This window comes from Agelaius tricolor, unplaced genomic scaffold (assembly GCF_023055355.1).
Source record: "Agelaius tricolor isolate 1412-34295 unplaced genomic scaffold, bAgeTri1.0.p SCAF_49, whole genome shotgun sequence".
Taxonomy (NCBI): domain Eukaryota; kingdom Metazoa; phylum Chordata; class Aves; order Passeriformes; family Icteridae; genus Agelaius; species Agelaius tricolor.
In genome coordinates, this window is record NW_027269309.1 from 303575 (window position 1) to 361523 (window position 57949).

Here is a 57949-nt window from a genome sequence, read left to right on the forward strand (position 1 = left end):
CTGTGGGTTGGTGCAGCACAAGCAGAGGCTGAGGGTGTGAAAGGGCAGCAATCCTCTGCCAGAGGCCTCTCGCTGCTGGGCCGGGCAGCAGAGCCAGCAGCTGAGACTTGGAGGAGTGTGAAGGCCCCCAGGATGGTGCTGGGACAGTAAATGCAGCCATGGCTTCAGTGAGGGTGTAAGAGGAGTTCCAGAGCAGGTTGGGCAGTGCCAACCCAAAGCATGGCAGCCCAGGATCATCCCCAAGTGCCATCTGCCACAGAGCAGATGCCAGCGTGGAGCAGATGCCAACAGTGCTGCTGGCTGCAGGCGTGGGAACTCGTTTCCTTTCTCGCTGTGCTTCCATGGTGGACAGAGGGATTAGCTTTGGTCCTGAAGCAAATGGAAGAGGCCCCTTGTTCCTGGTCCTTCAGTCCTTGTGACTGGGGCATCAGAGAGGGGAAGGTGACACCTCCTCCTCTGAGTGCTTGGACTCGGTGCTTGGGAAGGTCTTTGCCAGCAGAAGAGATTCCACATGTCTCTGATTCTTGCCCCTGCTGAGCCTCCTTTTGAATTCCCTGACAGGACACAGCTTCTGGAGTGCAGAAAGCCAGTGCTGTTGTCTTTTCCAGTTGGGGGTTGTGGGAGGGATGGAGCTTCACATCTTTCAGCCAGGAGCTTGCCTGGGGCTTCATCTTGCAAATTTTTCCTCCCCTCCTCAGGCAAGTGAGCGTGAAAGGCACCGTGCAGAGATGCAGGAGACGCTGGAGCAATGGGAAAAAGAGAAGGCAGAGAGAGAGCAGGAGCACAAGAAGGTGCTGTTTGAGATGAGGCAGAAAGTTGCCACCCTGCTGGCCCAACAAGAAGAACTAAAGAGATCTGAGAATGCCAAGCAAGAGGTAATGATTGTGAGAGGAGAGCTGGTGTGATTTTTTGCAAGGCTGGAGCTGTGGGAGATGGCAGGATATGGGGCTGTGTGGAGCATGCCCTCTGTTCTCCTGCATTGAATTAGGGGAGGTGAAAGCTGAATGGGGCTGTCTTTGGCCCAAGGAATGAGCCCTCTCATAGGAAGCCAGGCAGAAACATCAGCTGTCAGCTGAGATTTTTGTGCTGCTCTTGTGCTCTGTTGTTCTAAGATGCACCTCAGGGTATCTTCACTGTTCTCCTTCTGCTCCCCTTTTGGTGTGTACTGGTAGATGTTCATGGCCAAGGTGAGTTTGTAGGACTTTTCTTTTGTGGGCATAGGGAGCATGCAGCAGGAATGCTGACAAGAGAAAAATCTTTTAAAAGGCTTGCCTGGAGTATTTCTGAACAGTAACGCAGAGATGTCTTCTGGGCTGTATTTTAAGTCACTTCCTGGGAAGCTGTGTCTCCCCCAGGGCAGGCAGTGGCCCAGGGGAGCAGCAGCCAAGTGCTCTGAGAGCACGTGAGCCCATCAGTCTTTGCCCATTGCCACACGGATGCTGCAGGAGGAGCGTGAAGCCCTCTGCTCTTTCCTCCTGTGCAGGTCCTGCTGGAAGAGCAGAAGGAGAAGAATGCTTTATCAGAGGCACTGCTCCAAACTCAGGGAGAGCTCAGCCGAGCCCGCCAGCAGGTGCAGCAGCTCAGGCAGGAGGTGACAGAGCAGCAGGAGAAGGGGCAGGTAAGTGTGAGTAGGCAGGCAACAGAGGGCAGGGCAGTGACAAGGGCACAAAAGGCAGCTCCTGGGACTGAGGAAGCAAGGGCTGCTTCAGGCCCTGGGAGCACAGAGCCTGGTAAGCTCCAGAGCTCAGCCCCAGGAAGGAAGGCTTGCAGTGGAAGCAGAGCTGGGTAGAGCAGCCAAAAGAAGCAGCTGAGGGAATGGCATTTTGAGGCAGCAAGTGGAAAAAGCTGAGCCTGAGGGCAGGTCCCAGGAAGTTGCTCTGTATTTTGTTGCCAGACCATCAAGGCAAATCTGCAAGATGAGCTGCAGGAAGCACACAGTGAAGCCCAGGCAGCGCAGAGGAGGCACGAGGAAGAGCTACAAGGCCTCAAAGAGGAAAGGAATCTCCTCCTTGAGCAGAGGGAGGCTCTACAAAAGCAGGTGAGGGAAAGAGCAGTGGCACTGCAGTCATGCAGCGAGGGGTCTGTGGCCTTCTTGCTTTTCCATGGCAGAGCAGCAGCTGCTGGGGTGAGCCCTGGGGCTGTCTCGTGCTCTGGGGGCTCCATGGCAGCTGCTCTGAAGGACACTCAGGGCTCTGCTGAATGTCAGCTGCTGCTCTGGACAGCTGGGCTAGTCCTCTGTGCTGCTGGCCAGCAAACAGCAGCATGGATTCCTGCTGGCCTCTTCTTGCTAGCCTTGCTTTGGCAGGTGCTTTCTCAGGTGCCCTTGCTGGTGGGCCACTTAGAGAGTGAAACAAGTTGTCCATGTCCTTTGTGAATCTGGTGCTCTCAGGACAGGGAGGAGTGGAAAGTTGTCCTTTACCTTTGCTCACAGCCTGTGCTGTGGCTGAGTGTGAGAAGCTGTGGCTGTAGCCTCTGACTGCTTTGTTCTGTTTGACTGGAGGTGGCAGAGTTGACATCTCAGCTGGCAGCCTCCCAAGAGTGCCAGGAAAGGACTGCGCAGAGAGCCCAGCAAGATGTGAAGGAGGCCCAGGAAGAGTCCAGGCAGAAGCTGTTGGAGCTTGAGGATACCCAGAAGATGCTGGAGGAGGCACAACATCAGAACAAGGAGCTGCAAGTGCATCTGGACTACTTGGAGAGGGAAAGGAATCAATGTGAAGAAATGGCAGAGAAAAATTCAGAATTGCAGGCTTCTGTCAATGCCCTAGAGAAGGAAAAGGCCAGGTAAATGAAAGCCTGTGGGACTCTGCATTGTGCTGAATGGATTCCCTCTTTGCCATCTTTGCACCTGCCAGGGGCTCTGGCAGCATTTCCTACATGGCAGGTTCTGCACTCCCCGTGCAGACACTTCTCATTGTCTGGATGTTGTGTTTAATTTTCTTTTCTTTTAAGCCTTCAGATAGAGTTCTTCTGAAGACAAAGTCTTCTGGGGAAGCCCTTTCCCTCTAGGGGTTATTGTGTTGTTAGGTGGGTGTGTTGACACGGCCCGAGGTGCACTGTAAGGAGCTGCATACATCCATCAGCTCCACCTTGGGGCCTGTAACTTGAAGCCTTTGGGATCTGGATCAGCCTGGCATCTGATGCTTTTTCTGGGCAGAACCATCTTAAGGCCCTGAGTGCTGCTCTAGGCCAGCTGGGCCTTGGAGGCAGCCCAGAAACAAGAATGTCTCTGTTGCATGGTTCCTCATCCAATGTCCCCCGCTGCCTGCAGGGGGTCAAGCAGGGTCCCTGCCACCCTGCACAGTCACAGGCATTTCTGACTGTGCAAAGAATGCAAGAAACAGGACCAAGCTATGGGGGGGCTCATGTAGCCGATCAAATCCTGCCAGGTTTAAGTGCCACAGGATTCTTCCTCCAAGAAGAAGACAAAGCAAAGGCAGGGCACTCCTGCTTGCCTGGAGCCTTCTGCGTCTTCCATCAGGTTGTGCTCCAAGCCTCAGTTGCCACTTTGGCCTTTGTTTCTCCAGCTGAAAGTAGGATGGGTGCTGGTAAATCTTAGAGAACTTGCCAGAGATTCCCTGGCTCTAGGGTGCTGCTCCTCCTACCTGGATGTGTAAGATGGGGAAAGGAAATGTCTCTTCCATGCTGACCAAGCCTCCCTGCTTTGGAGCCTGGTTAGTCAGAAGAAAATTGTTCCTCTCCCCTAATGTCTTCATTGTAAGACTTTGTTAGGTTTGTATTCACATTCCCATCTCAGAAAGAACGTATGGCATGGAGGCAGGAACTCGCTGTTCTTTCAGGGACAAAGGCAGAGTAGGCACATGCTGGTCTGGGACTGCAGGGGGAACAGTCAAGTCTAAACAGCCAAGTTGTCTAGAGAAACCTCATCAGGCAGAGCAGTTTTTCCCTGAGGTGGTGCAAGTCCTTAGAGTTAATGAAATGTGATATCATTTAGTAATGATTTGCTGGCTTCCCTTCTAGGCTGATTCTGTCTCTTGAAGAAAAGAATGTGTGCCTCAGAACGCTGGAAGAACAGAACCTGGCACTGAACAATCAGGTGTCTCAGTGTCAATCTGCTCTTCAGCAGGCCGAACAGCTCTCCTCAAACCGCGCTGGACAACTGCGGGAGCTCAACACACAGGTAAGCTGTGCAGTGGCATCCTCTTCTCCAGGGACACACAACAGCACCTTTGCCTTGGAGGCCCCAACCTCTTTCCCCTGCCAGCAGCATCCACAGCTGCCGTGTTCTGCCCGGGGCTGCTGCTGCACCCTGAGGCTGAGCCTGGATCTGGTGTCAGCTGCAGAAGTTTTCCCCCATTTTCTCCCGGGTCCCAGCAGGAAATGTGGGAGGAGAAGCAGCAGCAGACTCCTCTGGAGCTTCTCTGTCCCTCTGTTGGTAGTGTTGTCCCAGACAGAGTTGGTGCCTGTGCCAGGCACTGAGCAATGTGGGGACACAGAGGTGGCTGTGGCAGGCTGGGCAGGGCACTTCCAGCACAGCCAGTTCAGCCGCTGTTCAGAGCTGCAGCCCAAGGATGCCCATTGCCTCCCTTTCCCTGTTTTCTCTCCATTTGCCTCCATTGCAATCCTTGCTTCTGGGCCTTCTGGGTTTGGCATGTTTTTTGCCTGAAGTCATTTCTCCTTTGTGGCTCTCCCTGCGGCCCACTCTGCTGCCTCAGGAGCAGCCCTGTCCCTGAGGCTCTGTGCATCCATCTTCCAGATCCGGGCCCTGCAGGATGCAGTGCTGCAGATGGAGGCTTCCCAGGCAACTCAACAGAAGCAGCTGCTGAAGGAGCTGGAGGAGTCTCGAGCAGGAGAACGCTCTGTGAGGGACTCTGTGCACGTGCTGCAGGCTGAGGTGTCTGAGCTGCGTGTGAAGCTCCAGAGCTCTGATGACAAAGCTCTTGCCTTGGCCATACAGTGTGAGGCTGTGGAGCTGGAGCTGAGGAAGACACAAGCTCAGAGAGACAACCTCAGAGCCCGCAACCTGGAGCTGCAGAAGGCATTGGAGGAAATTGAGCAAGGTACAGCTTCTCCTCTGCCACTCACTGCCCCATGCTGTCTCACCAGCTGAGGAGCTGTAGCTGGATGCCTCAGCTCCATTCCCCCAAACTCCAGGCCCTGCCAGAGCCTCCAGGCTATTGGCCTCTCTGGAGCAGGGCTGCACAGGCATCCCCTCTCCTTTGTCTCTCTTGAGTTGCTCACTCTGCACAAGGCCAAGAACAAACACACTCTCCTATCCCTCTGAACCTTGCCCCTTTCATTCCTGCCTTTTTCTCTGCCTGGAAGTTTCCTTCATTTCTGTCAGCTTTGGAGCCTTTGTGGGCTTAGGGCCTGGCAAACACAGGCAGGTAGAGAAGACAGTGCTCTTGTCTCTGCAGGATGCACATCAGTTTAGCTTGACTTTGTTTGTCCTTTCTCCTTCTCCTTTCCCCTTTCCTGCTGCAGATTGGTGGAAGGAGGAAGTCAAGCACATTTCTCAAGAAACTGCCCTGGAGAAAGAGGCCACTGAAAGGCAGGAAGAGGCTGTGGCTCTTCGACAGGAGGTGGCATCTCTGAAGAAGAAATTAGAAATCCTGGAGAAGGAAAGGAAGGATGTGCTGGTGAGATTGGCAGATGCCACAAAGGGCCATTTCCTAGCTATGTGTTTGGGCCTTGTGTTCATAGTTCTAAAGAGCACCTTTCCCCAGTTAAACTTTTCTAATTGCATTCTTCTGAGTAAGGATGAGAAGATGTTGTAGTCATGGCATAGCCAGTTAATGCTGAGGCTGCTGATTTTCCTCCCTGCTGGGCTTCTGTGCCCTTGAACCTTTAGTTCTTAATGTCCTCAGTGTCCCTCTTGACATTGCATGGTTTGGGGAATTCCTGGTGTCCAATGCCATGTTCAGCTTTCTAAATATCTGGATGTGGAAGGAGGGGGGAGAGTCCCAAGTTTGCTGTTAATAGAAAGGTGTTTGGCCTTGGCCATGGGAGAGCAGCCAGTGGGGAGAGAGGAGAGGAAAGCCAAGGTCTGATCCCCAGCAGGACGTGTGCCTGCAAGGGGAGAACTGGTCCTGAGTGGCAGCAGAGAATGACAGACTGATCTGGCCATTGCTGCTCCCAGAGAGGGCAGTGGGGCTCTGGGGCATGGAGCCATGGGAACTCTACACAGGAGAGGTGGAAAAGCACTGCTCTCAGCCCAGCCCCAGGGAATGAAAGGCTGCGGCTGTTTGCTCTTCCTTCCTCCCTGATGGAGAGCACATCCTCGTGGGACTGCCTGAATCCTGCTTAGCGGGCACTTGAAATCCTGGCTGCAGTTCTGGCAGCTCCACCCCAAAGGAGCCCTGGAGTGGAGCTGCAGGAGGTCAGGCAAGGGCAGAAGGGAAGCTGGGATGGGCTGAGTGAGCTGGGAAAGATGCAGCATCAAGGGGAGGGGGGCCCAGCAAAGCTCTGCAGCATGCTGAGAGGCTGAGAGAGAGGGGCAGCCTGTGCCTGCCCCTGCAGCAGGAGTCCAGATCTGGTATGAAAAGCAAAGTGAGAGAGGGAATGTGTGGCCCTTTTTCTCCCTGTTTTGGCAGCATGAAAGGGAATTGTACCAGCAGCAGATGAGATATCTGGAAAAGAAGAATCAAATGGATACACTCAACCTGCAAAGTCAGCAGGAAAGAATGCAGCAATTGGACAGTGAAAAGGAAACCATGCAGGAAGAGTTGAAGCATGGGACTGCTGCTTTGAAGGAAGGAAGAGGGAGCACTCTGAGTGCTGCACTGAACAAGTGTAAAATTGCCAGAGGGGCTCTGCAGAAACGCCTGGGCTCCCTGAAGGGAAAGACTTGTATCCAGGCAGGCACTGACATTGATCTTCAGTCCACTGCAACATGCCTGAATTATTCCAGAGATGTTTCCCATGAAGAGGTGGGTCTCTATCCCTGTCAGTGCAGGCCTGCTTGGGTAAAGAGCCTTGTCTGTCTGCCTGGCTCCAGCCAGAGGCCACTGACTGCCAGATTGATTCCTGGCACACCCAGAATGACTGATCCAGCTCTGGAGCTTGCTGTTCAAAGCAGCTCCAGGCCAAAAGCCGGGCATGGGGAGCTGCTTCTCCTGTGCCCACAAAAGGGGAGGCAACACTTGGGGATTTGGAATTGAGTATGGGAGGGAATGGAGCAGCTGAGCAGAGTGATGAACTAAACCCAGCTGAGTTTTGTACCGAGAGGGCTGAACAGCAGCTGCATTGCTGGTGCTTTGAGGATGCTGCCTGAGACTGAGATTTCTGAGGAACAGCTTCTGTGGTGTTTGAAATATGGGCATCATCTCCTCTCTGAACACCCAGCAGGCTGTTGGAGCACAAGAGGAGCAGCTGTTAGGTGGCTCAAGGACCAGTCTGGAATCTAAGACACCACTTGCATCAGCAGAGAAGGAGAAGGGAGAGAGGCCTGAATTATCCACTGTGCCCAGAAGTGGTGAGCAGGTAAACTGGGCTTTCACTGCCTCTGCAGAGCCTCAGGCTCCTCTGGAACTTGGCACCTTAGCTCAGGCAGTGCTTTGGAGACCTCTGCTTGTTGCCTTGCCTCTCCCTGTCCCTGCTGTGGCACACCCCTTTGTTTGTTCTCTCTCTTGTGGCAGCCCATGGCTTTCACAAGGGCACCTTCACTGTGCTGCCTCCCTCCCTGGCCCCGTGTCCCTGCACACACACACTGGCCTCTCTTGCACAGCCTCCAGCGAGAGCTTTTTGCCCCCACTGTTGTCTGGTGCACTTCAGGGTCTCAGAGCAGGGATCTCCTTGCCTTGATGTCCAGAGGTCCTTTTGCTCCATGTTTGCTGACAGGTTTCTGTGACCCTCTCTCCCATCCAATGTGCAGGTGGACCCTGAAAGGAGAAGAATCAGAACTTTTAGGAGAGTGTTCCCTCCAGACTACTTTAACTTACCGGTCCACGAGTCTGAAATAGAAGAGTCCTCCAGTATCTCAGAGGAGCAGCAGCCCTCATACTGAGGCACGGCCTGTGGAGAAAGGGGTCGGTGGCCCAAATGTGTGCTTTGGAAATCAGAGCTGGGTTCCTAAATCCCATTGGAAGTGTCTGTAATAGACCTGTGGTGGCTGAGGGATGTACGTGGGAAGGGTTTGGCAGCCTGGAAGTGGACTTGTTGGTGCTCTGAGCTCTGTTGTGTCTGGGAGCCTGTTCCTTTGCCCTTGCCCAAGGGCAGAGTGTTGGTGAGGGCTGGAGTTGGAGGCTGTGTCTGCCCCGAGAGCCGGTACCGTGGGGCTGCAGGTGCTCCTGCCAGCGTGGGCTTGTCTGAGCCGGGCCTTGTGCCTCTTTCAGGTGTCCCTGCTGCAGTCACAGCTGGCCCAGGAGCGACAGCACCACCTGGAGAGCTGTGCAGGGAGCAGGCAGGAGACACAAGGTGCAGAAGGGACCTCCTTGCTTCCTGAACGTCTCAGAGAGGAGCCAGGCTGCAGCTGGATGTAGTTTTAGACTTAGTCAGTAGTTTATGTTTAAAGGATAGTATAGGTGTAATTGAACCTTTATACAACTGTGTTCCATAGGATGAAAGATATATTTATAGAAAAATAAAGAGTTTCTTATGATTGCCATTAAACTAATAAATCTGTATCAGGCTTATTTACTACCCAGTGCAGAGACCTCTAACTTCCAGTATAGTGCATTATATTTTGAAGCAACATTGAAGCAATTTCTGTCAAGCCAGCAATAACCAATTCTTAAAGATTGATGCTACTCACCCAAACCAATGATAATGGGCAAACATTTCTCTCAGCCTCAAGGCGTGACCTTGAGGAGCATCCTGACTCCAGGGAGGAATCTGCAGAAGGGAGACATGTGCCATGAACCACTTTGGTGAGGGCAGGAGAAACCTGCCATGTGTGGAGCTTTTTCATTTGTCCTTAGGAAGCTGCAGCCTGTTTGTTCTCAAGAGTCACAGAATCTCAGGCTGGGGGAGGCTGGAGGCACCTCTGGAGGTCACCTGGCCCAGCTCCTGCTCCATCAGGGCCACCCAGAGCCGGCTGCCCAGGATGTGTCCAGGTGGCTTTTGAGTCTCTGCAGGGATGGAGACTCCCCCAGCTCCCCGGGCACCTGCGGCAGTGCTCGGCCACCCTCCCAGTGCAGAAGTGTCTCCTGAGCTCGGAGGGCCCCTCCTGTGGGTCACTTTGTGCCCGAGGCCCCCGGGGCTGTCCCTGGCCCTGTCCCCTCTGCAGCCTCCCCCTGGCTTTTCATCCACAGGGATGAGATGCCCTGAGCCTGCTCTGCTCCAGGCTGGGCAGGGCCAGCTCTCTCAGCCTCTGCTTATGGCAGAGACGCTCCAGTCCCTCCATCAGCTTCATGGCCCTGTGCTGGACTCTGTCCAGTCTGTCCCTGTGTCCCGTCCTGGGCAGCCCAGCTCTGGGCCCAGCACTCCAGGGCTGGCCTCACTGGTGTGGAGCAGAGGGAAAGGATCCCCTCCCTCTGCCAGCTGTGACACAGCTCCCAGTGCAGCCCAGGACGCTGTTCTGCATTGCTGCAGGAGCACATTGCTGGCCCATGGGCATCCTGGTGTCCAGCAGAACCTGGGCAAACTTCAGTTTTCCAACTGGGTGGCCCCCAGCAGTCACCGCTGCCTGTGGTTGTTCCTTGCCAAGGACAGGACTCAGCACTTGTCATTGGACTGTCCCCCTTGCTGAACTGTCCCTCTGCATGGCAGCACTTGTCTCTGGCAGATCAGCCACTGCTCCTGGTTTCTGGGAGGGCACAGCCTGGCCCCCTCACCCAGTTTACTGACAAAGCACTCAGGAAGGACTGGGCTCAGCATTGTCCTTCCAGGGTCCACCGCTAGACTCTGTGCCACTGATCACCAGGGATCCAAGAAGGTAGATCCTGTGCAAGACATCTTTGCTTGTGTGTATAAATTCAGGAAGAACTGGCAGGATTTGCAACAGAGATTTATGCTCCATATCTTATGTGGGAAAAATTGAATGATCCACGCTCCCTCTCACTGGTGGTGGGTAAAGTGGTCCTGTTGTTGGTACCAGTGGAGGTCACCTGCATGGGAACTGTGCCAGACTGGTGTGACATACTGTGAAAAGGAGCACTCTGAGGGAGGTAAAAGCTGGGCTGTAGAGATCAATCAAAGTCTATTCTTCGAGCCATAGAAGATCAGGAACAATTCCTAGGCAAGGGCTGAAGCCTAATATCTGTGAGTTCCTTTACCTCCAAGGTCAATTTCTCCATTAATGATAGCAGATTGTCCTGGTTTAAAAGACAGGTGTCTTCCAAGGAAGCTGGGAATCTTCCTGGAATGGAGAGATAGCCCCCTCCCTCCAAATCATTATAACTTGAAATTACAAGGCTTCCAGGCAAAGATATGGGAAGAGAAATATCACTTCTTCACTAGAATACACACACACACACATATATATATATATATATATAGGTGAAGAAGGGAGAGAAGCAGCAGCGCCCCCAAAGCAATGCCAGACTCTTCCCACCCGTTGAGCAGTTCTGCCTTTGCTGTAGTTCTGACCTCAGCCGGCAGAGGGCGCTGTGAGCTGAGGCCAGGCAGAGTGGCTGCAGTGACTCTGCCCTGGCTCCAGGGGGCGCTGTCGGCCCAGGCGGCTTCAGGGGCCACGGCTGCGAGCCCTGAGCCAGCCCAGGGGTTAACGGCAGCCTCGGGGACACAGGGAAGCTGGGGCTCTGCTTTTCCCAGCTTCTCACCCGGCTCTTGCAGTATCCTGGCCATGCCAGCTCTGCTCTGGTTCCAGCCAAGCAGCCCCTGGGGCTCCCTCTCTCCAGAGAGACAGAGAATAGGTGGGGTGGTCCTGTTTCCCCCCAAGCACCCACGCAGATGGTGAGGATCTTCCTTGGTGATGGCGAGTGTGGAAAAGTCCCCGTCAACCAGCAGCTGCAGCAACCAATGGGCTCACCTATGGATGGCAAGGAGAATCCTGAAGCAGTGCCAGGTCCATCACCAAAAACTGCCCAAAGTGCCCTGCTCCTAGCATGGCCAGCTGGTTCTTCCCTTGGCAGGCCAGTGCCCAACCCTGCCCTCCCTCCCTGGAAGTTTCCAGTGGAATGGGAGAGTCATTGGCCAGTTCTTTTGCATCTCAGTTGTCCCACAGGCAATTCATTCCCCACAGGCATCAACTGCCCTCTCCTTGCCACGTCCCCCTTTTCAGGTAACAAAGGAGAGAAAATTCCCCAAAAAACCACCCCAAACACACAACATTTTCCACCCTGAATTTTTCCCATACCAACATGTTACATCAAACTTTGACTTTTAAACTATAAAAATCCATACATTATCCCAATTATATACATACATAGATACACAGATGCAGATATGGATACAGGCACAGTGTCTTGGGCAATTCACCCCAAAAACAAGGTCCCCTGGAGATGTCCATTGTGTTGATCCATCTTTCTGCATCACCCACCAAGTCCAATCCTACAGGTGGGTTTGTCTTTGCTCGAGGCAGAATTAATCCCAACAGTCTTTCCTAGCACACCTCTCATGTGCACCACCAGAACTTTGTCTCCACCCGCTGTGCACAGGGCTTCACATTGGGCATGGCCAGCTTGGTTGGTGGAATCTCTGCTATTAACTAACCATGCAGCCTTTGCCAAATGCAGCTCCCACTGCTTGAGGGTCCCATCCCCCCATTCCCTTCAATGTGTTTGTGAAGAGTTCATTGCACTGCTGACCTTTCCTGGCCGCTGGTGCACAGTAGGGAATGTGATATACCCACTCAGTGCCAGGTTCTCTAGCCCAGGTGTTGATCAGGCTGTCCTTGAGATGAGTCCCTTTGTTGGACTCAATTCTCTCACAGGTACCGTGCCTCCAAAGGACCTGCTTTTCAAGGCCCAGCATGGTGTTCTGGGCAGTGCCATGAGGCACAGGGTAGGTCTCCAACCTTCCAGTGGTGGCTTCTACCATTGGGAGCATGTAGCACTTGCCTTGGTGGGCTTGAGGCAGCGTGATGTAGTCAATCTGCCAGGCCTCGCCATATTCTGTTTGAACCATGGCCCCCATACCAGGGGGGCTTCATCTGCTTAGCTTGCTTGATGGCAGCTCACGTCTCACAATCATGGATAACCTGGGAGATGCTGCCCATGGTTACATCCAGCCCTGGCTCTCGTGCCCACCTAGAGGTGGCATCTCAGCCCCGATGGCCTGAGGCACCATGGGCCCATCGAGCTGGGAACAACTGTCCCTTGTGTTGCCAACACCTTGATTTTTTTTTGCAGACAGGACAGAGTGGTGCTGTGAGGAGTCCCTGCAGAGCACACTCGTTTCTTGCTGAGAAGAAATGAGTTTAACTCACACCCCCAGGAAGGTTTAACCAGACCTCTGTAGTTCTATCATTTTGAAAAAAAAAAAGATCAGTTCAGCTTTGTAGTGCATTTGAGTCACAGTAAGGATTCTCAGAAGCATCTGATAGCTCCATGTCAGCTGGCATAGACTGTGTTGTTGAGAGCATAGGGTTGTCCCTGCAGAGAAATACACTGAAGTTTACAGAGCAGAATTGTAGGAGCTCAGGGAGAGTGGGAGGAAGGAGTTCTCTGCCCAAAGTCCTGGCAGGGGCTGATGATCAGAGGGGACAGAGGAACAGACTGCTGCCTGCCTCCGTCCTCACAGCCCCTCTGGTTACACAGTATGCCCCAAATGGAACGTGGGCTTGTCATTCCTATTCCAGGACAGGGCATGAAAAAAAGAAAATTCAGAACAGAACCAAGAGTGATCTTGCTGGGCTGAAGCAGCAGAGGGAAGTTCTTCTGACTGCTGGTACTTTTCAGTGCTTACCTGGCTGAGAAGAGGCTCCAAGGTGCCAAGCTGCTCAGGGGCAGAACTGGGTGCCTGCAGCAAGCAATACCCTCCCTGCAAGCAGACCGAATTGCGGGGGAACAGGAGGGAGCTATGATTTGGCCTGACAGGACAAAAGGGCTCTTGTAGCCTATGAGAGATGGGGCTGGTTGTGCAGTTGTCATGGGGAGTCCTGCTGATCCTGATGTGCTGGAAGTGTCTTGGGAAATGGGGTGCAATTGGAAGGAGAGAGACTGGTGAAGTTCGTGGCTTGATCCGCCGCCCGCTACCTCTGGTACATAGCAGTTCATCTGGGAAGGCCTTCCGCAAGCTAGAGCTAGTAAATATCTGCACGACACAGCCCTCATTCCCTGAGGAATGTCCCTGCTGACTGCCCCTCCAGCTGTCCTGCTGTCGGCTACCCGCAGCTGGTATCACATTCTCTCCGGAGATGGTCACACCGAATAACAGCCTTTCTTAAGAAAACTTTGCATATTCCTTGCAACACGCCGGCCGGTCACGGCGACCCGCGGCCGCACTCCCCGCGGGGCAGCCCCGGGCCGACCGGCAGAGGAAGCAGCGGATTCCGCTGCCCGCCTTCCCTTTCCCTTTCCTCTTTCGCCGTCCCCCTTCCCCCTTCTCCTTCCGGGCAGCCGCGCAGCCGCAGCCGCGGCGCCGGGGCCGGAGCGCTCCGAGCCCCGCTGGTGCCGACCCGGGCCGGGCCCCGCCGGGGCCATGGCGCGCTGCCCGCGCCGGGCGCTGGGCGCGGCGGGGCCGCTGCTGCCGCTGCTCTGCGCGCTGCTCCGCGCCGCCGCCGACACCAGCACCGGCCGGGTAGGTCCGCGAGCGGGGCCGGGCGGGGCCGCCGCTGCCACCGGCGTCCCGGGGCCGCGATGTGCGCTGGGTGTCTCGGGGTGGGCCGGAAAGCTGGGCGGGCAGCGGTTCCTCCGCCTCCTCCGCCAGAAACCTTCCATCACCTCCCGCAGGGCCGGGCTGAGCTCGAGTGTGCGAGCACAGCTCCTCCGGCCTCGCCTTGGCAGGTTGGGACCGGCCGGAGAAGCAGCCGTGCTCCTCCTGTGTGATCATAAGCTTCAGTCTCCGGGAGCAGCTTCTCGGGGTGACCGGGTGGCCATCGTGTGGTGCCCCGTTCCCGCTCCGAGTGCGGCCGGGAGCGAAGGGGGTATACGCGAGGGCAGCCCCACTCCGAGCTGTTTTGGTTACTGTGCTCTTGCTGATCGAGGGGAGCTAATGTTGGTTATTATGGAATGTCCCAGCATTGTTGTACTTGTCAGAGGCCAAGGCAGGGATAGCAGATGGTCTCGGAGCAGTTTTGCAGCTTGGCCTTGTCTGAAGCCACTGGTGATTGTCTGTGCCCTTGGTGGACTTTGGCATGCCCGTCCATGCCCCACCTGGAGCACTGCCTCCGGCTCTGGGGCTCCTAACACAAGACCATTAAGGAGCTGCTGGTGCAAGGCCAGAGGAGGCCATGGAGATGTTCCGAGAGCTGGAGCTCCACTGCTCTGAGCCAGGCCGGGAGAGCTGAGGATGTTCACCTGGAGATGAAAAGGCTCCGAGGAGACAGTACAGCCCCTTCCAGTGCCCAAAGGGGCTCCAAGAGAGCTGGAGAGGGACTTTGGAGGGTCTGGAGGGACAGACACGGTGACTGGCTTCCTACTGCTAGCAGGCAGGGTTAGATGGGATATTGGGAAGGAACGTGAGCATGGGGAGGTACAGAGTGCCCAGAGCAGCTGTGGCTGCCCCATCCCTGGAAATGTCCAAGGCCAGGTTGGACAGGGCTTGGAGCAACCGAGACCATAGTGGCGGATGTCCCTGCCTATAGCAGGGGAGTGGAATGAGACGGGCTTCTAGCCCTTCTATGATTCTTTCTCCTGCTTTGGAAACAGGGCCCTTCCCTCTCCCTAATAGCTTCTGGCATCTTCTTATTGCCACAAAGAAACAGGGATTGTTCTCCCACTTTTGCTTCTCCTGACTTGAGCCCCTTTCCTGCTGCTATGTTATGTTAAGGGAGAGCAAGCATCTTCCCTCCCCCTTCCCTGAGTGATCATGCTGTCAGTGGGAGAGCAGATCATGCAGATGATTTATCAGTGCTGATGTGGTGAGGACTGTCCTGTGGGTCAGATTGATTGGGGAAAAGCTTATAGGATATATGCTGGTCTCATAATTATCCTGGTCTAAGAATTGAATCAACCAGAAGAATGAAGCACTAGGGAGTGTGCATGAAAAGTTATGGGGAAAAGTTCATAAAAACAAGTTTTTATTCTACTACTGCTATTGTTGTTGCTATTGTTATTGTTACTTAATATTCTGATTTCTACTCATATCAAATGTGATATGAGGAAATAGTGAGGGATGTAGTAAACCCCATAGATTTAGGAAAAGCACCATGGAGGATATGAACAATAGGAATGCTGAAACAGCAAAAGAAAATTCCTGTTTTCCTGTCCTCCACCCCTTAACCTATCTCTGTAACCCTATAAGGCAATGTCATGTTAACCCCTTACCATTGGTCAAGCTTGGATCCTTTCCAACCCTATAAAAGAAGCATACTGTACCCCATTAGGGGAGAAAGAAGAAGAGCAGAGACCCTTCACGGACCTCCCCAAATAAAGCCATCTCCGTGGAACAGCCTGCGCCTTCTCCTTCTCCTCTCTCTCCGTGTGCTGCAGCCTCAAGCCCGGGGCACCACTACCTAGCAAGCAGAGCTGAAATCCTAAGAATTTGCAATCACTATAGAGCTGATAATCACCATGCTTGCTAGATGGTAGCCCTGCGGCCTTGGCATGAGCGAGCTAGCTCGGGCACCCGGTCCCTACCCAGGGACTGAGCTCCTGAGCCCTATTGCTCTGCTTTATGATAAGGCCAAATAAGAGGCTTTATTAGAGGGAGGGGAAGACAGGAGAGGAAAAAATTCTGAAAAATTTTTTGTTTTTGAAAATGCTGTCCGTAGCATTTTGACAAGTTTGATATGCAGTTTTATCTAAGGCTACATTCTAGGGTGGAGGCAGGGAAAAGGGACAGAACTCCTTGAGGAGAGTTGGCTATTTTCCTGTTCTGACAGTTGGCTGGTATTAGCTATTAGTCGAGGAAACACCCACCTAAACAGGTTGTTCGATTTTTTGTTTGTGTTTTAGGTTTTTTGGGGATTTTGTTGCTGTTGTTTGTTTGTTAGTTTGTTTGGGTTCATTTGGGTTTTTTTAGAATTACTCCTGTGTTCATTGCAAATGCAAAGGTGAACTTGTTTTTCCCGGGATTTCTCAGAACTGTTAAGCTGTTTTCTTGGAATGATGGTCCAGAGACAGCAGTGTGTAGTGGGCTCTTGGGAGCTTGCTGCTGTGGGGACTGAGGAGTCTCGTGATGGCAAGAGGACAGGGTGCACAGGAAGTCCCTGGAACAACAACAAAGCTTCTTGGGCATTTCTGGTGCTCCAAAGACTTAAGTCTGCCCCAGTTGCTCAGTAGAGATGATGCTCATTTTTAAGTGGCAGGTCTGCCTGTCCTGTCAGGACAGGTGATATTAAGCTGGGTCTTCAGCCCTTCCTAGGAATCATCTGATATTACCAAACCTAACCAAAAAAAGAGAGATGGCTGAATATTTTGGGCTAGTTTGTCACTTTTTCTTTTGAGGAAATGTTCTGAACTGTTATGTTGAAAACTTACTGTGGCATCTTACCATCTGTTTCTTTCTTTTTCAGGGTTGGTTAAAAACTTATGGCTACTTACTTCCATCTGACAGCCAAATGTCTCCCTTGCAGTCAGGAAAAGCTGTGCAGTCTGCAGTTGCCACTATGCAACAGTTTTATGGAATCCCAGTAACAGGAGTTTTGGACCAGACAACTATTGAGTAAGATTAATATAGGCTACTTTTGTCTTTCTCTTTCTTAATGCACTGTCATATTTCAGTATGAAATATGTATTTCATACTGACAGTATTTTTTGTGAGTGTGAGGAGAAGCTCTTGTTACTGTTGTTCTTTGAGCACAGATTCCCATTGCTGGTGCACAGTCAAAGGGTGAATCCTGTGAGCTTTTCAAAGTGGAAGACATCAAGGGTTTAATTTACTTCCATCTCTGTCTGAATTTAGGTTGAATTTCTGGCTCCAGAAATGGCTTCTAATCTATTTCCTAATTAATGGATTTGTGCATCTCTATAGATGTTATTTGTGGAGATCCATAGTTTGAACTGAAGGGAGTTATTGTAGTCTGATGATGGTAGTCAAGGCTACTTAGCTGCCCATAGTTGCCATTGGTTGGACATTAGATGTTCTCTGCTGTATGTTGGCCATGTGTTGTTGTTTGTGATCAGGGTTTTGATAGCTCAGATGCATTGGTGTAAATTGCCTGGGACTGGCAGGGACTTTGTTTTTTCATCTTCTCTTCAATGTGGGCTCCAAAGGGTGGTGTGGAAGTGGCTCCTTGTCTGCTGCCGGGTGTCGTGTAGTGGCTGGATCCATCTGCTGTTGGTCTGGGGAGCATCTGCTAACTATAGCAGAATGCAGAGAAGGTCTTACTAAGGCTTTCTGAGGAAAAAAGCATCTCATGCTGAGCAAAAAGAGAAAGCCCGATGGAACTTGCTTGGGCCCTGCCTTGCTACATTAGGAGACCCTTTCAGAGCATGCTCTGCCTGGTTCTTCATCTCCCCTCAGAGGGCACACTGCTGGCAAAAGGGACGTGGTAGCCCAAAAGGAAGGGCCATGAAGTAACCAAATAATGTAAAGAACAAAGTGGCTTGGTTTTATGCCTTCCAGACTGCAAGAAGAGGGAGAAATAGAAGAAATTAGTGAATTGGACAGGAGGAGATCATCCTGGGCTGGGACTATCTCTCCAGTAAATGTAGCATTCCCTCCTTTGGCTCACAGGAAAAGCCCCTTGTTCTCCATTGAGGGACAGAGAGAATCCTGTATGATTTTCAAATGACTTGAAAACAAAGTGCTTTTTAAAGGTGGGGATTTTCCATCTGAGATGTTTGCCATTAATAACATGGTTTGTAGGTGAATGCTGAAGCAGAGCCATCGAGCAATGCTCTGTGTGTGCAGTTGGTGTGTAGAAGCTTGGATTTGGGATGCTGATGATTTGGAAAGGGATGGGGAAAGAAGCAGCTGTGATACTGGGGTGCTAGTTTGGAAAGTTAAGGAGCTGCTTCTTCTGCCTTGTGGCTGACAGGGGAACGGTGCAAACTGCGAATGGGAGTCCCTGCTTTAATAAGTTTTTCTGAAAGAAAGGAAGGTATTGCCCACATTTTATGACTTTGTATTTGTGGGCTGGGCTTGATCAGTGCATGAACACCCAAAGGCTGATGTTTGGAAAACCCAAATAGTTCCCTCTTCTGAAACTCAAGTCTCAAAAGCTTGAGACCTCAGCTCCAACCAAACACTGGTGTGCTTTGGAGGCATGTTGGGTTGCTCTGCCTCCATCTGTCCTGAGTCAGTGGGTCCATATGTTGTATGGCAGGGTGGAATTTGCCTAGAATTTGGATGAAGGGAGAAAGAGGTTCAGATTGCTATTAGCAGTGAGCCTGTCGTTTGAGCTGGAGGGGCATCTGCCTGGGCTGTGTTGGGCTATCACTTCCTCAGACCTGGTTGTGGAAGCTGAGCAGAAGGAAGAGAGCTGGCAAGGCAGCCTGCCTCCAAGGGCTCTGAATTACTCAAGCATTTACTAAGCCATTGTTTCAGTCTTTGTTAGGAGTTTTGAGATTGCAATTAGGAATTTTTCTGTCACTTCTGTCAGTATCATAAGTTCTGTCTCTTTAAAGTGACTTTAAGAATCAGAGTTATTTACACTTAGTATGGAAGCCTAAAGTTTCCCATCTCCTTTCCCACATGCCCTCAAATCTGGAGCTTGTTTTTTCCTCCAAGATTGGTACCCAAGCATGTGGAAGGCACAATGCAGGTGCTGCTAGTGGGAGATGAAAAGAAGCATCATCACAGGTGATGCTTTTTAGTACCCAAAAGGAAGTTTGGGTGGGGGTCCATTCAGTAGAAGATATGTAATTTCCTGTAAAGAGAGCAAGGAGAATACATAAAACAGCCTCCTCAGACCCTGCAACTGATGGTGCCTCAGCAAATTTTGTGTCTGCCTTTAGCTGGTGCCTGAACTGTGGTTTTGTGAGCAACTGGGCAAGGATATAATCCTGGAGCATGCTGGAGAGAAGGCACAATAGTGCTGAACAAAAGTGGTGATTTGTCTCTGTCATGGTCAATCACATGGCCTTGGAAGGAACCAAGAAATGATCTTACTCTGTTGGAAGCATCTTGTGCTTTGTCTTGAGCCTGTTGTGCAGGTCTCTCACCTTGGGGTGTACCACAGCTGTTTAAAGATACCACTCCCACCAGCTCAAGAGTAGGGGATTGAGAGTGACAGCTCCCTCTCTTTAGGAGAGTCTTGTGAAGGGCTTGGAGCCTGAGCTGGGGAGAGCAGCTGTATCTGGACAAGAACTGGATGTCACTGCTTTTGGAAATTGCTTGTTTCTTGATGCCAAGCAGCTGGAGGAATGCAATAGTCTGTGCCTCAAGAGTGCCAAGTATAAATTTTGATGATCCAGTGTTACTGGTGTTCCCATTAAAAAAAATAAGGAGGGGGGAATCAACCATAAGTATCTGAATCTTGCTTCAAGTAATTGTCTTTTGTTGTTTCTGATGTGATGATTTCCCCTGGAAATAGAGTGGGGTATCCAAACTACTCAGTAGAGAATGACTATCATAAAGCTCAGCTACAGATGATTAGCAGCAGCAAGCTACAGCTTTGTGGATATTTTGCCACAGACCTGCTCTGCTGAGAGGAGAGGAGATGGCTGGATTTGTACCATGTGATTAGAGCAGGGCCCATATGTCTGGGAAGTAAGTTGAAGCAGGGAACTGATCCAGATAAACATTCTCAGCTTGACATTAGCTCAGGCTGACGACAGCTCGAGTGCTGCTGAGCTCCAACCAGGTAGCTGAGCTCTGTTCCTTGGCTTCAGACAGGCAGTATCTGAGCTCTGGAACAAACTGTGGAGGAATATGGGGGTTCAGACAGGCCTAAGTTAAATGGGGTATTTATATGGTTTAAATGAGGAGTTAGGGGCCATGGGCAGCATGAGTCTCAGCAGCTCTGCCTTGGAAGCTTTGGCTCAAGAAGTCCTTGAAGGCCCAGGGGTTGGTATTGCACCTTCCTCTGGAACAGCCCCATGCTCCTGTGCCTGTACCTAGAGCTGGCAAACCGGCAGGGAATTTGGCTGTTGGAGGGAATTCACTTTCTGTGGGGTCTCTGCAGTTCTGGCTTTGATAACAATGGGTGGAACTGTGTGTGGGTGACTTCATGTGGCCAACTGGGCATAGGGCAAGTGTTGTGAACTTGGCAAGGTGTTCTTACAGGAAACAGATGCTGAGGTGTGAGGTCCTGCTGGTGTGTCAGCACTACTGCTCTGTTAATTCTTTATCTTCTAGATGATAATGGTAAGGATAAAACAGAAGGTCATTTTCTGACTATAGTCAGGGCCTGATGATGCTGATGTTCAGGCTACTGGAGTTCCCATGAAGCTCAAGAGGTGAAAACCTGATTCAGACTATGGCTTGTGTAAGGTTATGGTGAAAACATTGTATCATAACATATGAGTGGAACTGAAAAAAACCCTGACAACTCAGGAAATAATCTGGGAGAATACAAGTGACAGTAAGCTTGAGGTCTCTTTCGGAAAGTGCTAGAAGCAATGCAAAAGAGCACAAATAAAGGACACTTGGAAAAACACAGTGTGTTCAGGTTGAATTGATATTTCTGAAAGCAAATCTCAGATGTACTGATTTTATTTGAAGGTGGCAGCAGTTGTGTGGGCAAGACAGATCCAATTTCCACAGGTTGCCTGGATTTCTGAAAGATGTACAGTGCTGATAAATGTGAGGTGATGTAAGTGGGGAAGATCTGTGCTGGCTTTATATACACAGCTTGGGTTCTTGTCAGGTACAGTGCAATGTGTATAACAGCTCTCATTTGCTCTGTTCTTGGTGGGGAGACGATAACAGATGACTGCATTGAAATTTATAAGCAACCAGAATTACATACAGGAAGCAGAATCAGGAAAGGGCTGCATGGCTGCCTGAATAGGGAGCAGGTGTGTGTGTTCTGAAAGAATTTTCTGCTGAGGCACAGTGTCTGTGTGTCTGGTTGGTTTTAATTTAAAAGGTGTCCAAAAGTCCTGTAAACCATCTACTGGTGATGGGAGACTCTCCCTTCCTGAAGGTCTGGGGTTAATATTTTTTGGTGAATAAAATGTACATTGTTTAGGCACAAGTGTGGACTACTTGCCATTGGCTGGCTGCAGTTGATGGAGGAATGTCTGCATTTGGAGGCCAAAAGTTGTCCTCTGGATAGCCAAGGATGTGGGAGAAACCTTACTGCGGAGGGGGGAGAGAATTTGGTGTCCTATGAGAAATGGGCCAGCACTGGCTAGAATGCTCTTCAGTGGCATGTCCTGCAAAGTGTTCTTAGGGGCTTTGTGTCACTTGCCTTTGCCATCAGAGTGAGTGGATCAAATGCATGAAATGTCTGAAGAAGTCCAGTGGCTGAGGCAGTGCCAGTCTGCTTAGGAGGAGGCTGTGGCCAGAGATTGCTTGTGTTATTCCTGGGCTCTGCTCTCCTGGGATGCACTGCGAAGTCTCAAAGGATGTGACTGGGCACCTGTGGAGACTAGTACCTGTAGTTCCTCAGCCTCTGCCCTGGTCTCCTTTTTCCCCAGCTGCCACATGCAGTGATGGGCAGATTTGTTCCTCCATAAGCCACTTCTGGCTTCTCTGGAGTGTGTCCACATGAGCAAGTGTAATTTGAGGAACAGTCTATTTCTCCTTGATTCTGTCAGAGAATCATTGAAGGAGCATCTTGAGTTCATCTACTCTGACGCTCTGCTAAAAGAGGGACATTTAGAGCAGGCTGCCCAGGACTATTTCCAGTTGGGTTTTTAATATCTTCAAGGATGGAGATTCTGCCACTTCTCTGGGCAACCTCTGCGAGTGTTTGACCACCCCGAAGCTGCAGTAAGAAAGAAACAAAAGATCTGTCAAGGCTGGAGGTAAAGGGGGTAGGGAAGGAGAGTGAAGTTCTGTGATAATACTGCCTAGATCCCTGTGCAAAGGACTTTGCTCTTGCAGTTCACTTGGCAGTAGAGACTAGAGTTTCCTACATCATGAGTGACATCAAGAGTCAGGGGTTATGGGGCGAACCTAATGGAATTTGGTGTGTGTGACCCAGAGACTGGAGGGATCTGTTCTGGTCATTCCAGATGAAAGCCTTGGTTATTATCTGGGAGGGCTGTGTTTGCACTTGTTCAGTTTTGCCTAGTGAGGTATTAACTGGATTTTTTTCAGTGACACAGGACCACTTTACCAAATGGAGAGTGGATCCAGTAGGTGATAGGTGAGTTTGATCCCAGGGGACACCCACCTGCAATTTTGATTTGGGTCTCTTGTGGCATTATCGTGATTAAGCTCTTGTTGAGCATAGGGACTACCTGATCTGGACTCTGTGTTTCTACACGGAGAAGTGAAATGGTTTTGGTGTGTGGATTGCCAGCAGAGGTGGGTAGCAGAACCCAGAGGATAAACCTGACAAAGGGAGGACTGAACCCTTCTTGGTGTCAGCACTGGCCATCTCTCAGAGGTCTTCCAGTCACCCCCTGAGCTGTTTGGAATCTCTTTTCCAAACTCTTAGTGTAGCTTGTTGCTTTTTTCCCTTTACTTGCAGGTGGATGAAGAAGCCTCGATGTGGAGTTCCGGATCATCCCCACCTGCGTCGCAGCCGGAGGAAAAAGCGGTATGCACTCACTGGGCAGAAGTGGAGACAGAAGCACATAACCTACAGGTACAGCCCCCTCCCTCCCCCTTTTTGATGGGGAAAAAATGGTCTGTACTGGTTTGGCATGCATAATTTGTAGGTACTTTTAAATTGAAACTGGATCCTCCCTGTAATATCTAGTCTGGGCTTTCGTTCTCAGAATATGATGGGGGGGGAATACTGTCAGAGCACTGGAGTAACTGAAGAGTGTTATCAAGTCTGTTATTATTTATTAGAAAATAACTGATCAGTAAAGGCACCTGAATTGCAGCCATCAGTTGTGTAATTTTGGTAGAAAAATCTTCGTAAAAGGCCTTTTTTCTTCTGTTAGAAATCTAAGGCTCTAGTCTTTACATCATGTGTCACCTTTAACAAACCATTAAAGCAAAAGGACCATCACTGTTTGGGGATGAGATGCTTTCTCCTTCTACTGATTTGCAACATTTATTTTTGCAGAGGTTTTACTTTTGCCCCTGTAGTAGAACTCTTGCTTTTATCCAGACTTAGGCCAGCTGGGGTGAGCTACAGGTGTCAAGGGCATGTTGCAGAGGGGCAGTTGTTTCCCAGAGAGGTGTTCTGAGTCAGTCAGGCTGAAAGCTTTTGGAAGGCAGTTTCTGAAAGATGGTCAGTGGATGTTCCTGGCAATAGGAATGTCACTTCAAATTAAAATTAACCCACCCTGTAGTTGAAATTGCAGCCTTTTAAATTTTTTGGAGGGGGAAAGGAGATTGCAAAGGAGTGAAAATTAGGGATGTAGTCATTAAGGAGAAGAGTTGGGTAAGACTAAGAAAGAAGGTGTGTGGTGAAGAGGTAGAAATGCGAGTGACCAGCATGGGAAAAGTACCAGAATGTGTAGGAAAGAACATGATGGTGTGAAGGGGAAAGAGGATCAGGGACTGGGGCCCTCTGTCTCTTCTGCCAAGAATTCTGAGAAAGGAGCAGGATGCTTCAAGTTACAGTGAGGGGCTACAGAGACGGGGAGGAAGGACTAGTTCTGGGCACTAGTTCAAAGCTTCCACCAATAATGTTTTAACTCAAATTGTGAAGGGACACCTTCTGTATGCAAAGGTCTGAGAATCAGATCCTTCTTCTAACCTTTTTCTGGGCCGTAGGGGAAGGTGGTATGGAGTCATATAAATAAAATAAGTCTTGAGCATATGTGTGAGCAAGAGAAGGAGCTTTGCAGATGACTGCACTGCTGCCCTTGTCAAACCAGTAGTTGTTTAGCTTTCCAATTTCAGTGTTTGTTGTGTACATTCAAATGATGGGTGTCTTGATTCACCACTGAATGTGTTACAGTGCGTTTATATTAAATTGAGCCAGCTTCATTAAAAGACTGAAAATTGTTCCCATGACATAGATACTTTATATTCCCCAAGTCAAGTTTAATAGATCATGAGGCTATTATGTGCACATGCACAAAACATCTCATGAACAGTATTTTTAACATAAGGTTTAGAACTATGGGACATTTAGGTGCAGTTAAATGCCTCTTACTCTCCCCAAACTCTGTATCTTTAGCTCTCATGGACTGGGCTGCACAAAACTGGCAGATCCATCACCCTTATGACCTCTAGAATATTTTAAGTAGTTTGGAGAATGAAGCAGGTCATATAAGTAAGGTTGTGTAGTTTACTGCAAGTTTGTTTCTCAAAACGAATTTTAGTGATCCGTTTTTTTTTCATGTAGTAGATTCCATCTTAGCATAACTTCAGACAAAATCTGAAGTAATTTACATTTTAAAAACAAGTTACTCAGCTGTCTACACCCAGATTTGAAAGGTTTTTAGGAAATGATCCAAAATCAACCAAAGCATTATGAAGGTTCTTGTTAATAAATGTAGAATTCAGATCAGGGTGGTAGTTCTGTTGGTAACTTTCTTTTGTAACAGCCAAACTTTGCATGCACAGAGTAGCATCTGCAAAAAACTTCCTGTTGGGAGTTGAAACTGAGTGGTTATGTATTGATAAGTCTCAAATGTATTCTGCAAATTGAAACATCCCTTCTTTCTCATTCCCACAGTGTACACAACTACACCCCCAAGGTTGGCGAGATTGATACAAGGAGAGCCATTCGTCAGGCCTTTGATGTTTGGCAGAGAGTGACACCACTTACCTTTGAAGAGGTCCCTTACCATGAAATTAAAAATGACAGAAAGGAGGCAGATATTATGATCTTTTTTGCTTCTGGTTTCCATGGAGACAGTTCTCCGTTTGATGGAGAAGGTGGATTCCTGGCTCATGCATACTTTCCTGGACCAGGAATTGGAGGAGACACTCACTTTGACTCAGATGAGCCATGGACCCTGGGAAATTCTAATCATGATGGTAAGAGTGCAGGTCATTTTTCCCAGCAAGGATAAGTTGGATGCAGACACACTGACAGGCTTTCAACTAGAAAGTGTTTGCTTGGTGGAGCTTTCACCTCCCATACAGTGGTTCAGATGCTTTCTAAATACATATTCTATCTTAAATGGGAAAATAATAGTATTTATTTGTTTGTGGCTGTGCATGGTGTGAATTTTAGGAGTGAAGAGAAGAGTGTGTCTGCTGGCTTCTTACGTCTATCAAGATTTGGGCCTTAATTGCTACAAAAACCAGAACTCTGGGAGGGAAAAGATGAATAAAATAGTGTTGAAATTGTATCAAATGGAATACTTTCCAAGGGCAAATAAAGTTAGTTGTAAAGGTGAATAGAACGTTGAGAGTGAAGACATTTGAGTTGCCCATTTGTTTTGATCCATATTTGTTTTCTCACACTCTGGAATTCCTTATTCTGTCAGAGTTTGGGGCTGGCTGATAGTTAAGGGAGACTGATGATTGGGACAACTCTTTTTATCTTATTAAGCATGAAGAGTTTCTGCATCTTTCTAGCTTTATCTTACTCTCTAAAGGCAATGAACTCTTTCTGTTCTATTTTCAAACCTTTGATTAAGGATAGTGATGTCTTGTAAAAAGTTTAGGCTGATAATCAGAATTTCACAGTGGCCTCACAAAATATCTCTCCAATTTCCACAGTCCTAATGGTTTGGGAAGAACGAGGTGTCTTTAGGCCTTTAGGGATTCAAAATCATGTTTTAAATTTTGATAAGGACTAAAAGTTTACTTGGACTGTAAATATGTCTTGATTTTTAAACTATATAAAAGCGGCAGTATCGTTGTGCCCATGATGCCTAAGGACATATGCAGAGGTGATGTCTTTCATTAGACCAAAGAGCGTTGTTTTAAAAGAAAAAGCTTTCAGGCACACAAGCCACCTTCAGGCCTGGCTTAAAGATGACAGCTTGCTTTCAGACTGGATTGCAAATGGGGAAAATCCCTCAGAGCTGTGAGTTGGTATCAGATCATCTCTGACAGGAAATGGAGCTGTCAGGTTCAGCGAGGGAGTGCTGATTTGTAGGAAAGCAGAAATGAGACAATACTTGTCTTTGTAGGGAAAGAGGAGCAATGTTTCCTGGCATGTGCAAATGATTACAGGAGGTGTAGGCTGAGAAAGGGAGGTGGGGTGTGGTGAGGGGGAGAGTGTGGAGACTGTGGGAAATTATAATGTGACTGAGAAGCAGTGTTTTGCTGTCTTGAAATGTTAGCAAGTTTTATTCCTAGGTTTGTGGCTGGAGGGCTCCCTCCAGGATCAGGAGTGAGAGACAGTCAGAGACTGAGTGGTTACCACGTGAGAGCTGCAGCAGTGAGGTGTGTTTGTGTGTGTCAGTGCTCTGTGCCACTTCAGTCTGGTCTCAGCAGTTATTTGAGCTCAGCTGTGGGAGTGTGGGAGGCCCAGGTATTGGATATGACTTCCCAGGAAAGCTCATGTATGAGACCTGGGGGTGCTGGTGTCTGGGGTAGAAGGTCCTTGCAGGAAGGTGGAAGGGAAGGTTTTGACAAGTTGTACTTGCTTTTTTCTATTCTCATTTTCTGCACAAAATGCTTCCTTCTGAGATAAGCTTAGCAAGGTTGGGAGTCAGCTTAAAGGCTGGCAGGGATGGCTCTGCAGAAAATATTCCATCCCTTGGTAGAATGTTCCACCATAGGTGGACACTTCTTTGAGGATTTTTTTTGGTGCAGTTTTTAGGATGGTGTTTGAGTTCAATGCATACAATGAGTAGAGTGTCTCTCTTTCTATAAAAGCTTTTTAATGCTATTCTTATCCATGTGACTCTTTCAAAAACATGATGTATTTCTCTGCTGTTCTGAATGACTGTCATGAGTGGTGTTCTCAAAGTTCATGAATTGGTATTTGAGGGGCTGGTGTGCTCTTTGTGTAAGAATTGATAGAGGAATTGAGATTTTCTTTTCAGAGGATGTCACCTGTGCATTTGCTTTCAGATTACTGTGCTGCACAGACTGGGCTGCACAGGCTCTTTTCAAAAGTCACCAGTGAGGAAGTTGAGAATGGTGGGGTTGTATTTGACCCTTCCATGTGGGGGAAGTGTTGGTGGTAGAAGGAGAGTTTGATGTTTTGAGGGTGACAGGGGTAAGGCTGTAGTCAGAGCATTATAGACATGTTGTGTGAGGAATTTGGTTTTGCCTGCATCCTTATCTTCGGTGTGCAATTGTGAAGGTGTCCTGCTTCCTCCCTGGGTGATCCAGGCCTCTTTAGGGAGGAGTTTCCTTCTGTTTCACTATTCCTTGTTGCTGGAGTACTCACTAGCTTCAGGTTCTCACCTCTGATGTGTTCTATTTGAAATGCTTTTAGGAGGACTTTGAAGAGTTTCTTCTTGGTCAGAGGTTTCCTGCTCAGTTCACTGCCAATTTTCATTGAAAATAAGTTATTAGAGGGGACGATATAATCTGTTTAACAGGAAGTGTTTCTTCAAATGTGATCTTGCTTGTCCTTAAGATATGTATTTTCTGGCAACAGGGTTGATCAGTCTGGAATTGAAGAAACCTCAGTAAAAGAACAAAAAAGCCCTATGAAAAATCATTAGCAAAGCTCTCATTTATTCACATGCAAAAAAGGAACTGGTTTCGCCATTCAGTATCTGTTCAATGATTATAAGAGTCTTGAAATAAGATTGAAGTAACAATGGTATCTTTTCATCAACCCACAAAATACCACAGTGTAAAATGTTCCACTCCTGACAAGAATGCGTCTTAGTTGAAGGGAAAAGTTGAGCCCTCTACCTTAGAGCTCTCTTAGCCTTGCAGTTACGAAGGTAAATCTCCTGTCAGCAGAGCAGAATGCTGAAACTGGTGCCATAGATCCTTAGAACATTTTGCTGACCTCTCTCACCCATACAGTTTTATTACAATTATTCCAGTCTGAATCCTTGCTTTTGTGGGCCTGCATCGGTTTCACCTGCAGAGGTCCAGAGTATCTGTGTTTGGGAGCAGCTGTCACCCCACAGAAGAGCTGCTTTGCAGTCTTCACTAGCAGTACAAATTATATGGATAGAAGTGAAATGTTTCACATGAAATTTCATCCACTCAGGAAAAATAAGAATTATTTGAGCAGATCTTTCTATGCAAACAGCCATCTCCAATTTGTACGTGGAGAATGTGATATATCCTGTTGATGAAAGCTTCTGTCTTGTAAAGAGGCCTTGTGGTAATCCACTGGGGTTATTGACAACTTTATCATCCCAGCTAGGATATAGTTAGTTGGGATTTATGTACTCATTATCATTTTGCATTGTTATTATCATGCTGATTTTGCCCTTGTGGGCAGCATGTCCACTACCACATCCCTTAAAATTATTGGTGTAATCATAATAGATGTGATGCTGTTGCTTGTCCTCTTGAGCCCTTGGTAACAGGGGCACATGCACCAACCCTTCTGTTTTCTTCTGCTGTGAAGAATGACTCCTGCATAGGCTTTCAAAGTGAATGCAAAGTTTCCTTCCCCCTGGATATTAGTTACAGTTCCACTCAGACGTTCAGTTTCTTTAGCCGAGTAAGACTGTACTTCCAATTTATGGTTGCTGATTTATCTTCATAATTGTACTGCCTTCTCTGGCATTCTCATAAGTAAGCTCTGGAAGCTTAATTTATATAATCTTATGATGAAGATGGGCAAAACCAGGTAGGAAGGAGGTTGAACTCCTGTAGCGGCTCTTATTAACTGGGACCATGGGATAAAGAATTTGTTTGTTTTCCCGTGAAAATGTTGACGAGAGCAGCTGGAAGCATGAAGCAGAACGTTGGAATTTAGAGGAAACAAGGGAAATCAGAGAAGTGATGCAGCAAACAAGATGCAACTGAAAAAGAGAGGGCACATTTAGAGATAAATCATCTACACAACCCCACGTGAGGAGCAGCTGGCATGGTCACAGTGGTGGGGGCTGACCTTGTGGTTTTCCTGGAATGTGCTCTTCAATAGGGATGAAAGCAGCTGTTGGCTGCTTAGCTAGTCCCAGCCCTGTTAGGCTTTGGTGCCTGGCAGGTGGAGGCAGGTGAAGCTGTGTTTGAAGCCCCTGTCCTTCAGCAGGACCTGGGGTGTAGCTGCTCTCTGGCCATGGGGCCCCTCTTGGCTGCTCAGATGCAGCATTTGGTCACCTGCACATGTCAGCACAGGCTCAGTTCCCAAGTACTGGTTTTATCAGAAGGAACACCAGACTTTCCTCTCCTTTCTTGAGATTTTGGGCATTTTTTTACTTGAAATGTGCTGTAGAAACAGCCAAGCAGTCTTTGAATTGCCCACCTCAAGACTCACAACACCGACATGTTGCTCAGGCAGCAAAAGCCTGAAAGGGGATGAACAGACTTGGCAGTGCTGGGGTCTGTCTCCCTTGGCTCCTAACTTGGCTCAAGCACAGAGGAGATGCATGAAATACATTATTAACTGGCCAAATTGAATACTTGCTAGCCTTTATATGGAAATAATAATTATAGATGTATGTAACTCCAGAGTTGAAAAGGAATCCTGAGTGACTGAAAGTTAGTTCTGTCAGTTTAAATATCCACATGACACATAGAGCTCTTACACACCTCTGACAACTCAAACATTATTTTAATCTAGATTAACTACAGAAAGTAAATTTTTATCTCCAGTTTAACATTACAAATAGTATTAATAATAATCACAGGTAAATCTCCCTCCTGGTGTCTTAAAAACAAAAATACATTGCTGTTATGCATGTCACTAACACCATACCACTAAATCTGTGGTGTCTGTCAACCCCCTGCAGGTAGATTAGAGAATCTTTTTAATATTAAGGTGAGGTAAGACCTGGGGTATCCATACTCTGCCAGGGATCACCAGATTTTATTTCTTTCCCCATGCCCAGAGTTGGCCTCTAAGAGCCTCCCTGTCATCTGTTGTCATGTGGCATTGTGGGTGGGAGTGTGCCCAGGGCAGCCACTTCAGCTCCTTTGGGAAACACCTGCAGCTGATGAATTATTTCTGTACCAACTCCAGTGTGGCTCAGCTTCACATCGTGTGGTCACTGTACAGACCACAGGGTTCATCTTTCAGTGCCCCTCTTCCACATGTGTACCAAGTTTTCTCTGTAAATGTTGGATGACCACTGTGGCAGCTTTTTAGATGTTGGCAAGAAATGCTGAGCTTTGCTAACAGCAAGTAAACAAATCTTATAATTGTTCCAACTGATTGTGTCCCCCACAGATCCCAGTGGGTTCCTGCAGAGACTTCTTTGGAAAGCTTCCTGTTCTTGGCTTCTGAGAGAAAGCCAACCAAAAATACTGCCAGAGTTTGCAAGGCACTGGCAGAAGCAGTACAGGAGATGAGATTTCACAGGTCACCTTCAGTTAATTCAGCGCTAATTCAGCACAGGAGCTTCTGCAGAAGCCCTGGGGGAAAAGGGCCTGAAGCACCTTTGGGAAGGTTCTGTCAGCCACAGAGCAGAGGAACTGGACAGCTTTTTCCCTGTGATTCTGCCACAAGGAGTAGCATTGTTTCAGTGGACACCGCAGAGCAAGCACTCCTGGAGTCACCATCTGGACGTGGCATATGTTCAGGAACCTGACCAGGTTTTTCAGGACAGCCAAATATTGTCTAGGCTGACGAATGTGAATATTCAGCAAGGATCTGAAGGAGAAAATTTTGATTAGGGTAGCTAATTTTGGAGCTTACTGACAGCCAGTGATCATGACATGCCTGTTTGGGGGAATGCAGAGCTTTAAGCCAACATTTGCTGATCAGTGTGTTCAAAGCACTGTCTTCACTAGAGGTTTACTGTTTTCTGTCCTGGCAGTATTAACATCACAGACCTCCTTGATTCTTTGGACATTTGTATTCCTGTAAGCAAGATGAAACCAGGGGAGCTGGGCTTGGTCAGCCTAGTGAGGAGAAGGAGGATGGGGAGGAAGCATCTAATAAAAGTCTTCTACCTGAGGAGATATTAGGGAGAGGAGGGAGGCACACTCTCTTGGAGGTGGAGGAATAGAAAAAGGAACAAAAGGCAAGGGGCACAAGCTGCAACAAGAAAATCTCCGCCTGGGGTGTAAGGTAAAAACTTCTTCAGGTGCAGAGTGGTAGAACTCCTCAGAGGCTGCACCTGAAGAGGTTGTGGGGACTCCATCCTTTGAGACTTTTGGAGCATGGCTGGATGATGTCCTGAGCAACCTGATGTAGTTTTGAGATTAGTCCTGCTTGAAGCAGAAAGATAAACTTGGTGGCTTCCAGCCATGCCTTTCAATCTACATTTTTCCATAATTCTTTAGCACTGCCATAGACAGAATTTGAGTTCCTAGAACTTGAAAGCAAATTGTAGTTACTTCTCATGGCAGCTCTGAGCCATAACAAGGTATTCAGCTCATAAAATTCTCTGTTTCTATCAGCTAGTTCCCTTCTAAAAACAGGACTGTTTAACATTGAAATTGTTCATGAGGGAGGACTGGTGATGCTCACAGGTGCATGAAAAGGTAGCTGGCAATATTTTTTGCCAGCTGCTTGATCCTTTTAAAGAAACACCTCTGACTGTTCCTTTTTCTTTTTTTTTTTTCCATGCCTGAATTTACAAGGTTTCTGGAGCATTGACTAGACTAATCCTGTAAACATAGAATGTATGTTAGAATATCCAGCAGATTCCCTGGTATTAAGGGGAGATGTATCAGTAGGTTTGGCTTTTTCTAGGTAAAAACTAGTCATAGAATTTTTCTTTATCAAAGACTTCCAGGTATTTCCAGTCACTTTGGAAACACTGCTGGCTAAACACGATTTATCCTCTTTGTTTTGTTTGATTACAGTTGTGATATTTTATGTGGTGGGAGGGAACTAAGAGGAATGCAGAGTATCCAGCTGTAGCTTTCTTGTTGTGTTTGAGATTCGTATTGGCATCCATTTTCCTAGATTGACTCTCTACTCTCTGCTTACTCCCCACTTATCTGACCTGTGCAAGTGCAGTGCCTGCTAGAAAAAGAAAATGCACCTTAACCCCTGTACCTGCACCCAGCAAATTGACAGAACTTGGCAGTCTTTTCTCCTTGATTAATTCCTGTTTCCTCTGCGTCTTCCCTTGCTTTGTCTCATTTCTTACTTACTTTACCACTTTTTCTCATGTTCATTTTCTACGGAGGTACTGAGGTTGGCAATCTACAGAGTGTGAACACAATGAGTAACTCACAACAGAGAACATGTGTAATTTTTGTGCTGTTTGGCTGCTAAGTAGACTTTTAATTTTCTTTCTTTGATTTCTCAGATACAGAGCATGTTCACATCTAAAGAGTTTTGTTCTAACAAATGGCATTTTGAATCCATCATTATTTTTCAGGCTTTTGACACTGTTGTTGAAAATGAGCATCAGCGTTTTCCAGAGCAAAAACCAGAGCTGCTTTGAAGTTACTCACGTGTCCCTTAACACAGAAGACCTGGAAGACTTTCATGTACACGTTGGAAGTCAAGTGGGGCATAAATTGTATTAAAATTTCAGTTTATTCTCTCAGGCCTTTTGATGATACGTCACCAGGTCATGCTGTTGCTTGGTATTTTGTTCACTGAAGACTAGTTCAGTGTTTAATCTCCAGGACATGCCTATTTAACACTGGTTTCATCCTGTAGCTGCTTGGAGAGAGACTCCTTCCCATAAGCCTGAGCTCTCTCACATCCTATGCTAATGTTGAACAGATTTGAGCAAGGATATAGACACACGATTTCAAGACAGCCAGCCACAGTAAAAAGAAATCAAATCAGGCAGCTTAAATCAGCAGCAGTTTGAGATTACACCCCTGTCCTGTCACCCTGAAGGAGAAGAGAGAAAGCCCATCAGCACATGGAGAAGATTTCTGTCTTCAGATTCTCCTCTCCACCCCTGGACAGCTTCTCTGTAAGTAATGCTTTCTTTTGGTGTGTTTGCTGTCATTTAATGAACATGGCAGTGGCTTCACAATGCAGGCTGGATTTTAAAGCTTGGCAGTGCTAGTTATTGATTACAGCTGAGATTCATTAATAAGGGTCACCTCCAAATTCCAAATTTTCAAAACACTCTACTTGTAAATATACCTGATGGTTCTTGTCAATACCTGAAGTTCACAGTGTTCTTTAAAGAAAAATGTTAGCCCGTTGCATTTGTCTTTCAATACACAGAGTATGAATATAGTTATGTACCAATTAATTTATATACCTATAATCAAAATTAAGTACTTTACTTCTTTTCACAGATAACGAAATACTCTGGGATTCACAGGAAAGAGCCAGTAAGGACCAAAATGGTGTGTCTTCCCTTAAAAAAGAAGAAGAAAAAAAAATACTGTGTGAAAAAAAAACAGGTCACAAGAATCAAGGTGAGCCAAAAATTCTCTTTTTATCACTTTCCTTTTGTAAAGCAGAAACTGATGATGTGAAATGAGCCAAAACAGAGCTGTATCTTTAATAAAGTTGTGTCATTCCACTTGCTGAAGGGCAGAGGAGAAAAACAACAGGCCATCAGGAAGAAAAGAAAATAAAAATAGAGGAATTCTTGAAAAGAGTTTGCAAGTCATCACAGGCAGATTGTAGCATCAGCAGGGAAATGACACCCAGTACTCTGGATTTTGACATCACACGTAAGCAGCAAACTTGGGAGGTGCTTAAATTACTTTTTTTCTTTGCTGTTTCTGAAGGAGAGCTCACAGTTTGAAAACAGTTTGACTAGTATTGCCTTCTCTACCCAAATCCACCAAGAATATGACTCGGAGAGTGGAGATCTCTTCCATCCCAGCTCTTGTGTCTCAGTCCTACTCAGTCTCACAGCCCCATCAGGAACTTCTGTGTTAGGGGAGGACAAAGACAGAAAGTCTCCTGCTCTAGAGAACACCCTGGCTGTGGCACAGAGCTGCTCTTAGAGCTTCCAGAGCAACACTTGCTCTGTTGCCAGCATCAGGAATTAAATATCATTTCAACCTGATGGGCAAAAAAGGATTCCAGATGTCACAGACTGGATTGTCCACACTGCCTATGCCAAGGCCTGGGGTTTTTTAGTTACTTTCCAGTGTTTCCACAGCTGGGTCAGAACTAAATTCTGTCAGTAGACTCTGCTATTTAAATACTTCTAAAATAACAACAATAGCTCATTTTCAAGACTGATGGAATGAAGGTCATACCTACATTTTTTTGTGTTTTTATGATTTTTTTTTTTCTTTACTGCTTTACCATCTGTTCTACCAAATTCTCTGCTGGTATAGGCAAATAGGAATTTTCATTTTGGGATTAGTAATTCTTTGATACTGAATTGTACATGATGGGTTTAATTTTTCAGCAGAACACGCTTGCTCCACTGAACTGCCAGGCTGCTGAGCAGCAGAAATGGCACAACTGCCCCTCCCTCTGGCTGCTCCCTCTGTCAGGTTTGGTCTCACCATTCCAGACCATTAGTTTGTATTTTTCCTCTTGAGTTTCTACAGGAGGTTGTCCTCATAATCCCCTCTGTGCATGTCAAATAAAGCACAGCTTGCACCATTAGTAAGGTGTATAGCACAGCTAGCAGCCTTGATTTGCACACTGCCTTTTGGGCAATAAAGGCAAATTACCTTTCACGTTGGTAACATGATGTGGTTCTTGTCCTTCTGCAGTCCCTTGGTCTCCTGGGGATCAGTTTAATATGGCTGTGGTGCAATTGCTGTTAAAACTGCACATCATTCCTTCTTTCTGCAGGGAAGCTGTTCTGACACTTTTCAGAGTTTTCAGTAATTCCTTAAGAAGCAACATGTAACAGTAATTGCTTATGAACAGAGGAACACCTGTATTTCTTTTTAATATGCATTTTCTTCCTTTCTAGATAGAAAAGCTGTTTTCCACAGAATTCCACAGAGCAGTATCACCCCTTCTTCAGGGTTTCAGAAGATTGGAAAGCTTTCCTTGAGCAGAGCATGTCGTGGAGGTGAATGGAGGAGCACGGACAAAACACATGTTCTTATGTTGGACAGGTCAGACCTGCCAGGTCTGAAGATGCAAGAACCAAGGCATAGCTTAGAGTAGCCCTAAAGCTTCTTTAAGTTGTGCTTGGGAAACAGTTGTCTCTACGTGGCTGTTGGGGTGGAAGGAACATAAGCATGTTTAGTTCACACCATCTCTTCTGTAATTACCTGAGGCATGCTATTGTCACACACAATCAATCATCTGACTTCTTAAGTATCATTCTTACTTTAATAAAATTTCAAAATATCACCCTCATATGTCTTTTTGTGTCTGAGTACACTGCAATATGTAGATTTGTTGGCAGAGTGATGCAGTTCATAAAGTATAAAACTAACATGACAAAGAGCAGAGATTCAGTCTCTTTTCTGCTGTTAATCAGAATGCAATATTATTTGTACTTCTGTTGTCTTAGAAGCTGTGTCCTGGATTTACATTCCCCAGTGCTGTGTGCTCTCCAGAGCCTACCCACATGCACAGCTGTGCTGAGGGATAAACACTGATGGCAGTGACTGATAGCACTGCCCTAGTGGAGTCTGTGACCTGCTGCTGTGTGCTGACAGGCATTTCAGCAGCCTACAGGAATTTTTCAGTGAGTTACGTAGCCAAATGAATTGTTTTGGTGTGGATTTCCATAGTTTAAAGGAATGACACTGTACAGGAAGGCATGTGCTGGCAACTTCACGAAGAAAAGCTGTCTCAAGGTGTCTGTTACCTATTGAATGGTTTTTCCAGAGGAAGATTAAAATCAAAGAATCAGGAGGGGTGGAGTTTGAGAGTTGCAGGAAGTTCATACATAAATAGTTTATCTATGATTCCAGTGTTCTCTGTTGTAATAAAACCATGTCTTTATTCTGCAGGGAAAAGTAGAATGTTACAAACAATTTGAGAGGCCTTTCACCAAAGATCTGGGTTTAATGTGGGATTATATTGCAGTTTATCTAAAGTAAGGTAGCTCATCTGGGAGCACACCAGCTAATGAGGTTTATCCTGAACACATACTGTTTTTAATTAAGAAAATTAAACTTAAACCTATGTTTCAAGTTGTATAGAACCATTGAGCTGGATGTAAGGTAAGCAGTGTATTCACCTATGCGTCATCCCAGGATGCTTTTATAGTGCTATAGGTGTGTCCTCAGTTGTCATTTGCTGTGGTGATAACGTGCTGGAAAGGAAAACGCATCAGCAACTTCAAAACTAAATTAACTGTGTTTCTTTGTGTTTAGTATAGCAGGTCAAACTATTTAATTCAATGAGCCAACTTACTCCCTCCAGTTTTACAGGGTCATCCTCTCTCTGGTGCTGGCTGGTGGACTTTTGGCTGCCTCCTGAGAACTGGGAAGGAGGAAGCTCAGGCAGGTCTCTGACCAGACCTGTTCGTTTTGTACAGATGGTGCAAATGAGCAAAAATTGTTGTGTTCTTCTTGGGACTGTTTCCTCCAAGTACAGATCCTTCCTAACCCTACTGTTTTACCCAGGTCCTCAGATACTCTGAGTGCAAGTTTTTCTTGTTACTTGAGTGGGTTGAGCAGGAAATTAGGGAGCTGTATCCCATTGCTTGACCATGTTTCCATGGCAAAGCATCAAGCTAGGCTGATGCTAGCCTAGCATCCATCTGAATCTTTCTCCAAGAAGATGGACACTATGCTTTTGGATAAGAAATGTGGAGAACTGGGAGGTCAGAGACCTTCCTGTATGTTCAAGAACCAACAGAAACAATGTGGGAGGTACAAGCTCCTTTCCAGACTTCTCCAGCTCAGCAGTGGGTGAGAACACACAGTCCTCAGAGCCCCAGGCCGAGTTCTGTGGAAGGAGAGAACCACACTGGTGGTTTTATACCTCAATATTTTCTTTTCAGAGCAAATCCTAGCCTATCCCTTCAAAAGGAACAATGTGTTCTCTTCCATGCTATGGAATTTACTCCCATTAGCAAATCAAAGGGAACTTGTTGCTTAACAATATTATTGATTGAGTTACCCTTCAAGAGAAAACAGGATGATGAATCCAGAGCTGGATTTTTGAGAACTCTGGGCTTCTGAAATGGTCTTAAGACTTCTTTCTCCCATCTCCTCCTCCCATGAAATGCTGTTTCACGTGTTCTCTGAGAATGATGTAGTTGTTTCAGACCTGGGACCTCCTTAGAGTGTGCAGCATGATGGAGAAAGGAGACAACAGGGACATGCTGGAAGGAAAAGGTCAACAGATGTGTCTGGGAGGAGGCCAGAATAGAAATATGAGGGGATTAAACAGAGGTGAGAAATTTTTGGCCAGGGCAGGGAGCAGAAGGAGAGGGAGCTGTGTGTGCTTCTGCCATGGATGCCTTTCAGCAAAAGTAGATGAGAAGCAACCACAGCAGTGAGAATCAGGGCACTTGGAGAGAACTAAGAGGAGCTTCTTGTCCTGCTTTCTGTGGAGATCAGTTCACTTCCTAGGAATTCTCTTGAGCTCTACTTCGTCTGCTCCAGCCATTGCCCATGGTTTATCCCTGCTTTGGTTTGAGTGGTCTCCTGGCCATGGAGGAGCAGAACTTTTCCACTTCACTGCTGACCTGCCTGCTGTGGCTGTGCTGGAACTCGGACAGTTCATTTCTTTGAGTTTCTTATCTCTAGTTGCTACAGAACTTCCCAGCCAACATTTTCTGTGCTCTGTGACATCCTCACACACAACTGCCAGCCAGAATGGTGGTTTAAAAGTGGACAGCAGCAGCTGTTCTCCACAGCTGTTTTTCCAGGAACAAGTATTTCCTAAGCATAGCTGGGAAAAGGTGTGTATCTGTTCCATAGGGGAAGAGCTGGCTGGCCTGACCATGGTGGTTGAGGTACTTCTTCAGGAATGAGCCTTCATCTTGCTGATCATCACAGAACTCTTACTGGTTATCTCACTGGGGATCAAAAACAAACAACGATGATCTGCTGGACCTGACAGCTGAAGCAATGTGGGTAGTGTGAAGATCAGTTGCATCCTGGGCTGCAGTAACTGCAAGATGGACGAGTTCAGGATTTGTGTCAGAGGAGTTGCATGAGATCAGTGCTGACTAATACCTTGATGAAATGACATCAGTGATGCAGCAGAGTGCACATTCAGTGAGTTTGAAGATTGTCACTGTCATATTTTCTGAAAAATCCCTTCGCCAGGATTTCTTCTCATGGGAAGCTGAGAAGCCTCAGAGAAAAAGAAAAACAATATTAACTCATTTGCTTCTCCTGTGTTTGCTGTTTGGAATGTGGTTTGGAGATTGTTTATCCCACAAGTGAATTGTTTTGACTTAATGAGCAATCATGGTCCAGCTGTGTTGGGACTCTGTAGAGTCAGGTTTTTTCATTAGTATCTTCTTAAACCTTCTGTAAGTATCCTTTCTCTATTCTTTAGTATAGTTTAGTATAGCATTCTTTAATATAATATCATAAAATAATAAATTAGCCTTCTAAGAACATGGAGTCATTCATCACTTCCTTCCTGCGACGGAGGACCCCAGAAACTACCAGAGAAGATGACAGGAAATTTGGAGGAGTGTTTGATAACACTGCCCAGTGATGCTGTTGTTCAGAGACCTCAAGAGGCTGGAGGAACAGCCTGACAGGAGCCATGGGAAGGTGAGGAAGGGGAAATGCACAGCCCTGCCCCTGGACTGTTGGTGGCCCAGGGACTGGAAGCAACTTTGCAGAGAAGGACCTGGGGCTCCTGGTTGGCAGCAAGTTGAACATGAGTCATGAGCAAGGAGATGATCCTACCTTTCCACCTGGAGTGCCCTGTGCATGGCTCCACAGTATGAGAAACTTGACATTCAAACCTGACCAGACAATTGACTTTACCTGAGCTTGCTTGAGCTGGGCATTGGACCAGACAATCTCCAGAGGTGCCTTCCAGCCTCAACCATCCTGTGAGTCTGTGGGCTTAATTTTCCACCTGTAAAGGGGCTGGCATTTACTTTGGGCAGAAACAAATGATTGAAAGCTATTTTAAACTAATTTAACTTAAGATAGTGTCTGATCTTATGCTCCTGGTGAAGGATTAGCTCATAGAGTCAAGTCACATCCATAGATTTATATGTAGAGTTACACAGAGACACGTTCTAGATCTGCTGGCAGCACCAATACTGCGGGTACTTTAGCAAGGAGGAAAATGCCACCAAGGGAAGGTGAGGGAAGATGTCCCTGAGCACAGGCACAGACTGTGAGCCTGTGCTGAGCAGGGTCTCATGAGGTCAGCTCTGTACTGAGTGACCTTTACTGTGGACTTCCACGTGTGAGTAGTTGTGGTAGCAGTGAAAATTATGCTTTCATTGGCATTTAGCTGATACAGGAGACTAAGTCCATTCAATTTTGCAAAAGGACATTGATTCTCTGAATCCCATTTGGAATCTGGGTCATCTTCTAAGCCTGAGTGTTTTTGAAAACCTGTGAAGAATGATCAGTCCTCCGAACTTTACCATAAAACTATTTCATGGATTTTGTACTGTGCTGTTGGGCATTGTATTAACCTGTTCTGCACACACCAGAGTTTTCAGCAACAGATGAGAAAAAATTACTAAGTAGGTATTTATTTGAATTTCCCAAATACAGAAATTCTAAAATTTTCCATAAATATGTGGCTAAATTTTAGGCTTTATATTTTTGGACAATTGTATTTGAAAATTTATTTGAAATGCATTTGTATATTTTAACATGTCTTGCATATTCAGATGCTTTCACCATCCGACTCAAATGTTTAGAGCATTTAACCATTTTGGGGTGGTATGTGTGGCTGGGGGAGCACTGTTTGGTACTGACTTCAGGTATCTTCAGATGCTGGCAAAGCTCCCTGCTGAGGAGGCTCACAGACTCACTGTTACCCATAAAAACATGCTTTGTCATGTTTTTATGGGTAACAGTGAAGCAGTAGCTATTTTAAAAGTGGGGATGGTTCTGTGTGAGTCACTGTTGCAACTCCTGTCTCAGGTAGAGCTCAGCACAGAACTGAGCTTCGTTCAGCTGGAGGCCTGAGGAAGCTCATTGGAGACACTGACAACTGATTGCAAATGTCTGATTGCAAGTGCTCTTGGTTTCTGCCTTGCCATAAAAACCCAAAACCAGAGGAGCCCAAATTCAGGCAGAATTGACAGCTCAGACATTTTACTGCCGTGAGGAGACCCTTACATCCGTCCTTGTTGGCTGTGTCTTCATCCCTACATAGCACTGCCTGGGCCACTTTCCAGTGCCCTTATGGAGTAGGACCTCCAGGGACCACTCTAGATCAAAGGGATGAGGGTCCCAGGCCCGTGGGACTGAAGAGGAATGTGTGCCTGTAGAGTTGAAGGTACCCCTACTTGGCACTGCTCCCAGCTTCTGCCCCAGACAGGGCTCCTCAGCCCTTCTTCCTCCTGCCAGGAAGAGTCCTGACCCTTCTTTCCTCCTTCTTCCTTCTGTCTCCTGCCACTGGGATCCAACCCAACCTTTTCCCTGTGTGGGAGTGGGGCAGGATGGAGCTGCCTGTGCTCAGCTCCTGCACACATGGCAGTGCCAGGGGTCTAGCAGAGTAAAAGCCCTTGCTGGAGGAGATGGAGCTGCCCATGAGGGACAGTGGGTATTACCCTGGTCTTCTCTGTCCTTCTTCCTGCCTTGCCAGGTGCCTGCAGACCTCCCCTACCATTTGTTGGTCCAGAGCTGGTCAGAGAATGGCACCAGAGGACCCAGAGGGGGCACAAAGCACTCACCCCACCACTGATTGGCAGACTGTCCGTGCTCTCACCTCTCCTGGCAGCACTCTGATAAGGTGCCAGTGGTGTCAGTGACCATTTTGTTGGCTATTTTCTGTAAACTCTCTACAAAGGAGTCTACAGTCACTATCCTTTCACTCCAGGCACTGCCTGTTTTACCTGCTCTGGGGCTGGCAGCCTCTGGCCCATTCTTTGACAATGGCTAAAGGCTGTGCAGGCTTTTGGGAATAAACCCATCTCCGGGAGCTGACCCTGCCACTGTGACCTGCTGTGCAGTAGGAGAGCAAAGCATTTGCTTCTGGCTTTATGGGCAAGAGGGGCTTGGGATGGGCTGAGGCCATGGCTGTGTGGTGCTGACCTGGCTGTGCCTTCCCCCCACAGGGAATGATCTTTTCCTGGTTGCTGTCCACGAGCTGGGGCACGCGCTGGGGCTGGAGCACTCCAATGATCCCAGTGCTATCATGGCTCCTTTCTACCAGTACATGGAGACACACAACTTCAAACTGCCCCAGGATGACCTCCAAGGAATTCAGAAAATCTATGGTGAGCAACCCTACCTACTTCTTTACTTACACCAGCTTTGAGCCTAGGGAGTGCTTTGCAATTCCCCTCCGCGTGCTGCAGATGGGGGCTGCATTTCCTGCCAGAGCTGAGTGGGGAACTGCTTAAAGCCCTTCATCCAGGACTAAGTGCCAGGTGACTGCACAAGCCAGGATAACCAAACCTCTGTGATCCCTCTGCTGCTCCCTCCCTCACTGTGTCCCCAAATCAAGGAGTACTGCAGAGGCTTTGCTGTACCCAAAGTTTGTCCATTAGGAACAACCAGTGCAAATACAGGAAAAGAATGCAAAGAGCCTGGAACATCAAGGAAAGGTAAAAAGTATTTTTACTCTTCTTTTTTTCTCATTATTTATCAGGTAAGGGAAAGAAAGTTTGGATCTGCTTAGGGAACACTTTGCTTCTTTTAATCTCCAGCTGAACATGTTGTACAGCATGTGCCACAAAGATAATGGGCTCAAGGGAAATAGAAAAGGGGCAGAGAGGTTATGGGAGAAGACCTAGAGGCTGCATGTGATGTGGTGCCATGTGATGGGATCATGGATACCAGGGTGTGAGGACAGGAATTCACAGAATTATTAGCTGAAGGAGACTCTGAGAGCAAAGAGAAATCCAGGTTTTAGGACCACAAGGGGTGACTGAGACTAATGGCCAGTCTGTGGCAACCTGTGATAAATAGGTTTCATCAAACAACCCTGATTTCATTCTTAGTGGAAAGTACAACTTTGACAGAGAGGTTACCTAATAAATGCAGCACAGAGCAGTTGTGCTGTGTAACTGTGCAGCTGGAGTCAAACATTAGCTCCCAGAAGCAGCAGAGCAGATATGGTATGAATTAAAGGTGAGAAAAAATACTTGTAAGATGGTGGTCACTGGGAAAGCTGGTGTTTCTCAGGGCTTGCTGCAGAGATTGGTGGCAGGCCTGACACTCAATGTTTCTGCCCATGGTCTGCCAGTGAATTTGAAATTGCTGCTAATAAAATGTGTGCCAAGACCTGTGAGACTCTAAAGTAGCATAGCAAGAATTTCGATGTCTAAATTGCATCTCAGCTGTTTGAGTCAAATTTGGTGTTTGTTTTTTGTGACTGGATTGAGATTCATTGTTTAAGTGCAGATGTCTGGAAAAGTCTTTTTCTGGGCTAATTTCTCTGACTTGTGAGGGCAATGGGGAAAACCAGGCATTTGTAGAGAGCAGTCCAGCCTCACTGTGAGGCATATATCCAAGAAAGGTCCTACATCTAAAATAAGATGACTTAAAATACACCCAGGGGAACTATCTCATCTCATTGCTGCATCTTCTTATTGATCATTACCAGGTGAAGTTGCATGTTAATTGTCCCGTGGTATTGTTTAATTATGAATACTTTAACACAGTTTAACGTAGTTACTCTAGTGTTCAGGATAGCAGAGACTTTGGAGGGTTTTGAAATAAAGTGCTGGGGTAGTCAGTGTTAAACTTTCATTAAGTAATAGATCTATAAGTGTTAATTTTTGAAAGCTGCCAAAATGCCATTATGCTGTTTCTATTTTGAAATGTTGATTTAGTTCCTGTGAACTTTGATTAATCAGAAAGAAAAAAACCTGTAATTTATTGCAGACAGTGGAAGTACAATCAAGAAAAAATGACTGGTTTCTCTGTTTTCAGACATGCTTTTGGAAAGGGAGCAGATAAGGAGCTGACAGCCTTCCTGCTTCACTTCTGGGATTCAAACCAAGATCAGCAGGGGCTGAGCTGGGACCAGCACTCCCCAGAATGGGGCTCTGAGGCCCTCGAGCTGGAATGGGCTGGGGGTGGTGTTAGGGGTTGTAGAGGGAACTCATCCTGTGGGGAGAAGAAGGAGCAGCTTCTGCAGCAGGAGCTTTCCTTCCCCAGGTAGAGATTTCAGCCCTTGGTACAGAGTTACAGTCCAAAAAACAAAGTTGAATTTAAAATTAGGTTTTACACTTATGGTTCACAAACAAATTATGGAAAATGTGATGTTTCTCCCTGGAACTAATGGTGAAAGAACAGAACCCTTCATCTGATTTCAAAACTGAGAAATATCCTTCTTGTAGCCTGCTGAAGAATCCTTCTTGTAGCTTTAGCAGGAACATTCAACTAATGTATTTTATTTCCACAGTGCCACTCTGCTTTGTTGTGCCTTGGGAATACCAAAAGCCCATCTACCAGAGAACCTCTCCAAAAACCAAAATCTCCTGCTTTCCTGCTGCTTTGACATTCTCTACAACAGCAGCATGTGCTCAATATGTATTATTTAGTAACCTACTCTGCAAAGTCAAACACAGAGCCGCTGTCTTGCCTGTAGGGTCCTTTTAAAAAATAGTTATAATCAAAACTTCCAATTTTTAATTCCACTGAAGTTGCTAGAACAAAGAACAGAGGCTCTACTAAAGCTGAAGTCCATTTTGTTGCCTTTTGAGAATGATGCATTTCAAATGTGGTTTATATTGTGTGTGTGTTTATCCATTAGAAAAGAAACATGTCCAGATCTGTCATATAATGACTTGTTGAATTTTTAATTTATTTTCTGCTGAATTTATTTCAAAACTCACCCTCAGAGACAGTAGGTGATGTGAGCTCTTGTTTGTGCTTCATGCTGGATAAGTATAAGGTCAATGTTTAAAACATTACTTCCATTTTGAGTTACTGAGGGCAAGGCCAGCTGTAACACCAGTCAGCAACATTCCCATCTCCTGAGAGCTGCTTCCTGCAGCACATTCCTTGATAAAACAAGGAAATAGCAGGGCTCTACTTTATGTGTGTTTTTCAGAAGGGTTTCCCCCTCTGTATTTATGTGCCTGTGTCACAAGTGACATGCCCAGGAAGGAGTTAAACTGGAAGTGACACCAGTTTGCAGGTCCCCTGGATGTCCTGCTGAGCTGCCTCTTAGCTTTGCTGGCGCTGGGGCTGCAGGTGGAGAGGGGAGAGCGGCTCAGCTGTGGCTGTGTCACAGAGCTGGTCACTCTGCAGCCCTGGCCCCCTGTCCTGACAGGAGGAGCTCAGGCTTCTCCCAGGTAACAGCTGACAGGACAAAAGGAAACAGCCTCAGGTTGTGTCAGGGGAGTTTTAGGCTGGGTATTAGGGAGAATTTCTTCACTAGGAGGGTGGTCAGGTGTGGTATTCACAAGCCCTCTGAACAGAGGGATGCTGTGAGACAAGCAGAGAAGAAGGAAAACACAATTCTTACCATTTGCTGTGCCTGTGTTGTGCTAAAGTAGAATGCAATATGGAGATTGTTTACCCAGAGTGAGGGTGTTTTGTTCCCTTGGCCTATCAGGGCCAGGTGTGTGTGTGTGGGACTGTCATGGGACAGCACCAGAGAATCAGAGATGAGTGCAGTTCTGTGCAGGTGTGAGCAAGAGTGAGTGCAGGGCAGATTCAGTTTAGATACAATGTACATAGTATAGTATAATAAAGTAATTCTTTAGCCTTCTGATGATGGAGTCAGATGCATCATTCTCTCTCCCCTTTGTCGGAGTCGCCTTTGATTTACAATAGTCAGGCATGGGAACAGCTGCCCAGGGCAGTGGTGGAGTCACATCCCATTCAGAAAATGTGTGGATGTGGCACTTGGTGACATGGTTTGGTGGTGGGCTTGGCAGTGCTGGGTTAAGGGTTGGACTTGATCACCTCAGAGGGCTTTTCCAACCTGAATGATCCTGTGATTCCATGATTCTTCACATCCTGCTCTCTGTACTGGTCTGCAGTGGGTGATGAGGCAGCCTCCCATGGGAGTGGCTCCTGTGGCCCTGTCTGAGGGCTTGACCTGAGGTACAGGGAAAGCTCATGTGCACAGGGCTGGTTGGCCAGGCCAGCCTTCCAGGGCCTGTCAGAGCCTGAGGTCACAAAGGGGAGGTCTCCTAATCACTCAAAGGTAGACCTGGCCATTAACCCTGGAGACAGCCTCAAAGATCTGGGACATCCCAAACCTCACTGAGGAACTCTCAGCCTCACACATCTTCAGGAGAAGAGATCCCAGTCATGGCACATGCTGCACCCCTGAGGGCTGAGGTCCAGAGTGGGCATGAAACCACTCCAGGCCCTGGCTGAGGAACTGGACAGCACCAGCTCTGACATCCAGGAACAGGAGATCAGCAGGGCACAGTGTCCGTGAGCAGCCAGGGCCTTCTGCCGGCCTCACCCCCTCCGTGCAGCACTTCCATCACCTCCCCCCCTTTTCCAGTAGCAGCCATGGAGATTCTTGTAACCTACAAACCCTTGTGACCATCCCAGGGCACTTGTGAGCTGCACCCATGTGTGAGATGGCTTGTGAGGGAACAGCAGAAAGACCTGGTGGAGAATTTCCATGTGGTGACACTGCACTGTGAGTGGGACCATCAGAACAAGCTTTGCTGTCATGTGGGACCTGGAAATGTTCTCTGAAAATGTCCTCTTGGACATGGGGAGGAAACAGCATAACATCCAAGACCTCATCTGTAGAAGCTGCAGGATTTGGGACTTGTGGATCTGTGCCCCTGGTCCTGTGTTCGTAGGAGGAGAGAAGAAGGAAAATGCTTGGCAGCCAGGAATCTGGAGGGATGTGCCCTGGTGCCACATTTCTGGCACATTGCAGAGATACCAGACACCCTCTCTATGTTGCATCACTTCATTTGCACCTTTCCTCCTGTCCACAGACTCTGTTGGACCCAGCAGGAAACACCAGACTCCACCTCTGGTGCATCCACAGAGCCTCACCTGCTGAATGCCAGATCTTCGTTCCCACTCCTCTGAAACACAGGGAGCAACTGCCTGGTTCCCAGTGCTGTCCTTGGGCTCCACCTGGGCGACTCTTCCAAAGGGGAGGCTGAGAGGGAGCCCATCTCTCTTGGGAGGTTTCTCAGCTGATGGAAAAACACTGGTGTGTGTTATGGCTGGGCAGAAAATACTTTTCTCATCCTACAGATTCTTCTGAGTATAGAAAAATGTTCTGTTTTTCTGTGGAGCAGATGTCAGGCTTCTGAAAGCTTTTCCAGAAGGAAACTGGAGCATCTTGCAGAGCCCTAAGCTCTCATCATTTGCCTATCTAAGCCTGGGAATTTCTGACCCAGTTTTCTGGCACCCAAAGCAGAGAACCCAAGTGCAAGGTGGATCACCTCGTTCCAGAGCCCAGGAAAGCATTCCTTTGGCTTAGAGCAAGGATGTCTGCTCTGGACTATTGTCTCCCAGGTGAATGCTCTGTCACCTGGGTGCCAGCCGTCATTCAGAGGAGAATGTCTGTGTGAGAAGGGCTTGAGAAACCCTTCCTGCCACCCAGTGATGTTCATGGGGCCTTGACTGTCCACTCCTTGTTCTGTGGGTGCTGGGGCTTGTTCTGCACTGTGGCATGGTCCCAGGCTAACTGGCACCTCTTAACTCACTTCAGCCCTGAAGGCTGAACCCAGAAGTGCAAAGTGCTCTGTGGGTGAATTTGTCAAGTGACAGGGAGTCCTCCCTGCACTTGGAGTTCTGTGGACAATCTCTGGCCCCTGAGGTAGCTTGTTGGCAGCTACATCATGTAGTGTGAACAGGGGCCTCTCTGCACTGCCCTGGAGCCTGCAGAGCAGCTCCAGGTAGTTTCTCTTGCTCTCCCTGGCTCCCTTGGATCATAGGCTTTGTTTGGAAGAAGGCTGAGGAGCCTTGCCTGTGTCCCTGGACAGCTGCAGAAATACACTGGCAGCTCAGCTTTTTCAAACCAAAACCTCCCTTGAGTTATTCAAACCATAACAGTAGTTTGGAGAATAGTTTTCTTCTCAGAGTGAAGATTAATAAGACAAGGACAGGCCTTTGTTTGCAAGTGGTTCTCTCCCTTGAGCTGACCCAAAGCCTCCTCTGTGCTGGCAGGCTTGGGGAGCTGCTGGCTGGGACTGGCTGAGCCAGGCAGGTGCTGAGCCTCCAGGCAGGTGCTGTGCAGTTGAGGGAACACTCTGTCAATAGCCAGGAGGACAGTACAATTATATTTTGTCCTCAACTATCGACACAGTGGCTCCTAAATGCCTCCTCTCTCTGTGTTATCTTCACAGGTCACCTTGGTATTCAGATGGGCTGCAACAGAGGAAGCATGAAGGGAGGAGGCTAAGTGCCAGTGGTGGAAGTCACACTCTAAAGGTGATCTGCTGTGACCCAAAAGCTTTCTGACATTCTTTGCCTTGCTTCTGATAGAGAGGAAGAAACTCTTCTTCTCCACACAGTGTCTGTAGAGTCCCAGCAAGCTGCTTCCCTCCAGAACGGAGGTTTCCAGCTCCAGGAGATTTCTTACCTGCTTCCCTTGGGGAAGTGGCTGCAGGATCAGTCCCAGGGATGGACTTGGCTCTGGTGCTGGGATCACACATGATAACTAGGTGACTGTGTTCAGGCCCATTTGCAGTCCCATGCAATAACCACTCTCAGATTTTTCTAATTAGATACTTCTCCTCTATTTGAGTCTTTAAAGCTGCTCAGAAGTGTGGTGGCAGAGGATGTGGTTTGTGTGCTCTGCTGCCTGCTCAGGCTGGTGGATGTGATCAGTCTCTGCATTAATTACCACAGTGCCAGCCCATCTTAAGTGGCTCTTTGTTCACACACTCAGGTGAACCTGTTCCATCCAGCCTTGAGCTGTTTTGGAGGCAGGTTACTGTGATGGAGTCTGGAAATAGGAATGACCAGTGGCCTTTCCCAATGGATGGGGTCTGCTCATTCTGCTTTTGTGCCAGGTTGGACTCTGCAGTGCCTCCCTTATGAGGGAGCACCTTCTCTACAATGGACAGGCTGTGCTTCTGCTTCCCATCCCCATAGCTGTACACCAAATTCTGCCTGAGTAGCACTTGAATCTGAGGATTTCCATGTTTTCAGTGTACTCCTCTGCTCTTCGCATGTGCACAGCTGCAGGATCACCTCCCACCCTAAGCCACACTCGGGGACTAAGTGGAGGCAGCAGCTAAAAATGAAAAGGCAGTCTAGAGAGACAAATCTTCAATCAGAATAAATTAGAAGGCCTAGGTTATGAAAACAAAAATGAGTGAAATGTAGCAAGGAAACATCCGTGGCAAGCAGAGAAGGACAGTAAGAGGAATATTTGAAGTGAAATGGCAAAGTCTGCATCCAAGCAGGTTGCAGACCACCTGCAGCATGTGTGGGAAGCCTTGCCAGGGCTGGTTTGGCCATGGCCAGCAGTGAGTACATACAGGGCCAGCTTCCCTTGGTGGACCTGACTTGAGATCTCTCTCCACTGATCTAGCAAACATTTTCCTTAAAGCAAATCCCTGGTTTATCTGAATCTTTGCTGCTTGGCATCATCCTGACCACGGTGTGTACAACTGCTTCTGCCATGCCAGTTCTTCAGTGGCATTTTAGGGCTAAGTAAAACCTTTACCTTGGTGCCCTGGGTTGCAGGTGCTGTGACTCTTCCAGGCTGTGAGGATGAGCCTTGTCCAGGGCCAGTGTTCACCTCCAGCTGGGATGCAGCACCTTGGCCCCAGTCTGTGACACTGAAACAGCACCCATGACAGCAGCCCCCACAGGTAGGGGTTTATCCTACAGGCTCAAAGTGAAATTGAAACCATGATCCTTGCAAATAAACCATCTTCACATCTCAAGCCCACTCAAATCCCTTGCTCTGGTGGCCTTCTGTTTATTGCCATCTTAACTCATGGCCTTCTCTGAGAAGCAACAAGAATCGTGACTCTCTGAGTGAGATTTGATCCAGATTTACCACTAACAGTTCATGAAAACATCCTATGGCAAGAGGCTGTTTAAGACCTCTGCTCCAGTCTATCTCACTTGTATTTTTATTTGTCTGGCCTTGTCAGATCCCAGAGCTGAGTTTGGGAAGGATGGAAAGGGAGAGCTGTGCTGGAGGTTGTCAGTTGAGTGGGGTGAGGTCCCTTGTCACAGCTGCTCGCCAGGGACAGCACAGGTTGGTCACTGCTGTATAATGAAGTGTTCCCTGCAGTTCTCCCTACAATGTAGCATTGGTTTTCACACCCTCTTTTTTTTTTCTCCTAGTTTTGCTTTGGTTTCTAGGGTTTTTTGTTGCCTTTTTTTATGGTCTACTAAACAGTTCTATTCAAGGGTTACCACCTTTCATTTCAGTTGGGAACATGACTGGTGTGGCTCTTTCTTCCTTTTAGCTCCAGCCTCCTTGGGAAGACCTACAAAAACATTCTGGCTCTTCTTCAGTTCTTATCACTTGTGTGTTTTGGGATAGTTTTCACATGTGGGTGCATCTTGTTCTGCTCCCTATTTCTAGGGAATGAGCTCTGCATCAGGAGTACATAAATCCCTGGCAGTGCTGTCCATCCAGCCTGGAGCCTTTTAAAGCTTACAGAAAAAACAAGCTTGTCCACTTTGCTAAATATTTTCCTTTTCACTTCTAGGTCCTCCTATAGAGCCCCTGGAGCCAACCAGGCCTTTACCAACTCTTCCTGTTCGCAGAATTCACTCCACTTCAGAAAGAAAACATGAGAGGCAGCCACGACCCCCCAGTCCTCCCCTGGGTGACAGGCCAGCCCTCCCTGGCTCCAAACCAAACATCTGTGATGGCAACTTTAACACTGTGGCTCTCTTTAGAGGAGAAATGTTTGTTTTCAAGGTACTGAGAATTCCCACTCACCCCTGAGTCTTCATTTTATTGCTGGAAAAGGTTACAGAAGTATTTGGTAGTGAGATTTGTCTGTGAAAATAGCTCTGTTCCTCTGAGGGTGATGACTGAGAAATATTGGAAGGAAGTGTGAGCAGATTGGTTCTGTAATATTTGGAAACAATGCCTGATGGGATTTACAGAATGCCCAGGCATCCTGTGCTCCAAAATGTGAACTGGGTGCATTGGCAGAGAATTCAGATGCCACCAAGCCTGAGAGGAGCCCCCTGTAAAGCCAGGAAGCAATACCAGTACCATGGGTAACCATTAGAGTGGGTTGGGTTGGGAGGGACATTAAAGATCACCTTGTCCCACCCCCTGCCATGGACAGGGACACCAGACCAAGCCCTGTCCAAGCTGGCCTGAAACACTTCCAGGGCTGGGGCAGCCACAGCTTCTCTGGGAGCAGGCCTCATTGTCTCAGAGGTGACCTCCATGGAACTGAGGCTCCGGGAGCACTCAGCCTACCTGGGGAGTTGGAGTCAACCTTTCTTGTAAACTACAGCCCTTGCTCAATAACCCATTAGAGTACCAACAGAATATGGACATCCATGATCCCATTCCCAAAATACCAGCGGTTTTATTTCTGCCCAATGGGTGTGAAGTGTGGAAAGGGACATATTGAAGGTTATTAAATGGACAAACCACATCAGTTGCAGAAGATTCCTGAAATGAAACTAGTTGAAGGTTGGGATGGTATCTTGGAGAAGTGTCAAAGCTTCTGTCCTGCTCATGCTCATCCCTGAGCATCCCCTGCAGCTTTAAGTAATGATAGAATATCTAAAGGGATATTTCATACCTCCTTTGTGCCTTTAAACCTTGTGTGTTTCACACAGTCACCAGGTGATGTTCAGGCTGTCTGGCTCTCCTGGGCTCCAGGAGCTAAGCTTCAGCTGAACCAGGACAAGCATGGCACCTCAGTGACAAAACTTGGAGAGGTCACAATGCTTACAGCTGTGGACTCGCTCCCCCCTGCTCCTTTCCCCTCTCCTTCTTTCCACCCTTTTTCACAGCCCCATCAATCAACATCTCCCCCTTTGTCCTGCCATCTTCCCGCCACAGCACTTCCCACACTGGAGACAGTGTTGGGCTGGGTTGGAGCTGTCACCTGAAGCAGGAATTGTATCTGTAATGGTTGTGGGGCCTAGGCAAGGATTAGCAGTGCTGGATGCTGGACCCAGCCAAGTCTGACTGCAGGACAAGAGTGCTCAGTCTCAAGAGGCTTCTGGTTTCCTCAGGATCGCTGGTTCTGGCGTCTGCGCAACAACCGCGTGCAGGAGGGGTACCCCATGCAGATTGAGCAGTTCTGGAAGGGCCTCCCTGCCAAGATCGACGCTGCCTATGAGCGCTCTGATGGCAAATTCGTTTTCTTCAAAGGTACAGTACAGTTCAGCACGAGCCAGACACTCCTGCCTCAGCTCAGGCTGCTTCTGTGGCATGAAAATGGGGAAAACAGATACGCTGCACCCTTGCCCTTTTCTGAGGGGGCACTTCAAGCAGCCGCTGATCCTTAAAATACAGTTCAGTGTGGGCTGGCCTTGCCAGGACCATCTCTGTATAGAGTTAATATCAATTAGGGGAAGTTGGCTTTCATGTGACAAGAAACAGCTCCTATTTCCCAGCAAGTGCCAGTGCTCTGCTTATCTCCTTGAACACCTTTTGCCAGGGCATTGAGCCCTCTCCAGGTGCAGGGCACTCCCAAACCTCATTTCTGGACAATTGTCTCCTAAAGAGACAAAATGACCAACCTTGTGCTGGGGCCCACTTTAGCTCCTTGTATGGTGGCAGTGCCTGAACAGGATCCTGTAACTTGAGAGCAAGTGGTGAGCAAGGAAGGGTGGCTGGAAAGCATGGCTGGTACAAAACCACAGTACCTGGGCTTCTGCATTTGTGTCTGCAGCTCCAGTACCTCACCTTTCTAAACTGTGCTAAAACTTGAGAGGCTCAGGGAAAGGCAACAGAAATGTGTGAAAAGCTTGGGCTGATCAACAGCTCAGCCTGAGCAAAGGATGGCAGACAGGGGATGAGACAAGTCTGAAATCATGACTGGCATGAGAAGGTAAATGAGAAAGAGCTGTTCAAGAGCTCTCCCAAAACAAGAGCTGAGAAGCAGCAGTTGAAATGAGGTTTCAGATTCAAAATGAAGCGGAGGAGCAGCTTTTTCACAGATTGCAGTTAAGCCTGGAAGCCCTCAAGATGCTGCAGTCCGCTGGTTGGTTTAGGTTCATATCAATCTGACTCCTAACAGGCCAATGTGTTTGTTGTTGTGTCCCCACTCACCTCTAGGAGATAAGTACTGGGTTTTTAAGGAGGTGACGGCAGAGCCAGGCTACCCTCACAGCCTGGTGGAGCTGGGGAGCTGCCTGCCCCGGGAGGGCATCGACACCGCGCTGCGCTGGGAGCCCGTGGGCAAAACCTACTTCTTCAAAGGGGACAGGTACTGGAGGTACAACGAGGACAAGAGAGCAACGGACCCAGGCTACCCCAAGCCCATCACCGTGTGGAGAGGAATCCCTCAGGCTCCTCAGGGGGCTTTCATCAGCAAGGAAGGCTGTATGTGTCTGCAGGCATTGCACCTGTTAGATCGGGAAGAGCTGGTCTGTGCTGGGAGCTGGGCGGTTGGATGTGGAGTGTTTTGAGTGTATCTGATCCAGGAATCAAGTCTCAGAAGCCCTGGGGTCACGTGGGCTTTGTGAGCAGCGGCAGTCTGAGATTCTTCCTGACCCTCATCCCAACCCACACACCTCCTCAGCTGCTAAACCACATTGTGACAATCCAGCTCTGTGGGAATGGGACTTTTTCTGCCACAACAGACTCTACACAACTTTTCCTGGGCCCTGGAAAGGTTCTGGGGGTGCTGGAACTTATATTTCCTCCTAATCTACCTGTAGTGAGCTCTGGCTCTCTGCTAAAGGCTCCAGCCTGTCTGATGTCAGTAGTTAACCTTGAAGTTATGCTCTGAGTAGGGGCTTGGAGCTCCAGAGGCTCCTTCCAACACATTTCTTTCTCTGATTTGAAGATTTCCTCCTCCAGTAAGGGAAAGAGCCAACAGAAGGGGTTTGTGCCATTGAGGCTGTGTTCAAATTTGGAGCTGTGGTGTGAGAGGAGGGCTGTGGGGCTGGGCCAGGCTGGAGGGATGGCAGTGAGAGTCAGCTAAGTTGGGGAACAGTGCAGGAGACCAACACTTTTCAGCACAGCTCCCTTCTCCTGTTCACTTTTTTTTCTAATAACTTGAGAGTCATTAGAAAATGGGTCATCTGGAGAGAGGGAGGTGCTTCAAACAACATGTAGCATAAAGCATCACCCTTTTATTAGCAGCAGAACAACACTGCTCCTTAACACAGGCCAAATCTTTGGGATTCTGTGGCAAAAGGATTCATCTTACTCAGCATTTGCTCCCTCAGGCTGAATGAACAGAAACAGGATGTTCTTCCAAACACTGTCATACCCAGGCACATGCTGGCACCCTGCAGAAGATATTAATCACTTAGCAATGATGAGCACATATTTACAAATGCCTTAGTTAAAAAATACCTCACTGCAGAACCCTTCCTTTAAAGATAGTAGGTTTTCTTTTTTAATTCCCGGCTTGTCTTGGCCAAGGGGAATGGTGTTCCATAGGCAATGTTGAACATGCTGGCCAGGGTTACAGCTTCTCCTTTAAATCCCACCTCCAAAACCACTTTCACTTTCCAATAGCTTGGGAATGTTGTGGATAAATGTGTTTTATTGACTTAGGTAGTGTCCATCTTCAGGCTCTCCTAATGTCCTCCCACAAGCACAGCTCACCAATGGGAAATAGTGAGAAATACTCTCTGTTTTGTCTCCTAGTTTACACCTACTTTTACAAAGGGAAGGAGTACTGGAAGTTCGATAACCAGAGGCTGAGTGTGGAGCCAGGCTACCCCAGGTCGATCCTCAAGGACTGGATGGGCTGTAACCAGAAGGAAGTTGAGCGGAGCAAGGACCGGCGCCTCCCGCACGACGACGTGGATATCATGGTGACAATAAATGACATGCCCAGCACTGTCAATGCCATCGCAGTGGTGATCCCCTGCATCCTGTCTCTGTGTATCCTTGTCCTGGTATACACAATCTTCCAGTTTAAAAACAAAGAGGTGCAGCAAAATGTTGTGTACTACAAAAGACCTGTCCAGGAATGGGTATGACACAGCCTGCTGCACATTTCAACTCATTGAGCTGATGAGGACTATGGACACACACAAAAAAGTGGAAAAAAATGCATTGAAAAGCCTACCAAACAAAACTACTTCAGTGACCTACAAGTTTTGGACACCCTGGGATGGAAATAAGCAGGAAAACTGGAAAAAATACAGGCAGGCAGCCTTGCAGTGTGGAGCCTCTTTCCTTTGTACTGCTTTGGTCACCTGCCAGCCGCGGTGCCATCCACCGGCTCGCTCTGCCAGCACCAGAGTCTTCGAGACAGGTTTCAACTGATCTGGGAAACTTCCTTCAGTTCCCTGCACCAGTGCTCCCTGTTAAACCCAGCATTCTCCAGTGTAGCTAAACCACCTCTGAACAGAACCATTTTTTTAATAGCTGTCTCATAAACGAATTAAGATCATGAAATCTATGAACAAGAACAATTTCAGTGTCATAAGCAGAAGACATTCTGATGCTGAATCATTCTAAAAAATCTTCTTAGTTTATTAAAAAATCCAGGGATCTACCTGGATACGATTTTCCAATACCTGCTGGTCAGATGTTTTGTACATTCATAACTAATCAATGCTGCCACTCAGCACAGTGCACGAGGAACCACCAAGCACTCAAAGAGGTACCAGAGTGCGGAGCAGAAGCTCAAGAAGCACCAAACCAGACACCTGGCAACATCAAGCCCTAGACTGGGACAATCTGAAGACAAAGTAATTGGGTCTTAAAAAACAACCAAACCAATCATGGTTTCTGTTTTGGGAGCCACTCATGAAAGAAATATTTAAATGTCATGTAAGTTGGTTTAAGCTCCCGCCAGCAAGAACCCAGGAACCAATGGTTACCAAAATATGGGGAATGGGTATAGACAGACTGCACTCTGCCCGTTCAGACGCTGGGAAAAGATGAGTTGTTGTTCCGTGGCATGTGTAACTAGATTGTGGAATTTGTATGTTGGGTTTCAGAAGAATGGAAATGTTTGTTTGGAGTGAGGTCGTCATTATATTTTGGTGAAATAATCAAGGTTCGGTAAGAATTAGGCCTGTTTATAAAACTAAATCTAACCCCTGTAGATGTTACAAATATTGTATGCCTTCAGAATTTGGGGGTTTGTTTTGCCCACTTCTTCACAGGCAAATATTTGGCAAGGACCAAAGGAAGCATGCCACACAGTAGAATGAGTTTACCATGTTTGACAGAGCCATAAAAATCAGGTAAAGGCAAGAAAAATACCTTAACTTTCAGCTAGTGACTTTCCACAGATCTCTTCCTACAACAGTAGCTTCTGCTTGTCCCTCTTACAGTTGTGAATGGTTCAGGACATTGTGCCCTAGCCACAAACTTTTGATTTTCATGTTGATGCTGATATTTTTACCATGTTGAATAAGAGTGGAAGAGCCTTTTGCAGTGCAGTGTAATGGTGAAGCCCAGCACTGTACAGAAGTGCCATCCATGTCAGCACAGGAATTGCTTTGCCCGCTCACCATGGGGAACAGGTGATTAACCTAAACCCCCTGCCTATAACTGAATTTTATTGAGTGCAATGAAGTGCAATGCACAGAATGTCCACTTAGTATAGAAAATTACAGCTTTGTAATGTCAGCTCTGAAAAAAACCCCCAAGGACAACAAACACACTAAAACTATTCCTAATTACAATGAGGAACAAAGCAGCAGAGAGATCGTTAGCATTTGGATTGCTGATTAGTGCTCAAATATTGCTCTGGTGAAGCAGGATAGACACTTAGATTCGTCTGGTGAAGCCCACTAGGACTGCATTAATATGTGGTCTCAAACTGTATTTTGTCCTTCATAACTGATTTCCATAGCCAAGCTGTTTATTGTGTTTAAACATAAACTATTACCAACATATTACAAAGTGAGAAGCTCGTAGATGCAAAACTTTGAACTGTAGTGACAAAACGTGCTAACGTCTCATGGTGAGTGAAGGAGTGCGAAGGACCAAAGGAAACCAGAGCTCCTGATCAGACAGCCCCACGCTACTCCGCGTTGCTCTGTGCACCAGAGGTGTGGTGGGACACACCACGGCCACCTGGCACCTCGGTCTCATCTGTACGCTGCCATCTCGCCGGGACTGCGACAGCCCAAACCTTTGAGCAACTTCCAACAGCCATCATTAAAAAAAAATTATTAAAAAAAAAAAAATTTACAACGGAGTGCAGTGTCTGGGTTTGTTTGTATTTTCTCCCCCTCACCCCAGTTAGGGTTTTGGGCTGCCCAAGGAAGGAGCTGATCGGGCAGCGCAGTGCCCTGTGCCTGGGGTGGCTGCAGCAAGGTGAGCTGCTGCCCTGGGCTGCCAAAACCCAGCCTCAGCTGCTGCTCCAGAGCCACAGAAATACCCCAGGACCTTTTCTACCTGCCCTGTGCCCCCTCCTGGGGCAGGTGTTACATATGGGAGTTTCCAGGGGGTGAGGTATTCCAGGGGGTGAGAACAGCCCTCTGCAGCCACGGGGGGCTGCAGGAGGGGAGGCAGCTTTCCTCCAGCACAATCCCATTCATTATCACCTCTGTTTTGCTAAGATCAGCCCATGGGCAGTCCTGGGGTAACTTGGATCTGGGCACAAACATGGGGTTTTTTGTGTAAGGGACAGTTCCCCACCCCTGAGCTCTTTGCTGGGATCCTACAGGAGCACTGGGCTCACTGCCCATCAGCCTGGCCAAAGCTCTCTGTGGGCAAGGGCTGCATTCCAGCTCCTGTCCAGAAATGCAGGACACATTGTTCCCACACGGGAGCAGGGATCAGCACTGCTAATTCGACTCTAACAAGCAAAAGGCTGTTTTGTGTTCCTGTGATCCTGCTCTGCAGCACGGGGATTTGGACAGCCCAGGGACCTTGGAACACCCTGGACAAGCTGCCAACCACACTCACTATACTGCACTCCATATTCTATTTGGGGTTTTTTCCAGTTTTTGACTACTTTGAATAATTTCATCACCCTTCAGGCTCATTTTTACAGGCTAATTTTTTACATTTTACATCCTCTAACAAGTTTTTGGCCATTAAAGCACACACAGCTACGCAGCTCAAGACCTTCCCACTGAACCCAGTTATGAGACTTTCATTTCTCCCTCCTGTCACATTCACCCCAAGGCTAGATTCCAGCCCTTCTCATAGCATCACCTATTTGTCCAGCACTCCTTTAGTTCCTCTGATCATTTCTGCAACCCTTCCCAGCACCTGAAGTCACACGTTGCCTTTGCCTGATGGCAAAGGTACCAGGTGGCTTTAGTCATGCTATGTAACTCACACCTTTGTAGCTCAATATTTAAGAATCCCAAGAACCCATAGGAACCCAGCTCTGGGAACATTTGATTTGATTGACTATTGAACATACAATTTGATTTTATTGACTATTCCTTAACACCTGTTGGCATCATGAGCACACATGCTCTGCTGCCTTGGAGATGAAAGCACATGGAAAAGGGGCAGTCAGGGGCTGCGCTGTGCTTGTGCTGTCACCTGGAATCCTGCCATTCTGGAGCCCTTCACCTGGGCTCTCATGTCACCCTTGCTGTGACTCAGTGCTGCACTCAGCCTCCTCCTCAGCACCCCGCTCCTGCCAGCTCTGGCACTGCAGAGCAATCTCAGGGCAAGCAATGGGCAGCAGCATGAGAATTCCATCCCTTCTTTCCCCAGCCTCTTTTGGAGTTTGAGACCCAAAATTTAATGTAGATGAGCATTACTCCAGAATATCTATTTGCAGAAACACTTGGCAACCACTGTGCAACACTTGCATCTCATCTACACAGAGAGCTTAGGATAAAGATGCATCATGGATTTCCAGCTAATGCTGCTTTGGGCTCTTTGGGTTTTGTTTTCCTCATTAACTCCAGACATTGTTTGCTTTCTTGACCATTACTGAACCTAGAGCATGTCTGTTCCAATGTGGAGCTTCAGTCAGGAGTGTGCTCTTGCACTGCTCAGAGTTCACCACTACTGGGTGAAATTTGGATTCTTAACCACAACGTGCTTCACTTCACACTCAGCTGCAGTTTCCCTTTCTATCCAGTCCTTATCCTCACTAGTCTGAGTAAGTCAGTATGG

The 57949-nt window shown here is 47.7% G+C and overlaps 1 protein-coding gene and 1 long non-coding RNA gene across 3 annotated transcripts; one reads left to right on the forward strand and one right to left on the reverse strand.

Moving 5' to 3' along the window:
- Positions 1-10327: 10327 nt before the first annotated feature.
- Positions 10328-13449, reverse strand: LOC139604329 (uncharacterized). Its single transcript, XR_011683943.1, has 2 exons — positions 12763-13449; positions 10328-12449 (listed from the first exon to the last, which is right to left on the reverse strand). It is a non-coding gene; the product is annotated as an uncharacterized lncRNA (long non-coding RNA).
- MMP24 (matrix metallopeptidase 24) lies at positions 13403-56060 on the forward strand. Of its 2 annotated transcripts, XM_071455476.1 has the most exons (9): positions 13403-13596; positions 16475-16623; positions 22490-22606; positions 24602-24906; positions 40941-41102; positions 49449-49663; positions 50950-51088; positions 51998-52264; positions 53543-56060. In XM_071455476.1, exons 1-9 carry the CDS (start codon positions 13498-13500, stop codon positions 53878-53880), a joined length of 1791 nt encoding a protein of 596 aa, XP_071311577.1. In that variant the 5' UTR covers positions 13403-13497; the 3' UTR covers positions 53881-56060. The 2 variants fall into 2 exon arrangements, with proteins under 2 accessions (XP_071311577.1, XP_071311578.1); XM_071455477.1 differs by lacking the exon at positions 16475-16623 and having other exon boundaries at positions 13467-13596.
- The last annotated feature ends 1889 nt before the right edge of the window (positions 56061-57949 follow it).

Coding starts and splice junctions, on each gene's coding strand:
- MMP24 (XM_071455476.1), top strand. CDS start 13,498: ATGGCGCGCTGCCCGCGCCGGGCGCTGGGCGCGGCGGGGCCGCTGCTG. Junction 22,607..24,601: donor CAGAAGCACATAACCTACAG/GTACAGCCCCCT, acceptor TCATTCCCACAG/TGTACACAACTACACCCCCA. Junction 24,907..40,940: donor GGGAAATTCTAATCATGATG/GTAAGAGTGCAG, acceptor TTCCCCCCACAG/GGAATGATCTTTTCCTGGTT.